General features: G+C 47.6%; 4 protein-coding genes across 5 annotated transcripts; 3 read left to right on the top strand and 1 right to left on the bottom strand.

Annotated features, from left to right (window-relative positions):
* Positions 1–1,385: 1,385 nt before the first annotated feature.
* Positions 1,386–2,283, top strand: Lrrc61 (leucine rich repeat containing 61). The gene has a single exon (XM_051152430.1). It carries the CDS (start codon positions 1,441–1,443, stop codon positions 2,218–2,220), a length of 780 nt encoding a protein of 259 aa, XP_051008387.1. The 5' UTR covers positions 1,386–1,440; the 3' UTR covers positions 2,221–2,283.
* Positions 2,284–3,070: 787 nt separating this feature from the next.
* Rarres2 (retinoic acid receptor responder 2) lies at positions 3,071–5,781 on the bottom strand. Of its 2 annotated transcripts, none has more exons than XM_051152428.1 (4): positions 5,548–5,781; positions 5,247–5,351; positions 3,394–3,489; positions 3,071–3,216 (listed from the first exon to the last, which is right to left on the bottom strand). In XM_051152428.1, the coding sequence occupies exons 1-4, from the start codon at positions 5,725–5,727 to the stop codon at positions 3,106–3,108; spliced, it is 492 nt and encodes a 163-aa protein (XP_051008385.1). In that variant the 5' UTR covers positions 5,728–5,781; the 3' UTR covers positions 3,071–3,105. The 2 variants fall into 2 exon arrangements, with proteins under 2 accessions (XP_051008385.1, XP_051008386.1); XM_051152429.1 differs by having other exon boundaries at positions 3,074–3,213; positions 5,548–5,780.
* Positions 5,782–41,657: 35,876 nt separating this feature from the next.
* Repin1 (replication initiator 1) lies at positions 41,658–43,779 on the top strand. The gene has a single exon (XM_051152427.1). It carries the CDS (start codon positions 41,761–41,763, stop codon positions 43,405–43,407), a length of 1,647 nt encoding a protein of 548 aa, XP_051008384.1. The 5' UTR covers positions 41,658–41,760; the 3' UTR covers positions 43,408–43,779.
* Positions 43,780–46,974: 3,195 nt separating this feature from the next.
* Znf775 (zinc finger protein 775) lies at positions 46,975–65,565 on the top strand. Its single transcript, XM_051152424.1, has 3 exons — positions 46,975–47,108; positions 56,457–56,537; positions 63,916–65,565. The coding sequence occupies exons 2-3, from the start codon at positions 56,507–56,509 to the stop codon at positions 65,514–65,516; spliced, it is 1,632 nt and encodes a 543-aa protein (XP_051008381.1). The 5' UTR covers positions 46,975–47,108; positions 56,457–56,506; the 3' UTR covers positions 65,517–65,565.
* Positions 65,566–69,729: the final 4,164 nt, after the last annotated feature.

Genomic DNA, 69,729 nt, shown 5'->3' with positions numbered 1-69,729 from the left:
TACCAGTCGAAATTCAGTGATAGGGTTGGGAGAACAGAAATAATGTTTTTGAGAGAATGAAAGAAGTCACAGCACATTCTTCTTCTTCTTCTTCTTCTTCTTCTTTTTTTTCCCGAGACAGGGTTTCTCTGTGTAGCCTTGACTGTCCTGGACTTGCTTTGTAGACCAGGCTGGCCTTGAACTCATAGCAATCCACCTGCCTCGGCCTCCCGAGTGCTGGGATTAAAGGCGTGCGCCACCACACCCGGCTCACAGCACATTTTGTTTGAGTCTGTATGTCAGGAGGGTGGTAATTAGCTATTATCTACTTAACAAGTTTGAGCCAAGAGTGGCAGTATAAATCTATAACTAATTCTCAAGGGTGGGGCGGGGTGGAGGTGAGCAGGAGGATTAATGCCAGCTTGGGTTACATGAGACCCCATCTCAAAAGAAATCAACAAACCAACTGATCAATTAAAAATGAACTTTTTGAAAAGGGACCCTTTAGAGTTAGTAAAGGTATATCATAATAGTTACTGGAAAAGTTAGGTAATGGTATTTTTGTCCACAGTCCAGGTCTGAGAAGTGGGCCAAACTGGCAGTATGTGGCCTAAGCTTCATGTAACATGATGTGACCAGTGGGGAGAGCCAGGGCCACTTCCCTAAGGCTGCGCCCTGCCCTGTTGTTTAGATGGTCTCAGGTCTTGCCTGGCTATTGGCTATTCACTCTAGGAGTCAAGGCTGCTGGGTCTTGCAGTGTGTGTGTCTGTGTGTCTGTCTGTGTCTGCAAACACCATGGCCAGCAGGGCATGCATATGATGGAAGAAGAAATTCTGTTTCAGTGTGACTCAGCAACTATTGATAGTTCAAACTTCTAGAGGCTAACACTGGGCAGTTTATTTTAGGTGTACTTAATTTCAGTACAATCTGAAAAAAAAAAAAGTTCCCTGGTGTAACACAATCCCATGTGCACAATAAAGCTTAGGGCATAACTACATGGAAACTCTTTTCAAAGTACATACCCCTCTTCCATAAAGATGGGTTCTATAAATAGACCACATGTGCCATCTTAAGGTCCCAGGGAAGGATCTGGAGTGGCCTCAGTCATACAGGTAGTGCAGAGGTCACCTAGGATACTAACCTCCATCCTAGCCCTCTGAGTGGAAAACAAACCACACAAAGCCACACGCCCCACCCCCCTTTTTTTTTGAAGAGACAACCTTGCGTATTGAACACTCCTGGTTTCTGTGAGCACATAGACTTTGTGCTGTCTGCCTGGCATCCTGCTTTTCCCTGCTGTAGGGAACACATGCTCAGGAGAAGCTGGCCCGACTGTCTTGTCTTTCTTTAGGCCCAGGTGGAATTGAGGGAGTGCAGCCAGCTGATCCTCAGAGGCACCAACAATCTTGCGACTCTTAACAGCACTGCCAGGGCCAGGCCGGTGGCACCATCTTCAGTACCATGGAGCCTCTGGGAGAGAAGCCAGCAGAGGCCGGGGTGCTGAGCATCACAGCCCAGCTGCTGAAGTCCCACTCCGGAGAGTTTGCCCTGGATTCCATCCTGCTACTGAAACTTCGGGGTTTAGGGCTCGTGGACCTGGGTTGTTTGGGGGAGTGCCTGAACCTTGAGTGGCTTGACCTATCAGGCAACGCGCTCACCCACCTGGGCCCACTGGCATCCCTGCGCCAGCTGGCCGTGCTCAACGTCTCCAATAATCGGCTGACGGGGCTGGAGCCACTGGCAGCCTGCGAAAACCTGCAGAGCCTCAATGCTGCTGGTAACCTGCTGGCCACTCCTGGCCAGCTGCAGTGTCTGGCTGGGCTGCAGAGCCTGGAGCACCTGAGACTCCGGGACCCTTTGACCCGCCTCAGCAACCCGCTTTGTGCCAGTCCCTCTTACTGGGCTGTGGTCCGAGAGCTGCTGCCTGGCCTCAAAGTCATAGATGGGGAACGTGTGAGTGGGCAGGGCAGTGAGCTGTACCAGTTATGCCGAGACCTGGATAGTTCCTTGCGCCCCAGCTCCAGCCCAGGCCCCAGAGCCATGGAGGTGCAGCCGTGGGTGGAGCCTGGCTACTGGGAGTCTTGGCCCTTGCAGAGCAGCTCCATTCTGGAGGAGGCCTGCAGGCAGTTCCAGGACACACTGCAAGAATGCCTTGATCTGGACCGCCAGGCCAGTGACATCTTGGCCCAGGCCCAGCAGGCTCTCAGCCCTGCAGAAACCACCTCTTCCTTTGTCTTCTGAAGTCGCCACATAGCCAAGGTAGTCTCATGGAAGTGCTGTCGCCTACCCCCTTCTCTGCCCCATGCCCGTTTCTGGCCACTGACCCTGAAACCTAGGCTGTTTCATTTGGCTGTTTCTTGAGAGCATCCTAATTCCTACTGGACATCTCCCCAAGGACATTTCCTGCCCTCCTCCCACACAGGGAGAGCCGGGCTTTCTGAGTGGCCTCTAGCAGGTATAGGAGATCCCCGAGCTAGCTGGTAAATACACTGTGTAGCTAGGGCCAGGGCTGGACCAGATGCCCAGCCTGAGGCTTTGTGGGGAACGTTACCTGCCACCTGCTAACTCCTATTAAATAATTTTCTGCTCATGTGTATCATTTCTTATCTCCTCTTCAGCAAACGTGGGCTTCCTTACCTCCAGTCCTGTGGGAGGATGCACCCTACCTGCTCTTTCCTGATACTGGGTCCAGTACCAGGGCAAAAAGTACGCGCAGGCGCGCGCGCACGCACGCACACACACACACACACACACACACACACACACACACACACACACACACACACACACGTCTTTGCGCTTCCCTTGTATGTACAGATTGAGCTGAGGAAAGGAGAGCAACAACACGAGGTTGGAAAGGGACACTCAGCAATTTCATTTATTAGCCTGGAGTATAAAGTCTTTGAGAGGCGGTTGCTTGTACTGAGCACTGCCCCAGCTATACAGGAAGTAAGACAAAGTCCTAGAGAAGAACAGAAAACCCAGATTGGATATGAGGTTTTTTTTTGGGGGGGGGGTGTCTAATCCTAGTTTTCCCCCACGCTTCACATATTCCTCCCACCCCCCCAAGCCCAATTTTCATGCCAAGGGCTGGCTCCGCCCACCAATCACTTACCTACTCAGGGCCTATTTGGGTTGCGGGTACCTGGAGAAGGCAAACTGTCCTGGGAAGAAGAAGCTGCGGGAGTCCTCGCCAGCCTGTGCTATCTTACTGCACTGGGCCTCCTGAAGATTCTGCTAGAACCGGTGTCTGTTGCAGCAGTTCCCGGAAGGGGAGGAGCCTCCACAACCCCCCAGGAGGATGTCCCAGCCGCCCTCTAGGCCACTCCTCTTTCCAGGTTTCCTGTGTTTCTCCCACAGACCCAGACGCCATCGGTCTCTGCAGTCCTCTCCCCAACCACTTTTTCTTCTTACCTCAGACCCTTGCTTCAGTACTGGGCAGTGGACCAGCCGGGCTAGAACTTTACCCTTGGGGTCCAGTTTGATGCAGGCCAGGCATTTCCGCTTTCTCTGGGGGAGGAGAGTATAAGAGAAGGAAGGAGGAGTGAGGTGACCATGTGAGTCAGGGTGGAAACTAACCTTCCTCGGCATGCTCTAGAGTGGAGGGATGTCATGGTTTGAATAGGAATGTCCCCCATAGGCTCGGATATTTGAATACGTGGTCTTCGGTTGATGGTGATGTTTGTGGGAGGTTTAGAAGGGTTTGACCTTGATGGAGGAAGTGTGTCAGTGAGACAGGCTTTAAGATTTGAAACCCTGAGCTGGTCGTGGTGGTGCACGCCTTTAATTCCAGCACTTCGGAGGCAGAGGCAGGCAGATCTCTGGGAGTTCGAGGCCAGCCTCGAGGACTACAAAGTGAGTCCAGGACAGCCAAGGCTACACAGAGAAACCCTGTCTTGAAAAACAAAACAAAAACAAAAAACAAAACAAAAAATAAATAAAGATTTTAAACCCTGTACCACTCCCAATTCACTCTTTGTGCTTCTTGCTTGCATATGAGGCCGTGAGCTCTCAGCTTCCTGCTCTGCTGCCATACCTACCGGTGGCCACACCTCCCTGCCTCCCCACCAGGATGGACTTTTGATCCTCTGGAGCCCTAAGACAGAACAAACCTTTCCTATTATTAGTTGGTTTTGGTCATGGTATTTTATCACAGCAACAAGGGGACATGTACCTAGATGGGCATGCAGCTTACCCTGGGATAGGAGAGTTTAGAAGTTCTTTTTTTTTGGATGCAGTCTCAAGAAGTAGCCCATATGGGTCTAGAACCAGTTTACCTGCTTTAACTCCTCCAGTACTTGGATTTCAAGTGTATGCTTCCCTGCCATACCTGCAGACTATAGTACTTTGGTCTGTGCGGGCATGCATGCATTGTGGGTGAGCGTGTATATGTGTTCTGTGCATATGCAGCATCCTACATGGATGTCGTTTACAGGTGCCTGTGTGAATGTGCAAACATGTATAAAGGCAAGAGTCCTCTTCCCCAGATGGTGTCTGTCTGGTTCTATTTCTCTCTGATGGTGTGTGTGCATGTGTGCGTGCATGTGTGTGTGGTGTGTGTGTGTGTGTGCACTCATGCCTCTGCATGTATGTGCCAGACAAGGACATTGGGTGTCCCTCTATACTACTCTGCTTTATTCCTTTGGCAGAAGAAAATCTTTCGGTGAACCTGGAGTTCTGCTGGCAGCCAGCAAGCCTTGGGGACACTCCTGTGTAGCCACGCCCAGCTGTGTTCATGGCCACCCCAGGACTCAGGTCCTCATGGGTGCACAGCAGGGACTCTTACCACCTTGACCTCGCATTTACATTTCCCTTTTAAGACTTAATTTGAACAAAAGGTCCTGAAACCAAGACTCTTGTAAATCACCAGTATAATCCAGTCCCCCCCCCCCCAGCTCACCAAGGGAGAGAACCAAGGCCTTCAGTGAACCCACAAAGCTGTTAGATACAGAGCAGGAACCTCACCCCAAAGGGCTATATCTCCACTCTGAGGTCAGTCCATAGTGACAGTGTCGCCCTTATAGTGGCTGGTTACTGTGAAACCCTGTGGTCAACTGGTTATACCCTGGCCCGGGTACAGGAGACTCCATAGAAAAGCTTTTTTAGGAGGAGCTCAAGGAAGCGGACCCACTCTGATGGAGACATTTCCCTCTGTCCCTCTGTCTCCCCCATCCCTGCAGACGGTCCCCAGTGATAAGCACAGGGCTTCTCTGGGCTCCAGTTCACACGTGGGCAGTCTGTCCCATCAGAAGAGCCCCTTCACTCACCCCGTTTGGTTTGACTTTGCACTCGGGTTTTTTCCAGTCCTTCTTGAGGCAGCTGGTCTGCTGGAGCTTAAATTCCAACCTCACAAAGGTGCCAGCTGAGAAGATCTGCGGACAGACCGGAAGGCCGGCGGATAACTCCTGGATGTCACTCCCCTCCCGCAACACCTTAACTTAGAATTGGCACAGCCGAGGAGGCTGGCTGGCTGGGGAGTGGGGGAGGACTTCTCCCAGGAAAGCTTTCTGGGAGATCACTGCTGTCCAGGCTGCAACCCTCCATTCTGAACCCAGTCACACTACTGACCACGTCATCGGCGCTGTCCACGCCGATCTCTTGGAAGGCCCACTGCACAGGTGGGTGTCTGTGGAACTCCTCCAGAGCCACCTGCAGGCCTCTGCGCTGTATCTCGCTGAGCTCCAGCTCTGTCCCGAGTATGCTCGCTGTGCCCAGCCACAGGGCCAGGGCGATCAGCAGCCACTTCATGGCTTCACTTCAGCCCTTCTGGTCCTGCAAAGATGGTGTGTGGTCTTCAGTTCTTGGAGCTGGGGTGGGGTAGGGGCATCTTCTCTCCTGACCTATTCCTGGGGACAGAAGTGCCCCCTTTCTGAATCTCCATTGCCATCCAACTAGCCCTTTCAACTCTGCATGGCTTTGTTTCCTGGGGCCAGGAAAGTTTTAGGGTTCCCTGCCAACAGCCCCGGGACGTAATCCTGCTGGTTATGGCCACCGTAGCCTCTTTTCTGAGCCATTTTCTCTTCCTTCTCGGTCCTTCCTCACCACATCCCAAACCCCCAGCCTCTCTCTGGTACCTTGAAAAGTAATCGGGCTTGTTGCTTTAGCAAAGCCTTCCCCTCTGTGGTTCCCTGGCAGCTATACCCTCTCACCCTCTAATCTCCCTCTTCTCTTGGTCCCACAGGCCCCGCCTTTCCCCACTGACCCTTCTCCCAGAGTCCGGAGTTTTGGAGTTTCCCCGTTTCCCAAAGTTCCCTGACCTTCCTCTTGGATTGGGCCACGGGAGGGGGGGAGGGGGAGGGCCTGGAGCACCAGATGAGGCAGGCTGCAGGCTGAATATTTTTCAGAAGACGTAAATGTAGGAGGACAGGCCGGCCAAGGGAGGGTGGGAACTGAAAGATGCTTAACCCTCCCTGCACCAGGGCAGCAGCTGCCAGGAGTGGGTGTCTCTGCATCCCAGTCCCAACCTGGCCCTGGGTTTTCTAGTATCAGACAGATTTATTTTCTCTTCTTGCCTCTTCTCCAGCCTCAGTCTTTTAATTCTGTCATCTCTCAACACATGACTGTGGTCACTTGAAGGAGTGACTTTTGATAAGACCCTGCTTGCACAGCTGTTCTTCCACTAGAAAGCCACAGATGGGGAAACTGAGGTTCCTTCAGTACCAAGGTAGCAGGCTTGTTGCTTCAGCTTGTCCTGTGTGTCCAGTGAGAGAATCCATCTGTCTTCCGGGCATTTACCTCCTATAATCTCCCTCGTTCTGTCCGGGGCTTGTTCTCAAAGTCATTGGCCTGACTTTGGCTGGCATCAGTCCTTCCTTGCAATCCTTTCCTCCCACTGCCCTCCTTCCAGCTCCACTCTTTGAACTTGTCAGCAACTCCCAGGTCTCCATGTGTAGACTTGCTAGGCTGGGTATGCTTCCCTAGCTTTATTTCCATCCGCCTAGTGTCTTCTGCGGGACCAGCCATCTGACCCCTGACTCCTGACCCCTGACCCCTGACGCTTTTCTCCATCTAGATCTCCAAGGACTTGAGCAAGTGCAGAGCTTCCTGTCTGAGGATCTGACATCTTCCAGGTCTCTGCCGGCCAGGTGGACCTTTCCCCTGAGGGTTGAAGGACTGACGTATTCTCTAAAAGGCTTTCTTTTATAGTCTCAGTTGCCCAGGGATGCCCTTTCTTATGTCATTCCTGGGTGAGAGAAGTCCCTAGCCATCCCCATTGCCTGCCTTTGCTGGCTCCACACGCTGCTTTTCCCAGGCATTCTTGAGGTCCCCATTCTAAGTGAGATGATGTATAGTCTCCTATGGGCTGCTGGAGTGTTGGGAGCCTGCAGGAAGGACAGGATGCTCTGCTGAAATTCATAAGGAGAGACGGAAAAGTGTCCAAATACTGGTCCAATTTCCGGGTGCCTTGAGCAAATGTGAAAAGCCTGGGATGGCATATCATTAACAGCGCCGGTCATTCCCCAAGGTTGCCAGGCCCAGTAAGCTAGGCTCTGCTCTAAGTTTCCAATTACAGAGACAAACAATAAAGAAAGTCGAAAAAGATTTATTCAGTGTGGCCATATTGGGAAGATGACAGAAAGCTACATACAGTAACCCTAGAGTTTGTCTTTCTGGCACTTACTTAAAATTTAGATTAAGTTTTAAACAACTATTTCATTTGTGTGTATAAGTGTCTGGCCTGGAGGTATGTGTCTGTACTCCAAGTGCCTGTGGTCCACAGAGGCCAGAAGAGGACCTCAGATCACCTGGATCTAGAGTCACAGAAGCTTGTAAGCCACCACGCAGGTGCTGGGAATCAAACCTTGGTCATCTGAAAGAGCATCTAGGACACTCGACACGGAGTGCCTACAGTGCCTGAGCTTCAGATTTTAACAGACTGCAAGGGGTGTGGAAACTTAGTAGTCTTGGCCAACATGAAGTCCCACTCAGGTCACACACACCACTGAGCCATCAGTGCCTCCCTTAGTTCCTCTTGTAAAGTGCTCTGACAAGTTGCCAGAACTGTATGAACTCTTTTGGAGAGATAAATCTCTCCTGGCTGGCACTAGGCTCCAGCCCTTCTGTTCTTTCAACCTTTCTCATTCTTTTCTTTTCTGTCCTCTTTTTTCTTCCCCTCCTCCTTCTCCTTTTTCCTTCATTTTCTTCTTTCTTTCCCCTTTTTCTTTTTCTTTCTTTCTTTCTTTCTTTCTTTTGAGACATAGTTTCTCTGTGTATGCCTGGCTGTCCTGGAGCTAGCACGGTAGACCAGGCTGGCCTCTAACTCACAGAAATCCTCCTGCTTCTGCCTCCTTGAGTGTTGGGATTAAAGACGTGTGCTACCATCAACTGGTTCTCCTTTTCTTTTCTTTTTTCTTTTTTGTTTTGGTTTTTTGAAACAGGGCTTCTCTGTGTATCTTTGGCTGTCCTGGATTTGCTTTGTGGACCAGGCTGTCCTCGAACTCACAGCAGTCCTCCTGCCTCTGTCTCCCTGAGTTCTGGGATTAAATGTCTGCATCATTGCGCCTGGCTCTTCTTTTCTTTCTTTTCTTTTCTTTCTTTCTTTCTTTCTTTTTTTTTTTTTTTTTTGACACATGGTCTCTCTGTGTTGCCCTGGCACACCTGAAATGCACAATTTTGACCAGACTGGCCTCAAACTCACAGGCATTTGCTGCCTCTGCCTCCCCAGTGCTGCTGTTAAGGACACCGCAATTGGAGAAAATGAAAAAGGTTTGGAGGTGAAAACTGGGGGTGCTTGTACAACAATGTGAGTGTGCTTAGTGCCAAAGGATTATATACTTAAAAATGGCTAAGAAATGGTATATTTGGTGTTATTACAAGTTACAAAAGTTTATTTAAAAAAAAAGGAAGCAAAAGACAACCTTGATGTTTTAATGTTCATGTTTGTGATGGGTTCATTCTCAAGCAGTCAAGAGTGTAGCTGTGACCTGAGTCTGTCTTCACTCTTCGAATTAAACTGATAAAATAGAAAAAAAAAAAACAATAAAAAAAATTAATTTAAAAAGTTGTCTTTCTATAGGGCTTGGTGGCTCGGAGTGGTTGAGCGTTTGTCAAATATGCACAAGGCACCAGGGTTTGGTCCATAGCACTGAATTCTTCTCTGCTGCCAAGACTGTTTACAGTCCTGAGGCCTTTGAAACAGGCTTTCACCCAGAGTCTCAGGGTGTCAGTCCATCTCTTTGTCTGTAAGGTGGGATCCTGAATCCTTTGCTAGAAGTGTTGAGGATGGAATCGGAAACTTAGGGAAAGGGCCTGGCAGGCAGTGTTGGCCATAAAGTTCTCTTTACGCATTGTTCCCTCCCTGCCAAGGTTCTCCACATAGAGCTAAGGGCTTCTGTACTGTGTGCTACGAGAGTACCGTGTGCTACGAGGGTACCACATAGAGCTAAGGGCTTCTGTACTGTGTGCTACGAGAGTACCGTGTGCTACGAGGGTACCACATAGAGCTAAGGGCTTCTGTACTGTGTGCTACGAGGGTACCGTGTGCTACGAGGGTACTGTGTGCTATGAGGGTACCACACAGAACTAAGGGCTTCTGTACCGTGTGCTACAAGAGTACCATGTGTTATGAGGGTACGGTGTGCTATGTGGGCACCAGCAAGACCCTCAGCTCCAAGAACCCATCGCTGGCATATTGGATTATAGATAATACTATAATGCTATAAATCATGTGAGCTAAAACTATAAATGAATAATGTATGTCTTTTGTGTGTATAAGTGCATGGAATCTCGAAGGAAAATACACTTCTAATATTGGTTGCCTGTGAGGGAAGGAGAGCAAACTGTACCTCTTTTAAACGTAAACTTTCTAGGCCAGTGTATAATTTATCTTTTAAATGGTGACAGTGATTCTAAAAGCTTTAAAAGGTAATATAGGCACAAGTGTGTGTGTGTATGTGTGTGTGCATACACACAAATATGCACACAGGTGCACACATATGTAGACACACAGTGCCACTGGGATGCCTGTGTGAAGAGTGGAGTGGAGGAGAACTTTTAATTTTTTTTCTTGTTTTCATTTATTAATTTATTCGCTTTCCATCCTGATCACAGACCCCCATTTTCTCCTCTCCTCCCAGTCCCCACGCACTGTCCTCCCACCATTTCCCTCTCCCCTTCTCCTCAGAGAAGGAGAGTCCCCCACCATGGGTACCAACCCACACTGGGACATCAAGTCACAGCGTGACTAGATGCATCCTCTCCCGCTAAGGACAGAGAAGGCAGTCCAGCTATGTGAAAGAGATCCAAAGGCCAGCAATAGAGTTAGAGACAGTCCCCACTCCAGTTGTTAGGGAACCAGCATGAAGACCAAGCTGCACATCTGCTACAAATGTGCAGAGGGCCTAGGTCCAACCCATGCATTCTTTTTGGGTTCAGTCTCTGTGAGGCCCCATGGGCCCAGGTTAGTTGACTCTGTTGGTCTTCTTGTGGTGTCTTTGAGCCCTCAGGCTCCCTCAATCCTTCCTCCCATTCTTCCATAAAACTCCCAGAGTTCCACTTATTGATTTGGCTGTGTGTCTCTGCATCGGTTTCGAGGAGCTGCTAGAGGAAGCCTCTCAGAAGACAGTTATGCTAGGCTCCTGTCTGCAAGCAGAGCAGAGTATCATTAATAGTGACAGGTGCTGGCTCTCTCCCATGGGGGTGGGTCTCAAGTTGGGCTAGTCATTGGTTTGCCATTCCCTCAATCTCTGCTCCATCTTTATTCCTGCACTACTTTGTAGATAGGACAAATTCTAGTTCAAAGATTTTGTGGGTGGGTTGGTGTCCCTATCCCTCCAATGGAAGTCCGTCCTGGCTGCAGGAGGTGGCTACTTCTAGCTCCATATTACCTGTTGCTATGAGACTCAGCTAGGGCCACTCCCACAGACTTCAGGGAGCTTCTTTGTCTCAGGTGTCCAGCTCTGCTGAGAGATGACCCCTGCCCCCATATCTGTTCTCCCAGCTCTCTCTCCTCCACTCTCCTCCAACTTGATCCCTCCTATTCCTCTCTCCACTCCCTCCCTCACCCAGTTCCCTCCCTCCCTCCATCTCCAGGGTTTATTTTATTTCCCTTTCTGAGTGAGACTCAAGCATCCTTCCTTGAGATCTCCTTGTTCCTTAGCTTTTTTTGGGTCTGTGGATTGTAGCATGGTTGCCCTTTATTCTATGGCTAATATTCACTTATAGGTGAGCATATACCATGCACATATTTCTGGGTCTGGGTTACCTCACTCAAAACATTTTCTAGTTCCATCCATTTGCCTGCAAATTTCCACGATGTCCTTGTTTTTAATAGTTAAGTAGGATTCCACTGTGTAAATGTACCACATTTTCTTTATCCATTCTTCAGTTGAGGGACATCTAGGTTGTTTCCAGTCCCTGGCTATTATGAATGAAGCTGCTATGAATATAGTTGAGCAAGTGTCCTTGTGGAATGGTGGAGCATATTTTGGGTATATGGCCAGACGTGAGATAGCTGGGTCTTGAGGTAGAACCATTCCCAATTTTCTGAGAAAAAAAAAAGTGGTTGTACGAGTTTGCATTTTCACCAACAATGGAGGAGTGTTCCCCCTTGTTCCACATCCTTGCTAGCATGAGGTGTCACTAGAGTTTTTGATCTTAGCCATTCAGGTAGGTGTAAGTTGTGCTGATTTGCATTTCTCTGATGACTAAGGCCATTGAACATTTCTTTAAGTGCTTCTTCACCATTAGAGATTCCTCTGTTGAGAATTCTGTTTAGTTCTGTACCCCCATTTTTGAATTGGGTTATTTGGTTTGTTGGTATCTAATTTCTTGATTTTTAAATATATTTTGCATATCAGCCCTCTGTCAGCTGTAAGTTTAGTAAAGATCTTTTCCCATTGTGTAGGCTGCTGATTTGTCCTATTGACAGTGTCCTTTGCCTTACATAAACTTTTCAGTTTCATGAAGTCCCATTTATTAATTGTTGATCTTAGAGCCTGAGCTATTGCTGTTCTGTTTAGGAAGTAGTCTCCTGTACCAATGAGTTCAAGGCTTTTATCCACTTTCTCTTCTATTAGATTTAGTTTATCCAGTTTTATGTTGACTTGACTTGGACTTGAGCTTTGTGCAAGGCAATAGATAGGAATCTTTTTGTATTCATCTACACGTAGATATACAATTAAACCATCGCCGTTTGTTGAAGACTCTTTCTCCCCCCCCCCCCCATCATATGGTTTTGGCTTCTTTGTCAAATATCAAGTATCTGTAGGTGTGTGGGTTTATTTCTGGATCTTTGATTTGATTTCCATTGATCAACATGTCTGTTTTTAATGCCAATATTATGCAGTTTTTATTATTATTGCTGTGTAAGTATAGCTGGAAGAGTCATGGGTGATGGGGTGATGATACCTCCACAAGTTTTTGTTTTGTTTTGTTTTATTGTACGGACCTTTTTCAGCTATCCGGAGTTTTTGTTTTTCTATATGAAGTTGAGAATTGTTCTTTCAAGGTCTCCAAAGAATTGTGTTGGAGTTTTGGTGGGACTTGCCTTGAATCTGTAGATTGTTTTTGGCAACACAGCCATTTTTACTATGTTAATCCTACCAATCAATGAACATGGGAAATCTTCCCATCTTCTGATATCTTCTTCAATTTCTTTCTTTAAAGACTTGAAGTTTTTCTTATACAGGTTTTTCACTTGCTTGGTTACAGTTACACCAAGATATTTTATATTATTTGTGGCTATTGTGAAGGGTGTATTTTCCCTAATTTCTTTCTCAGCCTGTTTGTCATTTGTATACAGGAGGGCTACTGATTTTTGTTTGTTTGTTATTTTTAGTTAGTTTTGTATCCAGCCACTTTTCTGATGGTGTTTATCAGCTGGAGGAGTTCCTTGATAAGAGTTTTGGGGTCACTTGTGTATACTATCATATCATCTCTGAATAGAGATACTTTGACTTCTTCCTCTCCAATTTGTATCTCTTTGATTTCCTTTAGTTGCTTTATTGTTCTAGCTAGAACTTCAAGTACTATATTGAATAGATATGGAAAGAGTGGGCAGTCTTGTCCCTGATTTTAGTGAATTGCTTTAAGTTTCTTTCTATTTAATTTGATGTTGGCTATTGGCTTGCTATATATAGCCTTTATTGTGTTTAGATATGTGCCTTGTATCTCTGATCTTTCCAAGACTTAACATGAAGGGGTGTTGGATTCTGTCAAAGGCTCTTTCAGCATCTATTAAGATTATTGTATCATTTTCTTTTTCTTTCATTTTTTATATGGAGGATTACATTAGTGTATTTTCATATATTGAATTATCCCTGAGCCTCTAGGATGAAGCCTACTTAATCATGGTGGATGGCTTTTTTGATGTGTTCTTGGATTTGGTTTGCGAGTATTTTAGCACTAATGTTCATAAGGGAAATTGGTCTGGAATTCTCTTTCTTTGTTGAATCTTTGTGTGATTTAGATATCAGGCTGATTGTGACCTCATAGAATGAGTTTGGAAATGTTCTTTCTGTTTCTGTTTTGTGGAATAGTTTGAGAAATATCGGTATTAGCTCTTCTTTGAAACTCTGGTAGAGTTTTACACTAAAACCATCTGACCCTGGGTTTTTTTTTTTTTGTTTGTTTTTTGTTTTTTTGTTTGGAAGAATTTTCATGACTGCTTCTATTTCCTTGGGGGTTATAGGACTTTTAAAATTGTTCACCTGATCTTTACCTAACTTTGGTAAGTGGAATCTATCAAGAAAATTATCCATTTTATTTAGATTTTCCAATTTTGTAGAGTCCAGGCTTTTGAAGTAATACCTAATGAGTCTTTGGATTTCCTCAGGGTCTGTTGTTATTCCCCCTTTTTAATTTCTGATTTTGTTAATTTGGATATTCTCTCCTCGCCTTTTAGTTAGTTTGGCCAAAGGTTTGACTATCGTATTGGTTTTCTCAAATAGCCAGCTTTTGGTTTCATTGGTTCCTTGTATTATTCTCTTTGTTTTAAATTTATTGATTCCAGCCATGAGTTTGATTATTTCCATCTGTCTACTCCTCTTGGGTGTGTATGCTTGTTTTTGTTCTAGAGCTTTCAGGTGTGCTGCTAAGTTGCTAGTATGAGATCTCTCCACTTTCTTTATGAAGACTCTTAGTACTACAAACTTTCCTCTTAGCCCTGCTTTCATTGTGTCCTATAAGTTTGGGTATGGTGTGCCTTCATTTTTATTGACTTCTACAGAGTCTTTAATTTATTTCTTTATTTCTTCCCTGACCCAGTGGTTGTTGAGTAGAGAGTTGTTCGCTTTCCATGAGTTTATAAGCTTTCTGTTGTTTCTCTTGTTGTTGAAGTCCAGCTTTCATCCATGGTGGTCAGACAAGATACAAGGTATTATTCAACTTTCTTGTATCTGTTGAGGCTTGCTTTGTGACAAAGTTATATGGTCAATTTTTCAGAATGTTTCTTGAGGTACTGAAGAAAAGGTATATTCTTTGGTGTTTGGGTGAAATGTTCAGTAGATATCTGTTAGGTCAATTTAATTAATAACATCTGTTAGTTTCATTATTTATCTGCTTAGTTTTGTCTCAGTGACCTGTTCATTGATGAGAGTAGGGTATTAAAGTCTCCTACTGTTAATGTGTGGGGTTCAATGTGTCATTTGAGCTTCTGTAATGTTTCTTTTACAAATGTGGGTGCTCCTTGCATTTGGGGCATAGATGTTCAGAATAGACTCATTGTTTTGGTGAGTTTTTCCTTTGATGAGTATGAAGTGTCCTTCCCCATCTTTTTTTTTTTTTTTTTATTAATTTTGCTTGAAAGTCTGCTTTATTAGATATTAGAATGGCTACTCCAGCTTTTTTCTTGGGTCCATTTCTTAGAAAACCTTTTTTTTCCAGCCTGTTACTCTATCTTTGTTACTGAGGTATGTTTCTTGTATGCAGAAGAATGATAGGTCTTGTTTTTTGCATCCATTCTGTTTGTCAGTGTCTTTTTATGAGGAAATTTATTCTGTTTATATTGAAAGATATTAGTGACTAATGATTATTAACTTCTGTTATTTTGATGTTGGTTGTGGTATTGTTGAGTGTGTGTGCCTCTCTTCTTTTGGATTTGCTGGTGTGGAGTTACTTATTTCCTATGTTTTCTTGGGGGTAGTCAGCCTCCTTGGGTTGGAGTTTTCCTTTTAGTATCTTTTGTAGGGCTGGATTTGTGGATAGATATTGTTTAAATTTGGTTTTGTCATGGAATATTTTGTTTCCCTCATCTATGTTGATTGAAAGTTTTTCTGGATATAATAGTCTGGGCTGATATCTGAGGTCTCTTAGAATCTGTAAGACATCTGCCCAGGTCTTTTGAGTTTTAGAGTTTTTGTTGAGACATTGAATGTAATTCTGACAGGTCTTTTATATGTTACTTGGCCTTTCCCCTTGTAACTTTTAATATTATTTCTTTGTTTTGCACATTCAGTGTTTTGGTTATTATGTGACAGAAGGAGTTTTCCTGGTTCAATATATTTGGTGTTCTGCAAACTTCTTTTATGTTTTAAGATATCTCTTTAGGTTGGGGAAATTTTTTTCTATGATTTCATTGAAAATATTTTCTGGGCCTTGGAGCTGGGAATCTTCTTTTATTCCTATTATTTTTAGGTTTGGTCTTTTCATGATGTTCCAGATTTCTTGGGCATTTTGAGTCAGGAATTTTTTAGATTTACCATTTTCTTTGACCAATGTATCGATTTCTTCAATTGTATCGTCTACGCCTGAGATTCTGTCTTCCATCTCTTGTATTCTGCTGGTAATGTTTGCATCTGTAATTCCTGTTTTTTTCACCCTTGATTTTCCATCTCCAGGATTCCCTCAGTTTGTATTTTCTTAATTGCTTCTATCTTCATTTTTAGGTCTTGAACAGTTTTATTCATTTTTCTCTACCTAATTGTGTTTTCTAGTATTTTAAAAAAATAGATTTATTCATTTCCTCTATAAAGGCCTCTATCATCTTTATAGGATTGGATTTAAGGTCATCATCTTGTGTTTTGGCTGTGTTGGTCTCCTCAGGGCTGGGTGTAGTAGGATAGGTGTGCTCTGGGGGTGATATATTGCTCTGGCTTTTCTTGATTGCGTTCTTATACTGGCTTTCAGCCATCTGGCTATCCCTGGTGCTGGCTGGCCACCAGGGGAGCAGGTATAGTTGTGGGCTGGAAAACGGAGCATAAGGAAGTGGGTACAGTTTACCACTGTTGGGTGCTCTTTAGGAGAACTTGGCAGGTAAGAGATTGGCAGGGAGGGGGATCTATCCTGTATGTTGCTGGTGCCAGCAGGACTCCTGGGGGAGGCAGGCAGAGTGTTGGGCAGGACAATGGAACTCAGGGGACAGCTTGGCTCACCTCTGCTGCTTGGGCCCCAGTGGGACCTAGCAGGTATGGTATTGGGGGGAGTAGTTTAACCTGGATGTTCCTGGAGGCCTCCTCAGAACGGCCAGCAGAGCTGTGGGACTGAAAATGGAGCTCAGGGGACAAAGCACAGCTCATTGCTGCTGACTGTGCCCCAGGGGAACCCAGCAGGTTGGGATGGGTCTAAACTGAATGTTCTTGGGGATGGTAGGCCTCCCCGGGAAGGTCGGCAGAGCTGTAGGCTGGACAATCAGGAATTTTTATTTATAGGAGTTCATTGCAATTGGCTGTTGAGAGTGTAATGTAATATGGCCCAGACAAAAGTGAGAGTGGAGATTAAGGGGAAAAAAGTAGATACACTGGAAATCCCTTGTTAATAAAAGCACCAGGGTTGGGAGAAGGTTCACTTTTTTTCATATCAAGTAAATCATATTTCTGCACACATAGGCCTCCATACTAATCCACTGTGGTTTGACAGGTTTTTGTAATAAGTCCTTGGATTCTGGGGCTGGTGAGTCTTCTTGGGGCTCTGAGGTAGATGCAATGAAGTTGGCAGCAGGGCTCCTCAAGTTTTCTATTCTCTAAAATGCTTTATATGCAGTTGGCAGTTGCTATTTTAGCATTGTGTATGGAGTGTCTTCCCTTTTCATGACTGAAACCTCCTATTGGAATCATTTGCTCAGGATGTTTTTTGCTATAGCCTTTGGCTGTAGCCTGCTGAGCTTCTGGTAATGTCTTTTGTTGTTGTTGTTTTGTTTTTACATTTTTTTTGAGACAAGGTTTCTCTGTGTAACAGCTATCCTGGAATTGGTTTTGTAGATCAGGCTGGCCTTGAACTCACAGAGGTCTGTCTGTCTCTGCCTCCGTAAGTGCTGGGTTTAAAGGCATGTGACACAGTGACTGTAACTTCTAAGACTATGTTTGTCAACTTTCCTAATGCTGAGACCCTTTATTACAGTTCCTCATGTTTTGGTGACCCCACCCATAAATTTTTTTCATTGCTCCTTCCTGTAATTTTGCTACTGTTATGAATTGTAGTGTCAATATCTCATATGTAGAACATCTAATATGAGACCCACAGGTTGAGGCACTAGGATTGCAGGGCATAACCATTTAGCCCATCCTACAGGGATCTTAACTCAAAAAAGTGTCTTGGAGCCCTACTGTTTCAGCCCCACATGGTATTCTTTCTCAGCAAATGCTTTTCTAAACCCATAAAGTGCTCAGAGGTTAGCATTCTGTCGTCCATATAATGAACTCTTTTTTTTTTTTTTTAATTAAGAGTGGATGTTAGATTTCTGAGGCAGCTTAAAGGGAAAGGAGGTAGAAAAAGACAGAAGTCTGACCTTCAAGAGATTTGTTTATTAGCACACACTAAGAGGGGTAGCCTGTCTTTCTCTGTGTCTTTGTGTCTGTCTTTGTGTCTGTCTGTCTGTCTGTCTCTCTCAAAATTGAGGTAATATGCCAAGGGAAAATCTAGTTGCAACTCTATATAGTCAGGGTGAAGAGGTTGAGAATATAAAAATTGTTGCAGTCATGGGGCTCTGTGTAATTTTGCATTCTGTCTTTCTTGAAATTGTATGATTCAAGCAAGACAGAGCTTCACGGGGGATAGGTTATCTCTGCAAACATTCTTTTCTGGGATGACTGAGTAAAGTCATCTTTAATGTTGTAGGAATTCTGTTTTATATCTAAGACACTCTATCATTCTAAACTCAGACACAGTATAAAAAGTGGGAGTGAGAGCCTTGATCTTTTCTTAGCTCAGGGTCTATTGAAGAGAGGTCCTCTGGTCTCTTAGAGGAGGAGAGTTTTAACTTGACTGTCTTTGATGGATCATGCAATTGCTGTCATGCATTTCTAGAGAAACATTTGAAAATAATTATAGAGGTCTATTGTAGACTCAATTTTCTTAACTAAAATATTTTATTAACAACTTAGTGACCGAGCCTACTTTAATTATAATCCGATTAACCAAAACAGTAGGGAATGAGGATTAATGGACACAATAACAAAACCTTAAGGATATCAGTTCCGAGGAATGATTCTCCGATTCTCCGGTTGGGAGCCGCAGGATTTCCACTGGAACCTGGGGTAACCAGACCCCAGAGCCCCAACAAGCCGGAGCTCTGAAGCCTTCCCTTGAGCACTTTTCTCTAGGAGCATCTTGAAGGGCAGCGATGAACAGCCAAATCTATCCCAAGTCTCCAATCGGCCCCGCCGCCAGTTCTGGGCTCATTTATATATCTCCTCCCAGAGTCCGTTCATGAGATCTTTTCAGATGGCAGCAATTAAGCTCCTGCACAAGGTGGTTGCTCTTCTAGTGAATTAACATCACCTGTTCTCTCAAGAGACCGTTCAGATCCCACACTTGGGATCCTAAAGAACAGGTTTCTCTTCTTCAGTCTATAAGTAGACTATTTGTTTAGAGAGTAAAACTGAAAGATTTCCCAGAAAGGTGGATGAAAAGGGAGAAATGGATGTGAGTGAGACAGAATGAGTTAGTGATAGGAAGTGGTTATATTCAGGCCAACAGTAAAAAGTCCCACTGCCGGGAATGCTGTCCATAGTGAGCAAGCAGAGGCAGCAGGGGAGCTACAAAGCACTGAAGGAAGGGCACAGGGGGAAATGTAGACTAATGCGAAGAATTGTATCTGTCTTGGGGTGAATGGGATGAAGTTCGTCATAGCCAGAGTTTATCCACAGCATCTAAGAGGTCTTTCTGCAGATGTATCAGGAACAAGTGGAACTGTTGTAGGGTGAGAGGGAGTTCAGTAAGTGAAGAACAGGGTGGAAACTTAAGGGGATAACACAGTGGGAAGCAGTGATTCAGCAAAGGAGCCAGAGTTGGAGGGAGCCAGTAGCCCATACATAGGAGGAGACTGTGGATGAAATTTTGCCTGGTTCTTGTGTCTTTAGGGCTCATATAAAACTAGTTAAAATCTGTGGATGTGGTGCTGCTCCTGCAGACCAGCTCCAGAAACGGTGAAGAGGAGCGAAGAGAGAGTCTTGGTGGATCCGTGGTAGGGAGAATTGAGCAGGCAGTGAACAGCTGGTTAAGGGAAACCAATCATTGGGGACAACTAGTTATAGGAACCATCTGTTGAGGAGAGGTTGAGGAACGGAGGAAAAAGAAATACTGGAGACCCAGGCATATGCGGTACAAGCTGAAAGTTTTAAAGCTCAGGAGAACTTTATTTTCTGTTTCTCTCACATGCTTACTGCCTGTCTCTGTCTCTGTCTCTGTCTTGCTGTCTGTCTGTCTGTTCCTTCTTGCTGTTGCCCTTATTTTTCTGTGTCTGTCACTTACTTGTTGTTTTTCTATCTCTCTTCCTGCATGCTGTTCCCCATCTATCTATCTCTCTTGCTGTCTATCTCACTCTAGCTTACTCTCTCATGTCTGTTACTTGCTTGCTGTTCTCCTTGGGCCAACCCCAGTATTTTATTTAAAGTGAAGTTCAGTTTGTTTTTAAATTACAGATTACATCACGATTTTTTCTCATTTTTTATTACCAATAGGGCATTCAAAAATCAACAAAGCAAGAGAACAGTCTAAAAAGGAAATACAAAAAAGTTCTGTATAATCTACAATAGAGCACACTGCAAAAATCAGTCAGTGTCCAAGCAATGGCCAGCATAACCTGATTATTATTTCTTAAACAATACTCAGGTGTGCTATCCAAGCCTAGGCTAACTGCCAAGGGGTCCTCTATTATAAAGTATTTGTAAAGCCTGATGTTCCAAGCCCACCTTCTATTGCTCTCAGAGAAGATTCTAAAGAAACTTTTCCACAGGTACTGTTATGTCAAGGTCTTAACTTTCACACAGTTTCTGCTTGGGAGCTCACAGTCAGAGCAAAAACTCTCTCATTGTCTCAAGCCCTCGGCCACATGCCTTCTTTCAGATATTCTCTGTGGGAGAACACTTTTTCCTATATGCATTTCCTTAAGCAGAGAGAGAGAGAGAGAGAGAGAGAGAGAGAGAGAGAGAGGGAGAGAGAGAACAGTTTTAGAAGAAAAGGCAGGTTTTGAGACAAAATTACACCTAGATCATATATAATATTTAGGGGCAGTGGTGATCAGCCAGAGATCTTTTGGAACTTTGTCAAGCAAAGCGTCCACAGCTGCTCTGGATGTCTAGAGATCACGTTGGACAGTTGGAGGTCTCTGGAGCCTTGTCAGACAAAGCCTCTGTGACTTGTCCTCATGTCTATGACAGTGTGGAAGCAGCAGCATCTGTGAAGGAGGGCACAGATCCCACACTTAGCATAGTCAGACCTGGCAGTAGTGCTGCAGCCAAAGAATTGAGTTGGTTCTCCAGGATGTTAAGCTGATCTGAAATGTAAGGGTGTTTTTTTTGAGAGTTGGTGAAACAGGCTAATTGATGGGAAGAAGGCTTTAGTCCAGCTGTTTCAATTCTGAGTCCTGGAAAAGAATGGCAAGAAGAGGCATCGGAAAAAGACAGAAAGTGGAAGTAAGATAGTCTGACCTTCAGCCGAGGAGACGGTCTTTGTTAGCACACACAGCAAGGGATAGCCTCTCTCTGGCAGGAAACAGAGGGGGTCTATCAAAGAAAAAAGCTGACTTTGACCCTTTGTAGGGTGGGGTGAAGAGCTTGAGAATTGGGAAATTGCTGCAGCCGTGGTGGCTATGTGCAGCTCTGCAGTCTGTCTTTCCTGGCATTTTCTACTTCAAGCAAGACAGATAATCTTGGGAGATAGGTTATTTCTACAAACACTCCTTTCTGGGATGACTGAGCAAGGTCCTCAGCAACCTTGTTGGAATCCTGTTTTGCCACCAAGGCACTCTGTCAGTGAGCAAGATACAAAGCAAGTCACGGGTCACCATCTCGTGACAAATGGTGGGACTGTGACAGCAAACTTGGGAAAGTACTGAAAGGTCTACTGTTACCCTTTCCAAGTGAATTCAAATTGGTCTTAAACTCCAAGAGTGACTTTATCCACCCTCCAAGAGTGTGAGGCAGGGCATGTCCCAGTAGTACAGCAACCCAGGATGCTCTCTTCCACAGTGCTGGCCTGCGCTTGCATGTGCCACCTCTATCTCACACAGGTTGTCCCTTTTCCTGAGGTGTTTAGTCTTTCCCTCAGCCAACAGGCTCACTCCATGTGGTATTCTCAAACTTTCATGCACCTCTTTTTCTGTGCTCTTCTGCCTCAACAGGAAATGAAATTCTGATGTAAATGAGTACATTTTGACACACACACACACACACACACACACACACACACACACATATCTCAGTATTACAAAATTTGTAATTACTGTTTTAAGAAAGTTTAATAATTAACAAAAGGAATTTGCATCATTATAAAGTAAATAGTTCATGCTTGCTTCAGGAGCGAGAAGTCCTTTTAAAATCAAAGTGGTCAGAATGCAGATGCAAATCTGTGTATTGAAGATACCCCATTCAGAGAGCATAACTTGCACTCAACGATCTACCACTAGATGGAGCTGCTGAGCAGGAACTATGTCCATTATTCTGCAGGTTGTTTTATTATTGTGGCTGTTGTTATTTATTCACATTCCATCCGATTGTTATCCCCTCTCTCGTGCCTTCCGATCCCCACCCTCCCTCTCGCTTTTGCCTTATTCCTCATCCTTAGACCTCTGATGGGGCGGGGGAAGCCTCAGGTTTTTAAAGTATAGGGCTGTAGAATTTTCTTCCAAACTTACCACAGCCTTCATCACCAACTGGTTGTGACTTAGCCCTAAGAATGTCTCCTACCTCTGCTGTCACCCAGGCTCATGTCACTTTACGGTATTGTGTCTCTGTTCCTCACATGTGCTTGCTAGAACTGCAATCCAGCATGACACAGACAAGGGCCAGGGGACCTCAGCTGGGAGAGATGCTGTGGTAATTTATTTTTATCAGTCTGTACTTGTGCGTGCAGGAGGGTGGGTACACATGTACCTGTGTGCATGTATGTATGGAGGTCAGAGGAAAGCTTTGGGTGTTGCTCCTCAGTAGCTGCTCACCTTGTTTTTGAGATAGCGTCTCTCACTGGCCTAGAGCTCTCCAACAAGGCTAACTAGGCTGGACTTTTTTTTTTTTTTTTTTCAAGTAAAGAAAGCCTTTTTTATTATGCCAAGCCGGGAGGTGGTGACGCATGCCTTTAAGCCCAGTACTTAGGAGGCAGAGGCAGGTGGATCGCTGTGAGTTCGAGGCCAGCCTGGTCTACAAAGTGAGTCCAGGACAGTCAAGGCTACATAGAGAAACCCTGTCTTGAAAAACCAAAAAAAAAATTATTATGCCATTAAATATACTACATATTATGATATAATGCACCATTCATAAACTATAAATATAATGTGCTAATTAAATTTAATTTAATATGGTATCAGGTTGATATGATCATGGAATGTTATTATGTAACACATCACATTGTTGCAATTTCAAATAACATTTTTAAAAAAGCTTTCTTAACTGGTGCTAAGTTGTGTCTTCTGGTGTCTAAGAAAGTCAAGGCTGACTGCTTATGTGACAAAGTTTCTGGCCTAACTGAAGATGCACCCAAGTGTGGTCTCGGAAACATATCAGAGAGTAAAAGTTGAGGCCAGGGTGACTGTATTCTTCCCTTTCTGTTGCTATGATAAGATACTATGGCACACAGAAGGAAGGGCTTACTTGGGCCAGTTCCTGAGGAGAGCCCATAATGGTGAGGGGAGAGGTAGTGGATGTAAGTATGTTTTTGTTTTGATTTCAAGTGAGGGAGATGAAACTGCCTTTAGTTTGCCCACAGCTGATAAACAGCCTCCTGATAGGGTAAGTTGTAGTGGAAGTAAACATGTTTTTGTTTTGATTCCCAGTGTGAGATGGGAAACAGACTTGTGAGAGAACAGGTGGTATTTGTCCACCAGAGGAGGAACTGCGTCTTACAGGGGCATGGTCTTTGCTGACTGGTAAACATTCTAGTAAGGACTCTGAGAAGATATACCCATAGGAGCCCCAAAACAAGAGGTGGGGGCTTTTGGGTCTTGGCATCATTTCTTATTATCTGGCTATTTATCACTCCACTCCAGAGGACGCTTCAAGGTTCCCAGTTCTGGCTGCTGCTCCAGGTTCTGGCTACTGCCGTTACAATCACGTTTTCTGAATTGCTGGTTTCCTGTTTAATGGGTCTGCTGAAATCCTGACTACAAAGAATGGAATCGCTCCAAGGAACTGAGTCTAAGAAGGTCTACTTCTGTTCCCATAAACCTCTTTTCTCTCCTATCTAGGATAGGTGGGTTGGAAGGGAGGTATAAACGTTAAAGAACCACTGCTGCGGGGTGCGTGGGGGTTCAAAAGGTAAGGTCCTCAATGCATTCTGAAGAGGATGATTGTGTTCCAGAGCTACACAGAAATGCTCACCCCCAAGAGTGGCCTGCTTGGGAGAAAACACTTAGTGCAATGTATTAGAAATTCCCAAGCTGATATCATCCAAGATGGCGACGATCGCACATTGTGTCTGATTTGCGGAACAGCAGTGACTGCACAGCCACCAAAGGACCATACTCAGAGCTCCAAAACACAGAGCTGATCTTTCCCAGGAAGAAGGAAATCCTGTCAGGTGGATCATCCATGCCCTCCCTCCTCAGGACCATGGGACCATGCTCCAGTGAGCTCCCAGGGACCCTGGGATGCCACTGCTGCTGCCAAGGCTTTTTGGGTTGTGGCCCTGGTGCAATGCAGGCCAAGGAGATGGAGTTCGGGGAGGGGGTGCTGTTCAAGTTGAGGACTGCACCACCCACACCACAGGCCTCACGGACCTCCTCTCATGGGCGGGGCCCTGCTCAGTGCCGAGAGCTGGATCAGAAATGGATACTAGAGGCAGCACTGAGACAGGGCCTATGGCAGATGGAACACGTGATGAAGCCAGAGACTCAGGAGGCACGAATCAACAGAGCCACAAGTTCCCCTGGACAAGAAGCAGAGCTGGGCCAACATCAGTGGTTTCTGCTAGCAACTTAATGAGGACTTTGTGGGGCCTCCACTTGCTGCCTGCTTGATGGCCCACAAGATACAGTACTCACAGGAGTAGGAGGTCATCCAGGCCTCGACAGCCAGCAACAATCTGGTGAACTGAACGGGAACAGGAGAACTTGCCCTGAGGACATGGGAGCAGGAGAGCAGACCCTGCCATGATAACAGCTGGCCCTGCAAGGATGACATGGGAGCAGGAGAGTGGGCCCTGCCCTGAGGACAAGGGAGCAGGCCCTGATCCAGGGCTCTGAGTTGACCTCATCCCAACATCTACCCCATGTATGACCTGCTGGAACACATGAAGGGGCCGGACCTGCAGATTCAAAGATTAAGAATCTCCTTGACACACAGCAACAATGAGATATCTGACACCAGTCCCAGTGAGAATTCGGTAGATAGTGTAGGCCTCCAACCAGACCCATGACTTGTAACAATGAACATTTGAAAGTAAACATATGTGAACAAAAGGCTAAACTGCATGATACACTACCGTTTCTGTGACAAGATGTGTTTGTTTGTCTGTTTGTTTTATTTTGCTCGGGGGAGAAGAGGGATTTTGGTGCCTGACATTCAACAAAAGTAAAAAAAAAAAAAAAAAAAAAAAGGAAATATCAGAGTCAGGCTAGCCTAATGAATGAGGTTAGTAAAAATAACTGGATGCAAAAAAGAAAAAAAAAAAAAAAAGAACCACAAATAAATAGATTTGAAAAAGTTTGAAGCCTACAGGAAGGCATGGTAGCAGATGCCTTATTGAAAGGCCTGAAAAACAAGGCCAAGCTGACCTCTGCCCTAGTTCCAAGAAACCACCACCTGCAGCCTTAGGAAAACGGCCTGCTCTCTGAACCCTGGTTAACCTGGCCCGAGCCAATCATCCTGCTCACATACCTTAGATACAGCAGCTCAGCCAATCAGTTTAAAGGTCAGCTCCCCGCCCCCCCCCCCTTGTGGTTTTAGTCTTTATAAGCAGTCTGTAACAGCTCCTGGGGTCCCTTGGCCTCTCGAGTTCTGAGGTACCCTGATGCACCAGCAATAAACCTTTGCTCTTTTCATCAGCGCTGTGGTGTTTGAGTGGTCTCTCGCGACGACCCCCCCCCCCCCCCCCCGCTTCCCGAAGTGGACTCTAGGGTCCAACATTATCAGGAAGCTGAGAGTTCACAGCTTAAACTAGAAACACAAAGCATAGATAGATGGATAGATAGATAGCTAGATAGATACATAGATACAGAGACAGACACACAGAGAGATACACAGAGAGGGAGAGAGGGAGAGAGAGACAGAGAGAGACTCTGAAATGGGGCAAGGCTATAAACTCTAAAAGCTTGCTGCACCTCCCCATAACCTCCCTAGACAGTGCCACCAACTAGGGACCAAGTGTTCAAATGCTAGAGGATGCAGAGGAATTCCATTTAAACTACCACAGTGACATAATTCTTTCAAGGCACCTAAGTGGTTCCACTGAGAGGGCATTTGGGCAGGCAGGAGGCTTTATTTGGTAAGCAAATACAGATGGCACCTGCAAGTGACAGCACTTGCCACCACAGGAAACAAAACACTCCACGACTCATGAGTTCTGCAGCGCCACAAAGCCTTTGCAGTGGTGGCATAGGGTTTTCTTGCATTTCGAAGCCAGACTTGGCTTTTAGTAGATATTCAAGTAAGGGCAGGCAGATACACACTGGCTTCTAAAGTCATTAAAAAACATTAAATTGAAGGAGGTATTACTGGATCCTAGCTAGGCATTAACGGAAGTGTGCTACTGCAAAAATAGACAGGGTCTGACAGTGAAATGATAACGAATAATTTTCTAAATCATGATAAGCACTTAATCGCTCTCCAGGGAAGCACCCGAGGACTTGTAATATTTTCCTGGCAACACCTTAGTCCATGTCACAAAGAGGAACAGAAGTAAATTTCAAAGATCCTTCTCCCACCAAGTGTATTCCTGGGTCATGATGTCAGGTCCTCTTAAGAGGCAGGGCTCCCCAAAGAGTCCTGCACCCAGTTATTCCGGCTGTTATAATGCTCCAGGTGAAGCAGTGTGAGTGAGGGCCTGATACCGAGTCCATCTGGGAGACCTAAGATTCTGCTTCCTGTTCCTTAGTGCTCTTGTGACTGATAGAACCTTTCTCTGTGACAGGTGGCACTTTTTCCTCACTACTCTTGTTCTCAGGCTTCCACGTCTTGCTTAAGACAGGGCAGCCAGGGAAGAAGCTGTGACAGTGTGTGTGCTTTCATGAGATTGGCTTAGCCATGGGATGGACACATTCCTTTGTCCGCAGCACTTGGTGTGGATGTACCTTGGGCCAGGTACTTTTCAAGATGCTGGCTGCACCTTGGTGAAACAACACCAAGTATCTGTCTACTTATGGCTAATTTTGTGGTGGGGGAGCAAGAAAAGAGACTTGTTGACTCCATCAATAGATGCTATGAAGGACATTGAAATTGAGCTAGAAAGCTTGGGAATAGTATGGTGGCTGAATAATAGGCCCTAAAGGTGAGGTGTCTTTAATCCCCTCAATCTAGGAATATCACCTTACAGGAAAAAAATCACTTTGAGGATGTAAACTATGAGTTGTGACATAAAGGGGTTGCAGAGGTGGCTCGGTAAGAGCATTTGCTGCTCTTGTAGAGGACTTGAGTTCAATTCTCAGCATCCACATTGGGCAACTCACAGCTGCCCTCTTCTGGTCTTCAAACACAAACACACATGAATAAAAAACATAACTATTATAATACTTATGAGGAGAATAGATTGAGGAAAATAGAAAAAATATGATAACCTAGAAAACTTCTGGATGAAGATAGAATAGAAACAAAACAGCTTCATTTATTGGTGTGAAACCAGAATGGGAGCCACAACACAGGTGATCTGCTGAGAGTGCAGACATGAAAAAAGCCACCTTTTACATAGCCTAATATTTACCCCTGTTACTGTGCCACTGCCCCTGTTCATGTTCATTGCCAACTTGTCTGGACTTGGAAATGCCTAGAAGATACAACACTGGGCAGCCTCCTGTAGACCAACTTCAGGAAAAGAGATGAGAAAGTCTTTGTGGTTCTGAGGTAGGGGGAACTGAGCTGGCAGAGAACAATTAGTTAAAGGAACTAATTTTTGAGGAGAGATTGAGGAATGGAGGAAAAAAGAAGTATTGATGCCCAGGTATAAGTTGTGGTGCAAAATTGAAAGGTCTTCTAGCCTAGGAGCACTTTATTTTCCTTTTGTCCTTGGGCAAAGCCCAGTAATTTATTTAAAGCAAAGTTCAAGTTTTTCCCTACAGATTAACCATCTTTTTTTTTTTTTCATTGTTTACAATCAACAGAGTATTTAAAAATCAACAGAGCAAGAAAACAATCTAACAAAAAATACAAACAGTTCTGTATAACCTACAATAGCAAAATCAATCAGTTTCCAAGCAATGGTCAGCATGACCTGACTCTACTATTTCTTAAACAATACTCAGGAAAGCTTAAACATAAATTTCCCTGGGCTAAAGACATTGTGCTTACTTGATCGTCATAGCAACAAAGCTTGAAACTAAATGTCCTTAACACAGAAAAAACTCGACTTACTTCAACTCCCAAACCAACAGGTGTGTTATCCATCTTTATCCAAGCCTATGCCAACTGCCAAAGGGTCCTCTATTCTAAAATATCTGTAAAGCATGATATTCCAAGCCCACTTTCTATTACTTTCAAAGCAGATTCTAAAGAAACAAGCTTTACTTTTCTACAGCTAATAATATCTAGCCAGGTACTGTTGTGTTCAAGTCCTAACTTTCTTTTCAAGCAGTTTCTGCCTGACTGCACACAGTAGTCAGAGCCAAAAGTCTCTCATCATCTCAAGCCTTTGGGCAGATGCCTTCTTTCAACATTTTCTGTGGGAAAAGTTTTCCAGTGTGAATTTCATTAGGGCTGAACTCACAGTCAAAGCGAGAAATAGAGAGAAAGACAGTGTTAGGACTAAAAAGCAGATTTCAAAGTAGTTGTTAGGCAGAATTATTCCATATATAGACATAGACCATACATAATATTTAAGGGCAATGGTGATCAGCAAGAGGTCTTTGGAACTTTGTCAAGCAAAGCCTCATGACTTGCCCTCATGTCTCTGACACGTCTTTAAGAGAGTCTCCAGAGATGCGTAACTGAGGAACCCCACCGTGAGTGCAAGCAGCATCATCCCTAGATTGAATAAAAGGAGAAAGCCTGTTGATCACCAGCTATCATCTCTGCTTCCTGACTGCAGAGGAGACGTGATCAGCGGCCTCGTGCTCCTGCTGCCACAGCTGGCTCTAGCTCCTGCCATGATGGACCCTTTCCTCAGACCACGAGGCAAGATAAACTCTTCAGGAACTTCTGTCAGGTGTTCCATCACAGCAGTGAGAGAACCACCTTAAAGTACTTGCCAGAAACTTAATCTGCAATGCTCAGAGTTAGAGGTGGGACCTTTAAAAGGTGATTAGGTCTTGAGAGAACAGATTGATGCCGTAATTGAATGAATGGGCTGCTTATCAGTGGACTCCTGATAAGAGGTTATGTGGGCCTCACTCATCCCCCCTCCCCATCCCCTGCCCCACGTGTATTTAAATATATAGCATTTACTCTTCCACCATCCATTATTAAGATTCTCATCAGGCGTGAGCCCTTTGACTTTGACCTCCTCAGCGTCTAGAACTATAAGAAGTAAGTCTCTGTTCTTTAAAAAAATCCCCAAGTCTGGAACTGGCCATTGTGGTTCTGTCACAGTTATTTTAACAGTAGGGCCTATAATTATTATTATGGTAATAATTTCTAACCTGCTCACAATCAATCAAGACACAGACACCTGCTATATCTTAAAATAGCCTTAGTTAACCTGAGGCAGGGCAGATATTAATCCCCTGAACTACTTCTCATAGTGGGTCAGGTATGGGACACCTGCCTGCCCCAATCCCATGCCATCTGCTTCTAATAATTTCTATAAAACTACCTCCCATCCATAATCCCATGTAATTAGCAATAATTATCATCATCTGGGTCAAGTCTCCATCCACGCCAGCCATGTGTTTCTCCTCCACTTAACCCATGAAGCAGCCTCTTTCTTCCTCTCCTCTCCTCAGGTGTCTTTCCCTCCCAAGATTCTCTCTGTCTCCCCTAGCCCTGGAACGTTAGCCATGCCTATCCCATTTGCCCTGCCCAGGTGTGATGGCCTTTTATTGGTCAAACAGGTTTGGCTATTAGACAAGGTACAGGTGTGCCACAGAGACAGCAAGCAGTAATTAGCATCAAAATACGCCAGACCAACCTCCAACAGGGTCCCAGCCTGTAATCCTAGCAATGGGGAGGCCGATGTTGGAGGACTATGAATTCCAAGTCGGCCTAGACTACATCGCAAGGCCTGGCCTCAGAACCAAGCCAAACGCAAACCCAAACCAGGCAAAAAATTAACCACTCTTGGTGTGGGAGAGCTGGTAGGCTGACCTGGTCAGATACCTCTCAGACTCAGACCCGAGGCTTTGCAGTGGCCCACCTCAACATCCACCCCACCGATAAACTGCTGGAATGCATGAAGGGGCCGGTCCTACAGATCCAAACTACAGGATCTCCATGACACAGGGCAGCAACAGGATATCCGAGAGGAATCCCAGTGAGGTTCCAGTGTTGACAGTGCAGCAGAAGCCAGAGGGCTTGTACCAGACCAACATTGCAATGAGCATTTGCAAGGAAAGATGTGTGGGGGAAAAAGGGTATACTGTAGGACCCACTGTGACACACTACAGCTCCCACAATGAGAATTTTTCTCTGCGTTGGGGTGGAGGTTGCAAGGGTGGAGGGTGGGTCTGAGGGGGAGAGAGAGAGTAATGAGAAGGGGTGCATGATGTGAAATCCCCAAGGAACCAATAAAAAAGTTTAAAAAAAAATTACCCCCTTTGAAATCTGTTACAACAGTACAACATAGGAGAATGCACAAACTGCTACACATCTGAATGAGCAGTGTTCAGATAAGAAGACTTGATGGCACCATATGTCACCAGTAGGTCATTCTAAATTTCACTGGTGCTTAGAGAAAGCCATATGCATCTCTACTGCCTGCATCCAAAGGGAACCATGTATGTATCTTTGTTTTGAGACAAGGTCTCCTGTAACCCAGGGTGGTCTGGAATTTGCTATCTGGTTGAAGGTGGCCTTGAACTCCCGATCTTCCTGCCCATGTTTCCTCAGTGCTGAGATTGCATGCACCACCCATCTTTATGACTGGATGACGCAGGCTTGCCATTTGGAAACTACAGAAGTTCCCCACCACCTGGACCCTGGATGATTGATTCAACTTCCTTTGATGATTATTACAATTCCATGAGGTGACTTCTGTCCTCATGTAAGATGGTCACTGAGGGTGAACTTGGAAAAAGGCACCTTAGCTTCAAGAAAGAATTAAACAGGCCTCAAGTGGACAGAAGTTCTCAGTTACAAGTTTTCTGGGGTGAATGCCTTAGCCAAGGGGGAGTCTGGCATGGAGAAGTTTTTACATTTTGCCCAAAAATAATCAAAATCTTGTTTCTGATTTTTTTTCACTTGTATTTACTGGTACAGTGACCCTGGATTATCTGGGCACACTGTGCCTTTATACACTGACACAGGGAAATCCCATGCAGCAAAGTGACACTGAGGCTGGATGCTATGCCTTGCAGATGCTGGACGGGGCTAAGAGGCAGGGGACATGAAGATACAACTGCAGATGGGACAAGGCGGCAAACAGGTTCTCCCTGGAGGAAGGTGGCTTTGCCCATCAGACAACTGGATTTCATCTCACTGAAGTTTTGCACTTTTGAAAGGGTAAATGGAGTCGTTGAGGTAGCAAGCCGGTTACATTTTATTGCAACAGCTCTGAGGAAAGTGGTGTGAGGGTGGGAGGGGCGAATCCAAGTTTGAATCCAGGCAAAGCTGAAGCCTGAGAGGAACTGTAGGGCATCGTCCTGGCAGGCAGCACAGCAAAGGCCCTTTGGAAGCAATCTGCTTGGCCACGGCTGAATCCAGCAGGTATCCAGCGTGTCGGAGAGTGGCTAACTTCACCAGTTAATGCTGAGGCATTGGTTCGGATGCTACTGAAATTGCAAGGGAGGGATGGGAGTGGAGATGGGGATCAGTTGGTAGCATGCTTGCCTAAAGAGTATGCCCAAAGTCCTGGTTCTATCCCCAGCTTCCTATAAACTGGGTGTGGTGGCAAGCACCTGTGATCCTATTGTTAGGAGATGAGGCAGGAGGACTAGAAGTTCAAGGCCATCCTTTACTCCATAATAAATTTGTGGCCAGTCTAGGTGATGTGGAACCCATCTGAAGCACACACATGCACGCACGCACGCACACAAACGCATGCACATGCACACATAAGGGAGCCATTTGCTGTCCTTAGGCAAGGATACAATCTGGCTTGACTCACCTTTCAAAGTGTCAGACTGATTAAGGGAAGAAATGAGCTGGAAGCTGGAGGGCGGGGCAGCTGCTTTGGGGTGGGCTGCAGAGCCTCACGGCTGTGGGGTACCCCCACACACTCTCTCTTCCTTGGCAGGAAACCTGGGGTACCTGCTGGCTTCCTTCCTACCAACTGTATTCTGTTTCTTTTAGCAAAATGACTCTGGGAACTGGGTATGGAGGAGAAGAGTGCAGCCTGCAGCAGAGCTGACACCAGACCTCCACCCAACGCTCGAGAGTCGGCTGCTCATAGCCTTGTCCCTCTCATGCAGGATGCATGTCTCCATGGAGTTACAGCTATTTTTAGAACACCATAGTTGAAGCACTGTGATCTCCTCCAGAGAAGCCATCAAGAGCCTTCTCATGCAGGATGCTGACCCCTGGGAAGGCAGGGGCTGATTCCAAATGTTTGTTATTTGTTTGTTAGTGCTGGGGACAGAACCTAGGGCCTTGTGTGCACCCAGAGAGCACTCACCGCTGAGCTAGTTCCCCAGGCCTTTTCTTTTCTTCTTGGCAGCATCTGGCTTTGCAACCCAAGCTGGCCTAAAAATTGAATACCGTCCCGCCTCAGTCTCTTGTGTGCCACCATTCCTAGCCTCTCCTTGGTCTGGTGTCTCTTGTAATAATGAAATACCTGTGATCAAGACCCTTACAAGGGAAGAGGCTGACTTGGGCACGCCACCCTGGATGCTGGGGAGTTCAAGATGCTCCTTCTGGTGAGGCTCTTATAGAGTTTCACCATGCGGGTGGGCTTCATGAAGGGGCTGAGGCATGCATGGGAGAGAGAACAGCAGGGGCCTCCTTGCTTTGTAACAACGGGCTCCCATGAGGACCAACCCTGTCCTATAAGAAATGCCTTAGCCTCTGCCTCTCTGAACACTCCAGTCACCCCCAGAGTCTCCTATCATGAGGCGTCTGCACCTCCCTCGCACCACCTCTCTCCATGCAGGACTTGAATCTGGCGGTCAGTGCCCTTTTAGAGGAGCTAAGCCAGCCTCCCTCACACCAGACTCACTTCAGCTGTGTCAGGGCTTCTGCGGAGGACTTTCCTTCTCCAACCTCAGCAGATTCTTCATTGGATCAGACTCCTGTAACAGAAGCTGCATTCACCAGAGGAAAGCAGATGCCCCCCCCCATACAGGTGGGAGACACCAAGGGATGAGTAGTTCTCAACAAGGTAGCTTCGAGTTCCAGCCTGTTCAGTATCTGAAATAGACAAGGGGCTTCTAATTAAAAAAAAAATTATCATCAGTTTTCCACTGTGCTGGAGACCTAACCTGGGACTTCCTGGGCAGTCATGCAGGCAGCTGAGCTATACTCCAGCCTAAACGATGAGGAGGCAAGGTAAAGAACTTTGAGCCTCGAGGGCTGGCAACGTGTGAAAGCGTGGTAGCCGGCCAGAAAGGGCAGCTGGTGAAGCCTGTGGTTGGTTTACGTTGACTGCACCTCTGGGCCACCCTGGGGCCTCAAGCTGTTCTCAGTGCCTTTGCTGTCCCTGATGGTGGGCATCTTCTGCCTTGTAAATGGTTCTCCTGCTTTGAGGCCAAGGAGGATGGAGGGCCCTTCTGCATCTACTCCTCAATTGTGCTCTGTCCAGCAATCCCTTGTATTTGAAGGTGAGATGTTCTAGTCTCTCCTATGGCTTGCTTTTGCTCACCAGCTGGGAGAGCCGCAGAGGCAGGGTCACGTAGGGTGTTACACCCCGTGGCTTGTCCTTTATTCACACATCTGTGTGGGATGTGCCTTATGTGTTCTTTTCCTGGAACAGCTCCAAGGGTCTTGTCCTCAGCCTCACGCATGCTGTCATACTCAGAAGATCATATGGAATAGTTACAGGAAATCTACTACAGTGAATTCTCCCGTCCCCGCCCCTCATCTCCAGCTTTCCAACAGCCAGCCATTCAGAACTCATTAACAAGGACTTTAAATTTTTTTTTGTGTTAACACAATGGCTATTTCCAATGATACGCTACAGTTAAAAGCCTCTTGCTATCCTCTCTCATTCTGGAAAACCATCACGGGCCACTTCCTTCTGGGTCATGAGGAGACTCGGTGCCTGCAAAATGGAAGATGTTTCACACTGATTTGTGGGATGTATGACTGCAGGGACAGTCTAGGGTCCACTGCTAAGCAGTATGTGGGTATCTTCAGACAGACAGGTCTCTAGACCTGGTCTAGATGTGTTTTTCATCCTCCAGCTGCTTACCCATGTAGCCATGTAGCTTAAACCAAAGACCAGGCTCTTCCAGAAGAGAAACGGAATCTCCCGGGGCCCAGTCTGGCCTTATACTGCTCCAGTAAACATGTCAAAATCTGGAATATTCTACATTAGGCTAGGTCACTTGGCCATTTGGCTGGCTGCTGGAGCATGTCTTCCTACCTCTGACACTGTGTAGGCTGAAGCCCCCAACTCCAAGGCCTTACATTTTGGACCAGTACAAAGGCTCAGGAGTCCTTGGCCAGGTCCTTGCTATTCACCCCTGGGCAGAGGCAAGACTGGGGCTCTGTCTCTTTATTGAGGTCAGAAGTAAGCACAGGCGGCATCTACTGACTTAAGGTGTTGTGGGGCACAAGGTACTTCCTTCAGGGGTGAGTAGAAGGAAAAAGAATAGTTGGGGCAGTGTTTTTAACTTTCCTAATGCTGTGGCCCTTTAATACAGTTCCATTTGTTATGGTGACCCCCCCACCCCCAAGCATAAAATTATTTCATTGCTACTTCATAACTGTAATTTTGCTACTGTTATCAGTCATAATGTAAATATCTGATATGCACTGTCAGAGACATGAGGGAAAATCATAGAGGCTTTGCTTGACAAAGTTCCAAAGACCTCTGACTGTCCAGCATGATCTCTAGGACATCCAGAGCAGCTGTTGAGGCTTTGCTCGACAAAGTTAGAAAGATCTCCGGCTGATTGTCATTGCCCTTAAATATTAAGGATGGTCCAGGTGTAATTTTGCCTAAAAACTACTTTGAAATCTACTTTTTCTCCTAAAACTGTCTTTTTATTTCTCACTTTGACTATAAGCACTAATGAATTTACACTGGAAAACTTTTTCCCACAGAGAATATTGAAAGAGGGCATCTCATCAAAGCCTTGAGACAAGGAGAAAGCCTTGGCTCTGACTATTGTGAGCAGCCAGGCAGAAACTGCTTGGCAAGAAAGTTAGGACCTTGACATAACAGTACCTGGTTAGATATTGTTAGGTGTAGAAAAGTAAAACTTGTTTCTTTAGAATCTGCTCCCTGTCCCATCCCCCCGAGTCAAGGTCTCTCTGTGTAGCCTTGGCTATCCTGGACTCGCTTTGTAGACTAGGCTGGCCTTGAACTCAGTGATCTGCCTGCCTCTGCCTCTAGAATCTGCTTTGAGAGCAATAGAAGATGGGCTTGGAATGTCATGCTTTACAGATACTTTACAATAGAGGACCTCTTGGCAGTTAGCCTAGGCTTGGATAAAGATGGATAGCACACCTGTTGGTTTGGGATTGGAAGTAAGTCGTTTTTTTTTTTCTTTCTTAAGGCTATTTAATTTCAAGCTATGTTGCTATGACAACCATGTCAACACAATGGCTTTAGCCCGGGGAAATTCATGTTTAAACTTTTCTGAGTATTGTTTAAGAAATAATAGTCAGGTCATGTTGACCATTGCTTGGATGCTGATTGATTTTGCTACTGTAGGTTATACAGAACTGTCTGTATTTCTTTGTTAGATTGTTTACTTGCTCTGTTGATTTTTAAATGCTCTATTGATTGTAAAAGATGAAAAAAACCATGATGTAATCTGTAATGAAAAAAAAAAAAACTGAACTTCATTTTGAACAAAGTACTGAGGTTGGCCCAAGGACAGAAGGAAAATAAACGTCTCCTGAAGGGAAGCTGGATATTCTGCATTGTGTTTTGTGGGAGTGTCGGGAGGTCTATACACAGCCCACATATCAGGGACTCCACAGTAAGAGACACGCACGACCTACATAGTGCAGAGACACACACCTTCATTCTCCCCTTAAACAAACAGGGTTTCATAATATTGACAAGTTCTAAAGTTCGTGTGGCAAAACAGAGGAGTAATTTTCGACAAGAAGTTAGAAAAATCAAATTAAAACAAGACAAAATCGAGCCAGGTGTGGTGGTGCGTGCCTTTAATCCCAGCACTCGGGACACAGAAGAAGGTGAATGAATCTCTGTGAGTTTGAGGCCAGCCTGGCCTACAGAGTGAATGAGTTCCAGGTCAGCCAGGGCTGTTAATACAGAGAAACCCTTCCTCAAAAAGAAAAATAAAAAATAAAAGAAAGAAAGAAAGAAAGAAAGAAAGGAAAAACAAAACAAACCAACCAACCAACCAACCAAACAAACAAACAAAAAAAAACAAACCCAAACAAACCAAACAACCAAAAAGAGTCAACAGAATCACTGTATGGAACACTGACTGAAGCTGTGAGGGGTTAAAACCCACTTTCTGCAACAAAACTGTCAACATAAAGAGTAACTCTCCAAACACAAATCTAAAGGCAAATACCAGAAAGGAAAGGACAGGCAGGTTTTAGACCATAAACCCAAAAGTTTGCCACTTTGAAAATTAAAGTTGCTGAGTATGGTGAGCATGTCTGTAACCACAGTACTTGGGAGGCAGGCAATTAGGTTTGGGTACGAGGCCAATGCGGTCTACACAATGACACCTTGCTTCTCACATCCCCTCAAAAGAACAGTCTGAGAGAAAACATTTTCTACATACATGACAAATCAACACCTTTAAGCATGAACCCCAAACAACAAAAGGAACTTCTCAACTTTGAAACTGAGCAAACAGAAAAGCAGACAAAGGATGAATTAATTCTGAAATGTCATAGCATGAACTGGTTTAAAAAAAAAAAAAAAAAAAGCAGCCCGGTGGTGGTGGCACACACCTTTAATCCCAGCACTTGGGAGGCAGAGGCAGGCAGATCACTGTGAGTTCGAGGTCAGCCTGGTCTGCAAAGTGAGTCCAGGACAGCCAAGGCTACACAGAGAAACCCTGTCTTGAAAACAAAACAAAACAAAACAAAAAACAAAAACAAACAAAAAATGCAAAGAAACAAGTCAGGAAACAAGCAAACCAAAAAACAAAATATCAAAGCAAATAGTCATTTTAATTAAATTTGAGGAAATAGCACATGTTGTCAAGGAAATGGGAAAATGGGCATTTCTCATTAGATGACAATTTAAAAATATATACCTTTTGGGTTGATACACATTTGAGGTCTCCCCTTCTCTGAGGAGAAAAGGGGGGAGGGGCAAAGGAGGGACTGGGAGGAGAGGAGGGAGGGGAAGCTATGATGGGATGTAAAGTAAATAAATTAATTAATGAAAAAATATACCTTGCCCTTGACTATCTGTTTCCACCTCTAAAAGTTTGATACTGGGCATGTAGAATGAGACATTAATTTATAAGGATATAAAACAACTTGTAATCTATTTGTATATTTATAAGCCATTAAATCTATGAAAGAATATATAAATAATCAATAAAATGGTAGAAAACTTAAAATATCTTAAGTGAAAAAAGCCAGCATATACAGTTGCAAAGGATTACCCCAAGGCAACCCCAACACAAAATGCTATTCAGAACAACTGAGTACGTCAAAATACCAAATATAAGTGACTCTAGGAGGCTAATATATGAGAGGAATAAATGGCCCTCTATTTCCTACTATGGGAAAGATTTTAGAAGTGTTTTTAAAACTAAGTGTACAGTTCGAAACTTGTCTTTGCTGAAATCACGAAAGGACACGAAATTGTACTGGTCTGGAAGCTCCGAGATGGGTTCCCTTAGGAAGAAGGCAATGCCACCTGCTTGTGGGTTGAGTCATCACCACAGGCTTGCACCTGCCTCTGCAGAAGCCACACTGGCTGCTGTGCAGTTCCAAGGGTAAACGACCCACTTGTGCCAACAGCCACCTAGCCCTGGCCTGCAGCTCTAGAGCTAAGCAACTTGAGATCTTCGTTGTGAGACTAGAAGGCTTTGCAGAATTCACAGTCGCCGGCCATTCATTCTCAGTCTAGGTGCGCGCGGGGTGCGCTGCGTTGCTATGGGTTTCGGCAGCCCCAGAGCATCCCCAAGCTAGAATTGCCTGGGTAAAGTCCCTGGCTCGACGCAAGGGGACTTCGGTGTCCTGCCAAGTTCTCTCTGGCTCTGAGTCTTTAAGAGCCAGTACTGGTGGACCAGACGCAGTGACCACAGCCTGGCCACGAGGTGGCCCAGGGGCGAGTGTCTACTGCAGGGACACAGGGTTGGGAAACTGGAGATCCGGCTGGTGGCCAAACCCGAGCTGGTGGCTGTCATGGCAACCGAGCACGGGCCCTCCCCTGTCGTGCGCCCTGGCGGGAGAGCAGCGCGGGTGACCTGGCCCGCTCCGCCTCCAGGCCGCGGCCGCCAAGCCGAGACTGACCCTCCGCAGCTCCTGTAGTCACGTGGCGTTGGGAACCCGGCGGGGGGGAGGTTGGGGACGGGCCTGGCAGTTGTGAACTCGAACCTGCCGCTGTCGCCGCATGCGGGGCGGGGAGCGGGCCGCCGGGGCCAGTCCGGAGCTCCATGGATAGGTGCCGCATTCTTGCAGGGCACGCGGGAGAGGTATGGCTCGCGCAGGGGTGCAAGGGCCGCCGAGGGCGCGCGGGGGCAGCTCCACCTGTGGGGCGCGTGACCGTGTGTGCCGCTGTGGGATTCGCGCGCGCGCGGAATGGGGGCGGGGGAAGTGCTGTGGCGCAGGGCGAGCGCACCTGCGCATAGGCTCCTCGGGTTCCGCCGTGCGTGGGACCCGAGATGGCCCACTGGCTCGTCGGAATGGGTTCAGCGTGCCATCGAACGTGGACCAAGGATAGGCACCGATGCACCACCGGGGTGTGGGCCTGCTGCCACCTAGGGCTGTTCTAGATGCCGAAGGGGATTCTGGCGGAGTGCTGGGCACACTGGCGCTCCCTGCGCAGACCCTCGGGAAACAGGCCTGGAATTTCTGTAGCGAGGAGAGTGGAGAAAGGAAAGCCAGGAGGGACTTTCAGAGTTACTGCCTAGGCCGGCCTTTGACCACCGAGAAAGATCCTTGCCACAGATGGAGAATTCTTCTGTTACCCACCTAGGCTAGGAGGTGGCCCCGAAAGGCAGCATTCAGCTTCCTTAGTGAAGGATCATATACATGCTTTAGTCCGGTGTCCCTTAGGTCATTCTGCTAGGCTGGGTGTAGAGCTTAAGGCCAAAGCCTGTGGCTTTGAATGGGGGAGGGACTGGGTGATGACAGAAAGCTGCTCTGGCCTAGCACGCAAAGCCTCAAGTACGTTTTGTTTGTTGTTGTTGGTTTTTTTTTCCCTCGGTCCCCAGGTTAGGCTGACCGCTCAGCAGTTAGAGGTCTGAGCTCTGCCGTGAGGATAGGGATATCTTCGTTGCTACAGTTTCCTCTGGCATCCAGGGGCTACCGGAGTGTGGGCCAAAGCAAGCGCAGCAGAAGGAGCTGGAAAAAGCCTCACCCCCCAGCTCTCCAGTCTTCAGGGTAGATAAGAGTTTGGCCTTTGTCCTCAAACCAACCCAAAGCTCCAGTGCTCAGCTCTGCCTTACTGGCAGGACAGGGCATCCTGGGGAAGGAGTCCATTTTCAGATGGTACAGTCTTCCCTGGGTTCAGGCAGGGGAGGGGGCCGGTGTGTGTGTGTGTGTGTGTGTGTGATGTGGGTAGTGTGTGTGTGTGTGTGTGTGTGTGTGTGTGTGTGTGTGTGTGTGTGTGATATGGGTAGTCCCCCAGAAGAGAAACAGGTTGTAAAGGAATTCAGAAGGTTGTGCCTGGACAGAGTCCATGAGCAGACATGAAAGAACCCTGGGGAATCTCACTGCCACCCCAGAACTCACTCTGTGTAGGAGGCTCTCAGGAATCTGGGCTCCCCTGCTGCTGAAGATGGGGCAGTCCTTGGCCAGGTCTGGGCAGGACCAGGCAAGGGACAGAGATTACAATCTCTTCTTCCCTCCTCTTCCCTCACCCCAGCAATCCCTAGCACCCCTAAGAGATGATGAGCTAAGGGTCTCCCCTCCCTGCCCTGGGAGAGGCAGCACACAGTGGGTGTTCCTTGGATTGGGGAGCTGCCCCTACCCCTAAGTCTAGCTGTGGAAGAAAGATGGAGAGAAAATGTTGGAGGTTTCACAGTGGGGAGAATTGAGCAGGCAGTGAACAGCTGGTTAAGGGAAACCAACTGTTGGTTAGAGGAGCTAGTTGTTGAGGAGAGGTTGAGGAGCAATAGAGAGAAGATATATTGGCCCAGGCTAAAAGGTCTTCTAGCCTAAGAACTTTATTTTTCTTCTGCTTTTTCCTGTCTCTTTGGGGGCAACCCCAGTACTGTATTTAAAGTGAAATTCAGTTTTTTTTTTTTAAATTACAGATTACATCATGATTTTCTTGTCTTTTACAATCAGTAGAGCCTTTAAAAATCTAACAAAGAAATACAGACAGCTCTGTATAACTTACAATAAAGCATATAGCAAAAACCAACATCCAAGCAATGATCAGTATGTCTTGACTATTATTTCTTAAATAATACTTGGGAAAGTTTAAATTTCCCTGGGCTAAAGCCATTGTATTTACTTGATTGTCATAGCAACGTAGCTTGAAACTAAATAGCCTTAACACAGAAAAAACTTGACTTACTTCCAATCCCAAACCAACAGGTGTGCTATCCATCTTTATCCAAGCCTAGGCTAACTGCCAAGGGGTCCTCTATTGTAAAGTATCTGTAAAGCATGACGTTCCAAGCCCACCTTCTATTGCTCTCAAAGCAGATTCTAGAGAAACAAGTTTTACTTTTCTACACCTAACAATATCTAACCAGGTACTGTTATGTCAGTGCCCTAACTTTCTTGCCAAGCAGTTTCTGCCTGGCTGCTCACAATAGTCAGAGCCAAGTATTTTCTCCTTGTCTCAAGCCTTTGGTCAGATGCTTTCTTTTCAATATTCTGTGTGGGGAAAAAGTTTTCCAGTGTGAATTTCATTAGGGCTCATAGTCAAAATGAGAAATAGAGAGATAGACAGGTTTTTGGGGGTGGAGGGTCGTGGAATAGATTTCAAAGTAGTTCTTAGGCAAAATAACACCGGAACCATACATATTATTTAGGGGCAGTGGTGATCTTCGGAACTTTGTCAAGCAAAGCCTCACGGCTGCTCTGGATGTCTAGAGATCTTGCGGGACAGTGGGCGGTCTCTGGAACTTTGTCAAGCAAAGCCTTTACGACTTATCCTCATGTCTCTGAACTTTCCCACTGTCCCAATTTACAATTGCTTGGGTGGAGAAGGGTTGGTAGGCAGAATGTGGGCAGTCTGCACAGGTGCTGGCCTGGCCTTAGTCTGTGGTAGAAGAATCATCTCCCCTCCCCCACACCCACCCCTCACCCCCATCTCATTCCGAAGAAAGGCTGATCTACTTGTCCTGCAGGCTTAGAGCTGAGTTGGAGAGGCTGAAAGTACCTTCTTCAAGGTTTTAGCCAGATGGCTTTTGAGAAGATCTTCACACACCTCAGTGCTAAGAAGCACACACAATGACCTGGAGGGTCACAAGACCTGTCTCCTAGCTTTGGTTCGCTAGTGGATTACAGTGTGACCTCAGGCAAGTCTTACCGCCATCTTATGCCTCACACTTGTTTCGTGTGTCAAGTAGGGAGCCCTGATATGGTAGAAGGAAGTGGTAGCCACAGGGAAAGGCAGGGGAGTTTTGCAATAGGTCAGGCACAGTAGGGAACATGCAAGAATAGTTTCTGCAAGTCCACTGGACACTTGGGTAGATACCATGGGAGAATCCCAAGGAGTGGCAGCATGCCTCCCTTCTAGAAGTTTCCAGCGCAATAAAGATATAAAGATCATTGAAATGTTATTTAGAAACTCAAGACTGAAGTAATATCTAACCAATATAGAATAGAATAGAATGGCGCTGGCGGTTCCTAGGGGGAAGCTTTCTTCTTCCTTGGGGTTCGAAGGGAGAAACGGCTTAGTTCTTAAAGTGACTGTGCTTTTCCACCCTCAGCAGAGGAAGAACCGATGCTGGCGTGGCCCTGCAGGAGCTCCACAGCCATGGGTCCAGCCCAGGCCCGACTCCTTTCTGGGCCCTCCCAGGAGTCCTCCCAGCCTAACAGAGGGTTGAGCTACCAGGGCAAGTCGGTAGCTCAGCCTGGAGACCAAGCCCCAGGCAAAGCCCATCGTTGTGCCCACTGTCGGCGGCGCTTCCCGGACTGGGTGGCCCTGTGGCTTCACACTCGGCGGTGCCAGGCCCGTCTGCCTCTGACCTGCCATGAGTGCAAACAGCGCTTTCGCCACGCCCCCTTCTTAGCGCTGCATCTTCAGGTTCATGCCTCTGCCGTCCCTGACCTGGGTTTCACCTGCCATCTCTGTGGGCATAGCTTTCAAGGCTGGGTAGCCCTGGTACTGCACCTGCGGGCTCACTCAGCTACAAAACGTCCCATTACTTGTTCCGAATGCGACAGACGCTTCTGGCGACGAAAGCAGCTTCGAGCTCACCTGAGGAGGTGCCATCCCGCTGCCCCTGAGGCCCGGCCCTTCATATGCGGCAACTGTGGCTGGAGCTTTGCTCAGTGGGACCAGCTGGTTGTTCACAAGCGGGTGCATGTGGCTGAGGCCCTGAAGGAGGCGGCAGACAAGGCCCTGGGTCCTAGACCCCGAGGCCGTCCTGCGGTGACTGCTCCCAGGCCGGGTGGAGACGCAGTGGACCGCCCCTTCCAGTGTGCCTGCTGCGGTAAGCGCTTCCGCCATAAGCCCAACCTGATCGCCCACCGCCGCGTGCACACTGGTGAGCGACCACACCAGTGCCCAGAGTGCGGGAAGCGCTTCACCAACAAACCCTACCTGACCTCGCACCGGCGCATACACACCGGCGAGAAGCCCTATCCATGCACAGAGTGTGGCCGCCGCTTCCGCCACAAACCCAACCTATTGTCACACAGCAAAATCCACAAGCGCTCGGAGGTCTCAGCGCAGGTTGCACCCGGCACCCGGAGCCCCCAGATTGCAGCAGAGCCCACGGCGCAGCCTGTACTTGGGACACCCTTGGGGTCCCCGCGGACCCCGGCTGAGGTACCTGTGCCCCTGCATAGTTGCACCGACTGCGGCCGCAGTTTTCGGCTGGAGCGTTTCCTGAGGCTGCACCAGCGGTTGCACACAGGTGAGTGGCCCTTCACCTGCACAGAGTGCGGCAAGAACTTTGGCAACAAGACGCACCTGGTGGCGCACTCGCGCGTGCACTCCGGTGAGCGGCCCTTCGTCTGCGAGGAGTGTGGTCGCTGCTTCTCACAGGGCAGCCACCTGGCAGCCCATCGGCGGGACCATGCGCTGGAGAGGCCCTTCGTGTGCCCCGACTGCGGCAAGGCTTTCCGCCACAAGCCCTACCTGACAGCACACCGGCGCATCCACACTGGCGAAAAGCCCTATGCGTGTCCCGATTGTGGCAAAGCCTTCAGTCAGAAGTCCAATCTGGTGTCTCACCGGCGTATTCACACGGGTGAGCGGCCCTATGCCTGCCCCGACTGTGACCGCAGCTTCAGTCAGAAGTCCAACCTAATCACACACCGGAAGAGCCACATCCGGGATGGCGACTTCTGTTGTGCCATCTGCGGCCAGACCTTTGACGACGAGGGCCGACTCTTGATGCACCAGAGGAAGCACGATGCCTGAGAGAGGCCTAGATGTCCTTGGCAACAGCATGTCAGTGGCCCTCGTGGGGTGCCAACACTGATGCTGCTGGAGGGACAGGTAGGGTTCCTAGAGGGATAGAGGAGGCAGAATGACCCGAGCTCTGTTTAGGAATGGAGTCTCCCAGGTGGCCAGGGACCTGGCTTTGAGCTAGTCGGCCCCCAGCTGGTTTTTCTAAGGGTCAACTCAGACTGACTGCCCTGTACCCTGGAAAAATAGCAATAGCAGCCCCATCTACCCTTCGAGTCCTCGGCTAGAGGAGCTACCAGTGGGAAGGGAGCTACTCCATCCTCTGGTGTTAACGCCTTAATGTCCCAGTCTTTACTCTGAGTTCCTTCAGGTCAATTTTTTTTTTTTTTTTTTGAAGTAGGTGTGACCTAGTCGTTAGTAAATGAACCCTGGGGCAGGGAAAGTGGACCAGCTGGACACAGCTGGATGAACCTGCTGGCTTGTCTGGTAACAGGAGTGGGTGGAGTGGAGCTTGGAGCTTTTTCTTTTCCTTTTTCTTTTTTCTGCAATGCCTCCTGCGTAGGTACCCAGTGTGTAGAGCTCCGTCCGTAGTTAGCAGTTCCATCTTCTACTTGCGGGTTGTCCTCCCAGGGCATTTATTTACTCCTTCACCTGCCTGGCTTTATCTGACCTCTGTCCCCAAGTATAGGGCTTCCCCTGGTGGTTTTGTTTACCACCCCCCCACCCCCGACCTCCCCAACTCTTTCCGAAGCTTCAGGAGTTATGTGAAAGACAAGCCCACTGATGCGGGGGTTTGGCTGCAGGGAAGTTTCTGGGTACATTTCCTTTTTAACGTTCCCAGGATGTGGATGCCAGCCTCCACCCATGGACCTGGGTGCCGGGCACTCTTACCTCCCCCCGGGGGCACTGGTTCTATTGTAGAATGAGTCTAATCATTAGAAATTCTTACTTATAATTATTGGATTCTGCTTTCCTATGACTTCTGCCTACTGGGTCTCGTTTTGTTTTCTGGATCGAAACAGAACAACCGTTTACCTTCCCTTTCAAACTAGAGAATAAAGATTTGGTTTTAGAACTAATGGGTGGTGTTTGGTGTTTTTTTTTTTTTTTTCTGTGGGGGCTGTGGTGATGGGGGGAAGGGACATCACTCTGTTTCCTAAGTCACGCCATGGGACTTGGACAGCAGCTGAGGCTCTCCATGCCCTCCTTCCAGTCCTTGCTGGGGACCGAGCTAGGCATACCCAAAGTCCAGCAGAATTCTGCGTGGTGGGCAAAAGCACCAGAAAACAAGGATGCTTATTTTGGAACCAAGGCCTTGTAATATTGAGCCCAAGACTATCGTTGTTTTTCTTACTGCCTCAGCCTGCATGTCACATCGCTGAGAACCTCGTTTGAAGGTTGGTTACATCTGCAGCCTTGTCAGGCTGTTGTCATGACAAAAGGAGCCTCTGGGAAAAGAGGTGTTCCAAGCAGCAAAGATAGCTTTCAGCTCACACATCCCCCCAACACTGATTACAGATCCACACAGACATGAGTCCAGGATTTTTCTGGGGTCAGCTGAGTCCGCAGGTCCTGTAAGGGCCTCCCTGGTTAGCCTGCTGAGTGCAGAGCCATCATTGATAGTTTGACACATAGCCGAGTGCTATTCTTGTCAGGCACTGACAGGCCTGCCATCTGTACCAATTCCAACAGTGCATATGAATAACTATTTGGATTTTTTTTTTTTTTTTTTTTGTGAATGGGCTTTTCTAAGAAGTTCTATCTGATCCCACCGGATGGGCTGCTCTGGATGCTTTTGTTCACACTCATGTGAACACCTGCACACGGTCCTGTAACGCTAATTACTAGAGGCTGACTCAGGTCTGTCTGCTTCTGCCCTCTTTCAAAGATGTATGTGTTTACCTTCATGTATGTCTGTCCATGTGTATACCTGGTACCTGTGTGGAGGCCAGATTAGGAGAAGGTGTTGGACTCTCTGGAACTGCAGTTATATACCAAAAAATAAATGTGGTGTGCTGCCTTTCATTACATAATGCTGGGTTTGGGGAGGTGCCTCAGTTTCTAGAGCATACATGCAAGCGTGATGACTGGCGAGTGTCCTCCCAGAGGCCACGCAAAAGCTCTACTCCCACGGGGATTGAGAGCCCAGCATCTTATTGGTCACCTCAGTTAGCCTAGCCTACTTGTAGTCCCAGGCCAATGAGAGACCCTGTCTTAGAAGATGGAAGGTGCTTGAAGATACTTGTGACCTCTGACCTTCACGTGCACATCTGTATGTGTACATACACACAAAATTTATAATGCAGACTCTTCCTATGTGTATGTATGTGTATCAACACTCACATAGTTTGCTTTTTTTTAAAGACTGGGTCTAATGTAGTCCCAGGCTGGCCTTGAACTCACTACTTCACTATGTAAAGTAGACTGGCCTTCAACTACTGATCCTCTGGACTCTACCTCCCAAGTACTCGGATTCCAGGTCACCACATGGAACTTCTAAGTGGTTTAAAGTTCCTTCCTGGGTTCCCCTCTTGATACTTGAAATTTGAGGGGTTTTCTCCCAGCAGTTTCTCTCCAGTTAACCCCGCTGTGATTCCAGAGGCAAGAGTGAGAGGATTTTTTTCCTCCGGTTTTTCGAGACAAGGTCGCTCAGTGTTAGCCTTGGTGTCTTGACCAGGCTGGCCTTGAACTCAGCGATCCACCTGCCTCTGCTTCCCGAATGCTGGGATTAAAGGTGTGCACCACCACGCTGGGTTTAAAAGTGAGAGGCTTTATCCAGCTGTGGCCCAAATCAAGACAGGAGTGGGAGGAATTCCTTTCAGATGCATGGGAGGGGTGGGTAGGGACGGAAACACTTTCCTGGAGGCGGAGATAATTTCACTCAAGTGAGCAGTGAAACTAGATGCGGCCAGGTAACCTCTTCAGACCTGTTTTCTCAGCTAGAAAAATCTTTCCTGAGTGCCACGATTTCCAAGGCCATTAGCAGACAACTCCAAACATCATTTATCATGACTCTGTGTGGGCTGCTGAGGCGCTGGAGATGGCTCGCTGTACACTCACTCGCTCACAAGGCACAAGAGCCCTGCAATGTGTAACGACAGGTAGGTGCGTGCGCAGTGCCACCTGAACACAGCTTTCAGGGAGTAAAGAAAAAGGGCCACATCAAAGTAGACGTACTCTCAAGAGGGCTCTAAGAGTGGTATAGTCTATGTATTCCGCGATGGCTTTCCAAAATGGACACCAAGTAGCACCTAGAAAGCTTGCTGCGGTGGTACCCCGCACCCATGCCCCGAGTTCAGGTGTCAACAGGCGCTTGTTGAGGGAGCCAGAGCGCTTAAAGGTGGGCAGATCCGAGGCACCTGATGGACAGGGCGCAGCAACCACACGCTGTCGCCTGCACAGGATGTTGGAGACCACTTTACCCACCCCAGCAGCGCTGAGCGAACAGATTCACCTCTCTGGGCCGCGCGCCCGCGGGCGAGATCAGACCCTGGCTATTGGCTCCAGAGAACAAAGGGGCCGCCCCGCGGGCTACTCCAATAGGGCCCCGAGTGTCATCTGAGCCGTGCAGCCAATCCACAGACGGGGCGGTGCAGGGCGACCAGCCAATCACCTGCGCCTGCCGGCTCCAGGTCTGGCCGTGGTCGGGAACCCGGTGCCCAAAGTCGCCCTTTGGGTAGCAGTTCCCGTTAACCTTAGCCACAAAGTCAAAGGTATTTATTTTTCAGGCCCCCACCCCCCACGAGTCCCTGTGCAATTCGAGCGAGGAGGGGCGGTTCAGGGAGGGACCAGCGCCCGCCTCTGTTCCCGTGCTACCCTCCTGTTCAGGGCTGGAGAGGAAGGATGGGTCCGGGGCCTTGAGGTGTCCCGAGTCCTGCGCGCATTTCAGCTCTGTACCCCAATATTCTGCACTACCAGCGCCCTGCCCAGCTCAGCGGGGAGGGATCTGAGGCTGGCTGGGAGGGCAGCAGGCCAGGGCAGCAAGGTCAGGGGGGTAGGATTCTTGGATAGTCGCCTGCGCGGCCCCTCCGGAGCCATCTGGTTATTCTGAGTTCCCTGTCTGTGTGCTCCACGCGTAGACGCAGGGACCCCAATGTTGGCTGTAGAAAAACTCATAGTAGGTGGTCCCTAAGTGTGCGATTTCGTGAAGCCAGGGTGAGGATGGAGATGAACAAGCAAGAGGAACACACTCAGGACTAACAGCTGTGTGCATGTCTTGAGGGGCTGGCTACGGGCGACTCCCTTCAAGTAAAATGACTGCAGCCGCCTCAGTGGGTGTGGCGTCGGGCGACATAGATTCCAGAATAGTCTCTAGCTGCAGAGGAGATGGCGTGTGGTCACCTGAGGTTGGAGGCAGTGCCGTTTTTGTTTGTTTCTGGTTTTTAGTTGTGTTAAGCAATAACATGAAAACGTTCCGTAGCGTTTGTGTCCTGTCAGTTCCAAGGTTCCACGATTCTGTGCTTCTGCCAATCAACTGTAGGCTGACACATGTAAATGAGCCCTCATAGCCGTGTTTTGTAATGGTTTGCAAGGCCTGGACTGTGCTACAGAGACAGGCATCCTTTGTTCGGCTGCATTTGGTCTTCTGATAGTAAGGGAAATCACAGAGGATGACAGCTACCCAGCTTCGTGTCCCCGAAAGGTGTCTGTTTCTGGCAAAATGACCCTGGATTTGGGCCATGGAGGAGTGTGGTCAAGGCCACTGCAAGACAGGCAGGTCATAGGTGTGCAGGACACAACAAATCTGGATATTGGGTGATTTACTGGAGACAGTGGGGGAAGATAACCAACGACTAAATTTTGAATGGCCTTGGCAAGACATTTTTGTCTAAATCTCCAAGCGTCAGGGAGCCCTTGAATTATGTTAAGGGAGTAAAAAGTCCAAATGGCAGTTTTAGAAAAATCAGTTTGGAGCCAGGCACTGAATGGCGGTGCATGCCTTTAATCCCTGCACTCAGGAGACAGAGGCAGGTGGATCTCTGACTAGGCCAGCCTGGTCTACAGAGCAAGTTCCAGGACAGCCTGGGCTACAGAGAAAACTCTGTCTCCAATCAGCCCCCAACCCCTAAAAAAGAAAAAAAAATCAGTTTGGGTTCTGGGTGGCAGATGGATTTGGAGTGACCAAGAAAATCAGCAAAACTTTAAAACTGACTTCCTTCCTTCCCTTTTTTTTCCTTTCGTGTGTGTGTGTGTGTGTGTGTGTGTGTGTGTGTGTGTATGAGAGAGAGAGAGAGAGTGAGAGAGAGAGAGAGAGAGAGAGAGAGAGAGAGAGAGAGAGAGAGAGAGAACAGAATATTTTGGGAGTCAGTTTTCTCACTCTACCATGTATGTGGATCACATGGATTCTGAGTATCAAGCCACAAAATTACTTTTGTTGCTACTTTATAACTGTAATTTTGCTACTGTTATGAATCGTAAGGTAAATGTTTGTGTTTTCCAATGGTCTTAGGCTACCCGTGTTGAAAGGATCATTTGGCCCCTGAAGGGATGACACCACACAGGTTGAGAATCACAGTATTAAACCGTCTCACTGGCTTTGTTTGTTTGTTTGTTTGTTCGTTCGTTCTTGTCATTTAGATGAGAAACAGTGCGTTCTGGACTCAGAGTTGGTGACAGGTGGCCCAGGACACAGGGGTTTGTGGTTCTCCTTCTAGGTGTGATTGGAGGCCTGGAAGAAGTTTGCCAGTGCTGGCTACGGGCTCAAGGGAGAAACTTGGGCTGATGATTCAGACTTGGGGTAACCCAGCTCACCCAGAGTTGGTGGAGGGGAAAGGACCTACTTGCTCCTGTGTGGGCTAGGCCCCGAAGGACCTCACACTGCACACGCTGGTCTTCATGCCCACACACGGCTGCACAGCGACATCTGGTCCTGCCTCCCTAAGTTCTGGCTTTTGGTGTGTGACTAGCCAATGACTATTTTTTTTTTTTTTTTTTTGAGACAGGGTCTCTCTGTGTAGCCTTGGCTGTCCTGGACTCACTTAGTAGCCCAGGCTGGCCTCGAACTCACAGCGATCCACCTGCCTCTGCCTCCCGAGTGCTGGGAGTAAAGTCACGTGCCACCATGCCCGGCTCAAAGACTGTTTTTTAAAGATAGGGTTTCATGTAGCTCAGGCCAGTGTTGAACATGACATGTAGCTTAGGCTAGCCTTGACCTCCTGGGGCTAGCCTTGGCCTCCTGGGGCTCCTGTTTACTGAAAGCTTGGATTACATGAATGTACCACTACATTCATCTTAGAGAACGTGTATGTTATGATTGATTCAGTTTCTGTTATCACAAACGGATGGTGCAGTGATTGGCGTTGATGTTTCTCACCCTGGCATGCCTGTATGCTATTGGAAATGCATCTTTTTAAACAAGGACTTGTTTTTGTTTTATGTGTCTGAGTGCTTTGCCTGCGTGTATGTCTGTGCACTTGCAGTGCCTGCAGACCAAAAGAGGGAGTCAGATCCAGTTCCAGGTTTCCAGGATTGTCAGCCATCATGTGGGTGCTGGGAACTGAACCCCATCCTCTGCAAGAATAGCAAGTGCTCTTAACCATTGAGCCGTCTCTCCAGCCTCTGTGCCTATGTTTTAGGATACTTTCCTTTGTAGCAACATGGACAGCCCTCAAGTGCTCCACTTGTCTGAGAAACATACTCCAGGGTTGCCTGACTCCCAGTGGATGTTTGAAACTGCAGCCAGTACTGGATTGTACTCAGTCTTTTCCAGCACATACATGTGACAGTTCTGTTTATAGATTAGTCACAGAGAGAGGGTAAGGCCAGTAAATGATACCTTATAACAGTTTACAGCACTGTACTATAGTCAGTATATATATAAGCGGCGTGTGGTTCTTGCCGTGGCTAAGCGAATCTGCAGAGCACACTGGGCTGCTGTGCAGTGGGCAGGTGTCCTGGGGGATGCCCCCTCTGTTGTCTTTGAACTTCTGTTTGCTTAGCTGGTTTGAATGCTTATGTGTGCACTCAGATGTGTTTTTCTCAGCTTCCTGTTCGCCTTTGGTCATGTTTGACTGAAATCCTTTTCTAGGAAGAGTAAATTTGTTGTTAGTGACAAAGGACTGGGGCCAGAAGAGTGACCCTTAAATCAAAAGACTTAATTAGCCAGTCCTTTTGGTGTGTAGGGAGCCTCTTTTGTGTCAGGGCTCGGGCAGGAAAGACTGCCTTTTTAGAGCTCCTGGAAGACAGCAGGTGGCCTTGGCTGTCAGTCACAGCCGGACAACCGCATGGGGCCTTTGAGCACTCACACGTGACCAGAATGATTGAGAAACTGAATTTTAAAGTTAATTTATTTGAATTTAAGGATGTTTGCTTTTGTATTTTAAAAAGTATTCTACTTTCACTTTATGTGCATTGATGTTCTGCCTGCATGCATTTCTGTGTGAGGGTGTCAGATCCCCTGGAACTGGAGTTACCGACAGTTGTGAGCTGCAGTGTGGATGCTGGGAATTGAACCTCTGGAAGAGCAGTCAGTGCACTCAACTGATGAACCATCTCCAGCTTATTTGAATTTAAATAACACATTTGGACATAGATGCCAAACTTCTGAAAATGAGGGACTGGAACTTTAGGGTTGGCTTGGCTGTGCAGAGTGCCCCAGTGGGGGCAAGCCTGCCCCAGCTTTATCCTGGTGCCAGCATTTACATGACCCTGAGTGGTACAGACATGAGGACACATCATAGAGGCTTTGCTTGACAAAGTTCCAAAGATCTCCGGTTGTTCAACATTGTCCTTAAATATTACTTATGGTCCACGTCTGTATATGAAAAATATATTTCTGCCTCCCACCCCCCCAAACCGCCATTCTCTCTGTTTCTCGCTTTGACTATGAGTTCAGCCCTAATGAAATTCACACTGGAAAACTTTTCCCCCAGAGAATGTTGAAAAAAGGCATCTGCCCCAAGGCTTGAGACAGTGAGAGACTTTTGGCTCTGACTATTGTGATCAGTCAGGCAGAAACTGCTTGAAAAGAAAGTTAGGACTTTGACATAACAGTACCTGGCTAGATATTGTTATCTGTAAAAAAGTAAAACTTCTTTCTTTAGGATCAGCTTTGAGGATCTTTAGGATCAGATTTTTTTCATCTTTTACAATCAATAGAACATTTTAAAAAAAACCCACAGAGCAAGAAAACAATCTAACAAAGAAATACAAATGGTTCTGTATAAGCTACAATAAAGCATACAGCAAAAATCAATCAATATCCAAGAAACGGGAAAGTTTAATAATAAATTTACTTGTTTACTTGATTGCCATAGCAACATAAAACTAAATGTACTTAACACAGAAAAACCTTGACTTACTTCCAGTCCCAAGCCAACAGGTGTGCTATCCATCCTTACCCAAGCCTAGGCTAACTGGCAAGGGGTCCTCTATTGTAAAATATCTGTAAAGCATGACATTCCAAGCCCACCTTCTAGTGCTCTCAAAGCAGATTCTAAAGAAACTTTTGATTTATTATAAGAACAAGGTTTACTCGTCTTAAACTTTCTGGGAGGATCTCCTTAGCAAAAGGGTGATGTGGGCTTTGCTTGGTGAGCGCTTGGTCCTTAGTCAATGTTCAGCAGCTGGCGACATTCTCCCTGTTCCTGATGATGAACTCTTCCTTCTGTCCCTAGGTCACTTTCAGGGTGTTCAAGGAAGCCCTTACCCCCTCCTCAGACCTCTGGGGATGGAGGACCTGGACCTCCTCTGCCCCAGGGGGAGATCTAGGAACCCTCTTGGCGCAGAGGTAGAGACATTGCTTTCCCTACCCTTTGCAGATGGCGTCCCTGCTTTCCCGCAGGCAGGGAAAGCAGGCAGAAAGTGAGTGCTCTGAGGACAAGTAGGGTCAGTGAGTTCTGGGAAAGATGTTTCTGTTAGAAAGGGAAGTGAGGTGCATGTAGGGGCCTGGCAGGTGGGGAGCACCTGAGGCAGGCTGTCTCCTGCCTTCCTCTCCTGGGAAGGTAAAAAGGGCTGTTGGTGCAGGTGAGAAGTCAACAGGATGAGGACCTTGTGGGACCTCTTGCCTGAGAAAAGCCAACGGCTGGGCTTTTGGCATTGGAAGTCCTGCTTTACTGGTGACAAAGGGGATATGAGGTACCATCTACTTCTCACTTCTATTCCTGGCTAGGGGCCTGCACTGTGAGAGTGGGGAGTGGGGGAGACCTGGCCAGGGGCCTGCACTGTGAGAGCAGGGAGTGGGGAGACCTGGGCAGGGGCCTGCACTGTGAGAGTGGGGAGTGGGGAGACCTGGGCAGGGGCCTGCACTGTGAGAGCGGGAAGTGGGGAGACCTGGGCAGGGGCCTGCACTGTGAGAGCGGGAAGTGGGGAGACCTGGGCAGGGGCCTGCACTGTGAGAGCAGGGAGTGGGGAGACCTGGGCAGGGGCCTGCACTGTGAGAGCGGGAAGTGGGGAGACCTGGGCAGGTCCTTGAGGTGCTTGTCCCTGGCACTTGGCCTTGTCCAACTCCCACTTCTGCACCTTGTGCACTTCAGTCTATGCTGGCACTGAAGTCCCCTTGTTATGTATCCCAGCCCCAGGCCTCACCACCTGCTGCAGGCCACAATCTCCTCTGTGGTTGGCAGAGCAGCTGGTGGTTCGGGGACTTCATTTCAAATCAGGGGAGTTCATTTCCAGACTGCGTCCTGACGCAGTGTGGGTGTCTAGGCATGAGCAGGCTGTAGGAGGATGGAGCTGATCGGGCCCTTATCCTGTGTGTGCCCTGTCCTCATGGTACTCATGGTTGTGGTTTTGTGTGTGTGGTGTGTGTATGGTGTGGGTGTGTGATTGTGGTTTTGTGTGTGGTGTGTATGTGGCGTGTATGTGGTGTGTGTGTGTGTGTAGTGTGTGTGTATGTGGTGTGTGTGTGTGGTGTGGTGTGTGTATGTGGTGTGTGTGTGTGTGTGTGTGTGTGGTGTGGTGTATGTGTGTGTGTGGTGTGTATGTATGTGTGTGGTGTGTGTGTGGTTTGTGTGTGGGTGCACCTGCCCTGTAGCTCCTGTGTCCTGCTAGGGTGTTTAAGTGGACAGCCTGCTCCCCTGCTCACTCCTATCAGCTGACTAGTGTGTCAGGGGGGTTATGAACAGGGATAATGTAAGTGGCACGGCTGAGTCTTAGGTGGAATGAAAGACACACTTTCTAAGGGTCTCTAGTGGAGTGGAAGACCCAAGAGGAGTGTCCATGTGGAGAGCCTGCCCTGGGCTTGGCTTTCCCAGGGTGCAGTTTGGCAGACATGTAACACCTTAGCATATAGGAAGTACATCTCAAAAGCCATGGCCTGCTTCCACCTACCTCTGCCTTTCTCATTTTGCTCCTCATCCCTTTGGGCCTGTGTGGGTCTCCCTGCTTCCATTCCCACTGAAACCCCAGAGGAGTTACTTTACCCCCTGCCTAGTGTGGCCTGGACAAACATGTCAAGGTGGTGCTCAGGCTGGGTCACCAGGAACCAAACCCCTTTTGGTTCCATTGACGAATCAGTTCTTAGAAGCCAAAGCAGGTAAAGTGAGGCCCTGACTGTGGTGTAGGCAAGTCCTGACCCGCTTTAGCCTTGTCCTGCATCTCTGACCCACATTCTCTCAGTCCGAGTCTCCCCATGGCCAGGCGACCTCTCGCTTTGAGGTTCTCTGGGCCTCTTGAGATAGTCTGCAAGTGCGGGGTGCAGAAAGTCACAGAGAGGGACCTGGAGCTAGTGTGTGGGTGGAGGGCAAGCTGGCGCTCCAGTCCCCAGATGGCCCTTCAGGTAGGGCTTGCTTTCAGCTTCCTGCTGCTTAGTCCTTTCTGCCCACCAGTGGGTTTCAGTGTCTATGAGAAAGCACAGTGGGAGTGCTTCCCAGACCCCAACAGGGAAACAGAGACACAAACAAAACCTGCCGCCTGCACAGAAGAGTACTCCACGGGTTAAAAGAGAAAGAGAGGCTTATTGTGTTCACTGAGTAAATATTAGTAAGAATGTTGACATTGCCGGTGGAACTCAAGCCCAGACAGATGCCTCCCACTGCGCACGCGTGTTCTCACAACAGCTCATGGCTGGTCCTCAGGCAGGAGGACGGCACACGTCATGCACAGCGCATTTTAATTCACCTGGTCGTTGGGGTGACCATCTGCTAGATAACTGCCCTTGTCCAAATTAAAAATAAAAATCATATTTTTATGACAGGAAAAAAAAAAGGTTTGCAGCCCAGGTGCCAGCCTGCCAGAGGGAGGCACCCACTGTCCTTGGGTGACAGGCCCCTGGGCTTCCTTCCTGTTCGTATCTCCAACAGTGGCTCCTAGACCCTCGAGGGAGACCTCAGTGGGCTAGCAAGCTGGCAAGAGGCTTACTTACTTTCGAAAAGATCTACAGCTGTTTAGGGAGGACAGAGCCAGAGATTAGCAACGACAAGTTTCTCAAGCAAATGCTCTGAGAAAAAGATGTTTCTTTATTACAGCTCGGGTTTGCCTTTCTAGTCAGGGCACTGACTTCTAGCCTGGGTAATGACCCCCAAAGCCGACTCAGGAAGGTTGCCTGGGGGATTATCAAATCAAGGGCTGGTCTTTATGAGGTCTCTAGGGCTCAGAGTTGGTTTTCTAGTTGACGATAACCCAATCATAGGTAGTAAGAAGCCCCTGCCTGGGGCCAGTATGAAGCCAGCTTTGAGTTTCCATGGGGCAGCTAACCACAAAGCCCTTGCTTGTGCTAAGTGGGTATTAGTGGCTAAAGCCAGACCCTAACCTTAGGAGACATAATCATGTCACTGTGGTGGATAGCATGAGGCCACGTGTGAGGCACAGTTCGAAGCCAGGCAGAGTGGGAATACACTGAGCAGGAAGTGTTGGGGGGTGGTCTGGGAGTGGGGGTGTAGATCGGCTGGCAGAGTGACACCATAGCATGCTGGGAGCCTTGAGTTCTATCCCTGGCATCACATAAAAAGCCAGGCAGAGGTCTGTGATTGTAGCACTTAGGGAGATGGAAGTGGGAGGTCATAAACTAAAGGTCATCCTTGGGTACATGGCAAGCAAGGCTAGCCTGGGCTACCCAAGACCCCTGTCTCACACTCGCCTAAATATAGGAGGGGGTGGCAAAAGAAATGTGGGGCGGGGGTCAGGCTTGTACATGGAGGTCTCAGGGTAAGCCAGCTACTCTGGTAACACTGAAGCGGAAGAAGCAAGCAAGAGTGAGACAGGCAGAGACTGTAGGGAGGAGCAGAGCCCAGTGGGTCAAAGCCTGGGGCATCCAAGCAGCTCCGTGGCCTGTGGCAAGCCACACCCAGGTATAAAGGGAAGTGGTTGGAATGTTCAAAAGATGAATGTAAAATAAGATTGACAAATGCCAGGTTCATGAACTAGGAAGTGGTGAGGTAGCATGTTCTTGGTGGTGATGGTGGTGGTGGTAGGTAGTGGTGGTGGCAGCTGCTACAGCAATTGTGAGATGCCCTGAAGAGGTTGTTCTGGGATATTGGGAGAATATCCCACTGACTCAGGACATGTGGGAGAAAGCCTACCTTCCAGGTGTTGTTTTGGTTTTGCTGGTAGTGCTGGGGGTTGAATTCCAGGCCTGGTACATGCTAGGCAAGCATTCTGCTATGGAGTCACATCCCCAGCCCCTCCTTGTGTCTTTTTGAACAGATCGCCCCATATCTAACCTTACCTGATGTACCTGGTTCTCAGGTGGCATGCTCCTCACTCACTATGTATGCTGAGGGTGGGGGACCTGAAGCTGGTGTGGGGAGTTAGGAGGCTTGGATTTTTGTTTGTTTGTTTTTTGATTCTTTTGTTTTTTGAGACAGGGTTTCTCTGTGTAGCCTTGGCTGTCCTGGACTCGCTTTGTAGACCAGGCTGGCCTCGAACTCACAGGGATCCGGAGGCTTAGATTTTTATTCACATCATCTTTTTAGCCATCTTTGTGTCACTGGGAACACTGAGGCTTCTCTCAGGCCCAATTTCCTCTTTGTTCATGACACCTGTGCCCATCGGCCTTCCCATCTGCACATTTTTACCCGAAGGAGTGGCCAGCATGGGCCTTGAGATGGGAGAGGGGCTGGGAAAATGGGTTTTGACTAGGTGTCCTTGGTCAGGCTTTCTTGTTTCTCCCATCTTACCCTCAGGTGGCAGGGCTGAGACCTCACCAGCACGGATGCAGTAGGGCCCTGCAGGAATGGAGAGCAGCCTGGCTGGCAGCATCTCAGGTAAGAGAAGTCAGACTCCCATTGCTCCCAGAGCCCTTGGAGCCAAACATAAGTTGCTGTCCTCAACTAGTATCTTTTAGAATGTAGAATTTCTGTGTGGAGACTAGGACTTTGAAGGTCACCCAAAGAATAAAACAAGGATAGTAATGTTGGGAGGAGGGGAAGAAAAAAAAAAGGCAAGGCCTAGCTAGGCTGGTAGAGATACAACAGGGTGGGTAAAAGTGGGGTACTTTCAGTGCTAGAACTGGGGTTTGAAGATGCTCTGGCTACTCAAGACTTGGGGAATGCTCTCTGGGTAGGATGGCTGGCTAAGAGAAGTTGGTACTTATTTACCAAGCAAAATGTCTTGAATCCAGACTACTAGAGATCCCAGGGTCACTCAGAGTTCAGGGTCTTCATCACTTTGCAGGCTGACCGTGGTGACAAGCAGCAGGCAGGCTGGGGAATTTCCCAGGCAAAAGCTGTCAAGAGTGGAAACATTTCCTGCCTGGCCATGTGCTCTTGATAGGAGCCCTCCACAGGGCTGCAACAGCCCCCACCTGTGAGCGGCCCTCCCATCTGTTGGTAGCAGTCCTGTCATGGCAACAGAGATGGATGGGGAGAAGTATCTTATGCTAGACTTTTCATCACATCTGAGCCTCTGGATATAGGCTGAAGTTCAAACACTCCCTTTCTCATCTGTAGGACCTGCAGGGGCCTGTGCTGGGTCCACACTCCTCTTTGCCCCTCAGCGGGCAGACAGAAAAGAGCTCTGCCCAGGGTCATCTTTCTGGTTAGATGTCAAGACTAAGTTCAACTAGGTGAGGCATTAAACATTCGGGCCTTTGGGTTACTTTAATAGACAAGATGTCAATCAGGGACAGTGATCTCTTCTCATTGAATAAACCTCAGATTCACTGCTGGGCTAGATATTTGGCACCAAATACATCCTTTTGCCCAGATTTCAGTGCAGGTCAGGGGACAGTCCTATATAATCAACTCATCTCATCCTACAGACCAGCTCTGGGAAGAAAGAAGAGAAAGTCTTGGTGGTTCCTCAGTAGGGAGAATTGAGTAGGCGGGAAACCAACTGTTGGTTGAACAACTAGATAGAGGAACTAGTTGTTGAGGAGAGGTTGAGGAACGAAGGAGAAAATAAATATGGGACCCAGACATAAATTGTGGTCCAAACTGAAAGGTCTTGTAGCCCAGGAGACTTTTGTTTTTCTTCCGCTTTTTTCTTGTTTCTGTTACTTGCTCCTTGGGCCAACATGAGTACTTTATTTAAAGTGAAATTTAGTTTTTTTTTTTTTTTATTACAGATTACATCATGATTTTCTCATCTTCTACAATCAATAGGGCATTTAAAAATCATTAGAGCAAGAGAACAGTCTACCAAAGAAATACAAAAAGTTCTGAATAACCTACAATAAAGCATACAGCAAAAATCAGTATCCAAGCAATGGTCAGCATGAACTGATTATTATTTTAAACAATACTTGGGAAAGTTTAATCATAAATTTCCCCTGGGCTAAAGCCATTGTGTTTGCATGATTGTCATGGCAACATAGCTTGGGCTAAATATTCCTAACACAGAAAGAACTTGAGCTATTTCTGGTCCCAAACCAACAGGTGTGCTATCCAAGCCTAGGCCAAGGGGTCCTCTATTGTAAAATATCGGTAAAGCAGACGTTCCAAGCCCACCTTCTATTGCTCTCAAAGCAAATTCTAAAGAAACTTTTATACAGGTTTTTATACAGGTGACAGTATCTAACCAGGTACTGTTCTAAGTCCTTAGCTTTCTTTTCAAGCAGTTCCTGCTTGGATGCACACAGTCAGAGCAAAAACTCTCTCATTGTTTTAAGCCTTTGGCCAGATGCCTTCTTTCAACATTATCTGTGGGAAAAAGTTTTCCAGTGTGAATTTCATTAAGGCTGAGAAATAGAGAGAAAGACAGTTTTAGGAGGAAAAAGCAGTTTCAAAGTAGTTTTTAGCCAAATTACACCTGGACCATACATAATATTTAAGGGCAGTGGTGATCAGCTGGAGATCTTTGGAACTTTGTCAAACAAAGCCTCAACAGTTGTTCTGAATGTCTAGAGATCAGGCTGTACAGTTGGAGGTCTCTGGAGCTTTTCCAAGCAAAGCCTCTACAACTTGTGCTCATGTCTCTGACAATCTCATTACATTTGGGTATTCAAATCTTGTCGATATATAATTGAAGTCACTACTTTCCTTCTAAAGCATGACTTAATAAACTGAATTATCATGACCAAGCACAAGGAAGACCAAAATTTATTTGGAACTGACACTTATTAACACTATGCACCAGGAACCTATCATAAGTACTTTCCCTTAAATAAAGTGTCTTAGTTACTTTTCTGTTTCTGTGATAAAACTTCATGACCGAGGCAACTTATAAGAAAAAGCATTTAAATTGGCTTATGGTTTTTAGAAGATTAGAGTCCATAATGGTGGAGTGAAGGGACAGCTGAGGGTACACATATTGATTCATAAATCTCTCTCTCTCTCTCTCTCTCTCTCTCTCTCTCTCTCTCTCTCTCTCTCTCTCACACACACACACACACACACACACACACAGACAGAGACACACACAGAGACACAGAGAGACACTGGGAATGGTGCGACTCTTTTGAACAGTCAAAGGTTGCCCCCAGTGACATACTTCCTCCAACAAGGTCATACTTCCTTCTACCACCCGGGGACCAAGTATTCAAACACATGGCCCTTCTGGAGGACATTCCCATTCAAACTACCACAGAAAGTGACACCCCTTGACCCGGAATGCCACCTTGAGTCCTATGTCACACTCTTCTTCCGTCAGCCTGTTCGTCTAGTGTGTGATGTCCTCCTTAGCTTTTATAGTGTCTTTTGGTGCAGTACCTGGACCAGCAGCGTCAGCTCACTAGCTTTACAATGGAGCGGCCTCAGAGCAGCAAGGTTGTACCTGAGCATCTCCTCTCCTTCACGGACTTCAGTTTTCAGAGCAGATAACAGAGGAACTGCAGAGTGGAGGAACCCCTTTCTCCTGGTGACATTTTACTTTAGTGGGGTATGATTGATGAGCCAGTGTTGACATGGTAACTACCCAAAGCCCATAGTGTACACAAGGGCTCACCCTTAGAGCTGGATTTCTATGGTTTTGGTGTTGAGTATACAGTATAAAGTCGTGTCATTGCCCCCAGCTACAGCCCCTACATGGACACCCTTCCTCCCTACCTCTAACCTGAATGAGCACCGCCCTTTTTTATAGCTGTTGCCATTTCCAGATGTTGTGTAGCTGGATCCACAAAACATGTGGCCTTTTCAGATAGGTTTTCACTTAGCACAATACACATTCAGGTTTCCCCAGCCCCCCCAACTTTTATGACCTGACAGCCCATTTCCTTTTATTGCTGAATATTACTCCTTGTATACACATAGCGTAAATCCATTTCCAATGTTTGCTTCCTTCTCCAAGAACATCTTGTTTGGAAATGTTTTTGACTTATTTGGGTCAATGCTCACAACAGTGATTGCTGGATTATACCATAAGCTCACATTCAACTCTTTAATATGGACACTCTATATTTTATTTGGGGTATTGAAGCCTCTATGTCCCTTCCACCAACCCCTTAACCTAGGTAAGAGAGAATGTAGGTTAGAGAGAGAGGAGGAGCAGACCCTTTTATTTCTCCTGGCTCTTTAGGGTCAACTGGAGCAATACCTATTTCCGTCAACAGCTTGGAGACAGGTGGAGAGAAATGTTTCAACACAGGGCTTGGAGGAGACTGTTTGCTGCCTTTGCTGTCTGTCTCTGGTTTCTCCAAACCGCTACACGCTGCATGCCACACTTTCTCCCAGTTCTCCTACTTATCTTCCTGAGGGTCCTAGACCACGCCCCTCTCTAGACATCAGGGGGGCAGGCTGGTACCAGCTGGCAAAGACCATGCCCCACATGAGGCGATGATCAGCTGTGGACGTGCTGAAGCCCAAACTAAAATCCCACATTTGGGATTAAAACAAAAACATATTTACATAACTGAGTTTACAAAGAAACCAAACCTTTCACCACACTGTAAGAAATTGCCAAAGTGTCTTTTGAGGTAACGGCCATTTTGCATTGCTGCTGTCAAGGAATATGGGTTCCTGTTGCTCTGCATCCTTGCTAGCATGTGGGAGTCCGACAGAGTTAGAATCCAGTGGTAGCATCTTAACTTTTAATACTGTATGAGCCAAATTTTTCCTTTTTAAGGACCTTTTTTAAAAATCAAATTATATACATCATATAATTTTGTAACTCAACTCAAATGGGATTACATCGAATTAAAGTATTATTTGCCTTTTCATTTTGGAATCCATTTGCCCTGGAGTTCTGTACTAGTTTTACTTCTTTTGCTGTGATAAAATACTCTGACCAAAACCAACATTGACAAGAAACAGTTTATTTGACTTACAGTGCCAGGTCACAGTCCATCATTTAGGAAGTGAAGGCAGGAAGCCAATCAGCCAGTCACATGACATCACAGCGCAGAGTACAGGGAGTTAAGAGCACCCTCGCCTGCCCGCTGCTGCCGCTCCACTGTCTTCACTTGTCTACAGCCCAGAGCCCAGCTACCGCAGCAGCCTCGGGGTCTTCACTCTGCCGCAGACACGCCCGCAGGTCAGCTTATTTAGAGAATCGAGCATTAGCGCTGTCTTCCCAGGTGACAGTTAAAACTAACAAGCGTAGGTTGTCTCTTAGTAAAGTTTAGTGGTTTCCTCCACACAAGGTTTGTTTGCTATTTAAGGCACTCGAAGTTATTTTATAATGGCTGTTGTCAGTTTTTAAAAAAATATTTTTATTTAATTTTTAAAATTTATGTGCATTTGGTGTGAGGGTGTCAGATCTTGGAGTTATAGACAGTTGTGAGCTGCCATGTGGGTGCTGGGAATTGAACCCAGGTCCTTTGGAAGAGCAGACAGTGCTCTTAACCACTGAGCCATCTCTCCAGCCCATGTTGTCAGTTTTTAAAGAGTGATTAATTCTGTTTGTTTTTGTGCCTGGCAGTCTTGCCAAACCCTAGTATTTCCATTTGCCAGTAGATTCTCTGGCACACCTAAGCACATGAGAATCTTTGTGTGTTGTCATCCCTCCTCCCCCCACCACCACTACCATTGGCTGAGTCCTCAAGTGCAAGGTTAAACAGTATCAATGATAACAGGTACCCAGTTCTATTCTTAAGGCTGTCTTCTGTCTTTTGCTGTTGAGTGGAAAACTGGCTGTGATTTCAATATGCTTTTTTTGTCAATGGGAATTTTCTCATGTTCCTAGTTTGCTGATGCCTTCTCTCCCTCCTCCTGGAATGATGTTGAATTTTTATCATAGGACTTTTCTGCATCTATCAAGAATGGTATAAGATATATTGCCTTTTTGTCTTGTTTTGTTTTTTTAAATGCTAGAGAATCAATTAGAGACCTTTGGCTGCTAGATAAGCATTCTATAACCCCAACTGATGTTTCACTTTTAATAATATAATATCAAGAATTATATCAAGTAATCCTTGCTTTCCTGAGGTGGGGAGGATCCTAGCTAGGCTATAATATATTACTTGTGGGTGCCAGGAACCGAACCCAGGCCCTCAGGAAGAGCAACCAGTGTTCTTAACCACTGAGCCATCTCTCCAGCCTGTTTAGCCTGCTCTTGAATTCATTTCAGTTTATATTTTTTTGGTAAAGTTAATTACTTTATATTTACAAACTTAGTGACACATAGGCTATATACATGGTTAGGATCTGGGGAATCCCTCTGCACTTGGTGAGTCTTTATAACCTTATTAATACCTTTTTCTACTTCTCTGAATGTGTGCTGTGCTGATGCTGAAGTCTGTTCACAAACCTTTCCTCTGGGCTCATGACTATTCCACACTGCCTCCTTTTTGACCAGTGTGAGCATCTTACTGAAGTGTAACACACACAGAAAGGTGCACACATTGCAAGCTCCAGAAATTCTCACAAAGCAAAACCCAGCTTCGTGGCCAGGACCCACATGCAGGGAGACCGCTGATAAGACCTCAGAGCCCATGCCTCTGTAATGAGCCGTGATCTTGACTTGATGCTCACATAGAGCGGGCCACATCTGTACTATCGTTTCTGAAGCAGTCTTCACTCCCTCTGGCTTCTTACCACCAGGAGCTGGGTGTGAAGTGTGCACGGCTCGCTGTTTCCCTGAGCGCCGGTGGATTACCTTCCCTAAACAGGAACAGGATACATTTTCCCACGCTGAGCCATTGGAAAGGTGAAGTGGGTAAATAAAGGCAGAGGCCCTACAATGGGGGGTTCCTGCTCCAATGGCTACTGTATTGGAGCAGGGGCCCTACCAGTGAAAAGGGGGGGGGGGTCAGTGACTCACTCAGGATGTGGTAGCCCTAGCCACTGAGGGACTGGGCATGCCCCCCGCCCCCCCCCCGTATGCTCAATTTTCTTAACAACTATATTTTATTACGAACGTATTAAACAAGCCTACCTCCCTTACAACCCAACTAACCCAAACTATAGGAAATGAAGGTTAAAGAACACAATAATGAAACCTTAGGGATATTAGTTCTGAGGAATGATTCTCCTGGCGTGGTCAGCAGGACCTCAGCAAACCAGGAATCCCACCAAGGTTGCTGCTGGAACCTGGAGCAGCAGCTGGAACCTGATGCCTCAGCTGGAGTCCAAAGCCTTGAAGCCTTCCCTGCAGCAGTTCTCTCCAGGAGTGTCTCTTGAAGCGTTGATGAACAGCCCAAACAATCCCAAGTCCCCTCTCCTCTCTAGCCTCTTGTTTTGTGTGTGTGTGTGTGTGTGTGTGTGTGTGTGTGTGTGTGTGTGTGTGTGTGTCTCCTCTCAGAGTCTCTACTAGGATGTTTTCAGCTGGCAACATCCAAGATCCCCCCACAAAGTAGTTTGACTTCGAAGTGGAAAAACATCCGGCTCTCTCACAAGTCTGTTCCCTATCCCACACTTGGGATCAACACAAAAACATGTTTCTCTCTCCTACAGCCCCCAGTTCCAAACTCTTAGAAAAAGAAAAAAGAACAGTAAGTTTTAGGCTGGTGAGATTGTTCAGCGGGTGATGCTCTCCCAGGGCAAGCTGATCCCCCAACAGCTTAGGCATGAGGGACCCCAGGGCCTTGGCAAGCCAGCCATGCACTTAGTTTTACTCTCCTGTGGGCTTCCTCCTCTTTCCACATTCTTCCTGTCCATGCAGAGCCCTTCTACTCCTTATCTCCAGTCTTTCTTATCCACGTTCTTCCCTCAGTTTAAAGCTATTTGCCTTCACTTTGCCAGCTGTCCTTCTCCTTCCCCACCCCTCTTTCTCTCTCAGCTCTTTGCATACCAGGGAGATGTCTTCTGACTTCTCCCTTTGCCTCTGCAGGAGACGGGCTGGCAACAATCAAGCAGGAGCAGGAGAAGCCAGAGCGGCTGTTGCCTACTGTGGCGTCTCAGGCCACGCTTCCAGAGAAGGAAAAGGAAAACGTATTTCAGCAGCAGGGCGGCCTCCCACCATGTCAGACCATGAGGCGGCCCTGGCCTCTGGAGTCACAGGAGGAGACTGGGGGTGCATTGTGGGCCCCACCTCCTGAGCAGGACCCCCGGCTGGCTCCTCAGGTTCCAGGGACAGCTCCAGGTCCTCTGAGCCCTACACTTTCTGCGGGTGGGGCTCACTTCGTGTGCGTGGATTGTGGGAAGAGGTTCAGCTGGTGGTCATCCCTGAAGATCCACCAGCGCACACACACAGGCGAGAAGCCTTACCTGTGCAGCAAGTGTGGCAAGAGCTTCAGCCAGAAGCCCAACCTGGTGCGCCACCAGCGTTACCACACCGGCGAGAAGCCCTTCTGCTGCCCGGAGTGCACAAGACGTTTCAGTCAGAAGCAGCACCTGCTCAAGCACCAGAAGACCCACTCACGGCCTGCCGCCCACACGTGTCCAGAATGCAATCGGGGCTTCTGGCATCATGTGGGCCCCCACATCCACCAGCGAGCACATGCCCGAGACCACCTGGGTACCCGTGTCAGCTTGCAGGAGATGCTCCGATATGCTGCTGCACGCCGCAGGGCCTGTCGCCCGCGCTCGGGATCCCCACGCTGGCGCCCCGAGTGGTTCTGGTTGGGGCTTTGCCAGGGTTGGTGGTGCCAACACAGAGTCCGGACAGCAACCCACAGTCGTTTGGGTCCCAGCGAACAGCGCCAGTTCATCTGCAATGAGTGCGGCAAGAGCTTCACGTGGTGGTCATCGCTGAACATCCACCAGCGCATCCACACTGGTGAGCGACCTTACGCGTGCCCTGAGTGCGGCCGCAGATTCAGCCAGAAGCCCAACCTGACGAGGCATCTGCGCAACCACACGGGCGAGCGGCCACACCCGTGCTCGCACTGTGGCCGCAGCTTCCGCCAGAAGCAGCACCTGCTCACGCATCTGCACACGCACCTGCCTGGCGCCCAGGCCACAAGGTGCACCAGCTGTGGCCACAACTGTCCCAGCCGTGCAGCACTGCGGGCCCACCAGCGTGTGCATGCCGCTGCGGAACTGCTGCGCTCACAGTCTGCAGCCCAAGGTGGTGTGCCCGGCTCCGAGTCACAAGCTGAGATTGCCCAGAATGTGGCTGTGAAGCCCCAAGGTTCCTATGGTGCTAAGGGAGTGCTGTGTGGCCAAGGGTGCGAGACTCTGGCGGCGCCCAGTGATCAGCGCCAGTTCATCTGTAACGAGTGCGGAAAGAGCTTCTCGTGGTGGTCAGCACTCACCATCCACCAGCGCATCCACACAGGCGAGAGGCCGTATGCCTGCCCAGACTGCGGCCGCTGTTTTAGTCAGAAGCCCAACCTTACCCGCCATCTGCGCAACCACACTGACGAGAGACCCTACCTGTGCACAACCTGTGGCCTCGGCTTCCGTCAAAAGCAGCATCTGCTCAAGCACCAGAGAGTGCATCGGGGCGCACAGGCGCCACACCCTACACCCAAGGAGGAAGAGGTGTAGTGCGCCATGTGCAGCGAATGGTGGTGGGGCGTAGAGTGTGTATACTTGGAGGATGTATATGGGGAGCAGGAGGGCCAGGAATGCTGACTCTTGATGGTCCCCAAGTTAGGCTCCTCAAGGGTCTGAGGCCTGAGGATGGTATTCTAGAAACATCTCAAAGGAAGCCTGAAAAGTGCCTAGTGGGGGACGTTAGATCAAAGGTGTGAGTGTCTGTGATAGGCTGTGTCCATTAGTACACAGTTCAGAATTGACCCCCAGCCTTACACACCTAGGGAGAGGCTGTTGAGAACCCTAGGAAAGCCACCGTGTGTGAAATGGCCTGGAACTGATCAATGGTACCACTCGCCTGTCACATAGGCTACAAGACGGTTGGTGGGGTGGGCCTCATGGGAAGATGGCCACAGAATCCAGGGTACCAGTAGAGCACAGGTTGTGGCCAGGAAGGGGTAATTGTTTCCCCAGCACCAAGGACGGTGTCACCTATGGAAGTGCTGGATGCTTTGATGGTCTTTCTCCAGCTCGGAGTGTGTCACCGCTCAGGGTGGCCATAGAACTGGCAGTGTGTCTGATGATTAGGGTTTGGGGTGGAGTCAGATGGTCTCATCTGTAGCTTGGCTGCTTGGGGTCGGTGGCCATGCAGGAGTGTGTGGGTTTCTGTGACTGACTTGAGACCTTACCTATGCTGGTGTTGGGGGAAAATGAAGAACTGAATATTCCACATGGTGTCACTGTCCTTTCTGAGTCGTCCTTACTGGAGGCCGGATGTGCGAGCTCTCTAAGATTCCAAGGTTTGTGTGTGTGTGTGTGTGTGTGTGTGTGTGTGTGTTTGTTGCCATTACTATACATCCTATTCCTACCCTCTTCCCAGGCTGGAGGGAAGTTTTCTGTCTTCCGCTTCATGTCAGTTGAATGTCTCTGCCCATGTATTGGTCCTCTGTTTCAACACTCTATCCCTCTGAGGTGGCCTCTCATGTCCTTCTGAAGCAGGGTGGCTCATGGCCTAGTGCTTACAGAAGCCAGGGCTCCAGCCCAGGCTCCAGCCTTGGGTGTATTCTTTACAGAAGATTAGCACCAGGCCTGGATATCCTGGAAGTAGGAGGGAGGTATGACCCTGTAAAGTTCTGGAGGAGGGAGAACTACCCTTGCTGGTCCCCTGGGGCCTGTTTATTTCCAGGGATGCCAAGCAGTGCCCAGTTCAGCCTGGCTTCTGGTCACTACTCTAGATGGAGAACAGTTTGGTCTTTTATTTTGGAGAGGCTGTAGTTGTGGTGTTACCGAAGGACAAACAAGTGTAGGCTCAATTTTCTTAACGATTTTATTATGAACTTATTAACCGAGCGTATCTCATTTATAACCCGAGTGTACCTCACTTGTAACCTGAGCCACCTAAACAAGAGGAAAAGGAGATTAAAGAACACAGGAATGAAACCTTCTGGGTATCAGTTCCAAGGAAAGATTCTCCTGGCGTAGTTATCAGGATTTCTTCTGCTGGAACCTGGAGCAACCAGAACCCAGAGCCTCAGCTGGAACCCAGAAGCCTTCTGTCGAGTGGTTCTCTCTAGGAGTGTCTCGAAGTGGAGCAAAAAACAGCCGAACAATCCCAAGTCTCCAAAGACGCCCCGCCCCCTGTTTTTTGCTCTCATTTATATCTCCTCCCAGAGTCTGCGCAAGGATGTTTTTCAGCTGGTAACAACCAAGCTCCCCAACAAGGTGGTTGGACTTCTAAAGGGATACACATCACCTGCTCTCTCCCAAGTCTGTTCCTCATCCCACACTTGGCATCTAACAAAAAAAAAAAAACATGTTTATCTCTCCTTTCAACAAGACTCTTGAAGCCATTGCCCTTCTCCTGTGGAGCACAGTGGCGGTGAAGCTTAGGGTTGTTCCTGCTCTTTCCTGGTCAAGTTCTTTGACCCTAAACTGGGCGAAAAGTCCTGTACTGGGTGAGGTATGCTAATCAGTATGCTGATGGGCTCCGAGGACCAACAGGAAGCCAAACTTGCAGTTCCCCCACCCCCACCCCAGGAGCAGCTTCTCCCAGGCCTCTCTGTAATGCCCTCCCCTTCCTACCCAGCCTGTCCTGCCCTTCCCAGGACGTGTCAGTGTCTTGCATCACTTCGGGACTTAGTCCTTCCTCGCTTCTTCCTTTGTCATCTAGCAAATCCCGAATATAACCTGAAAAGATGACCTACTCCTGAAAGGCATCCTAGGGCATCATCCTTTGGGGCTAGAGACAGTCCCTTCAGGGGAGGCTCTGTAGAAACACTGGCTCCTTATAGAACCAAGTGGCCAAGGGCTGGTGCAGGCGGACACTGACGAGATCAGACATGCTCTGCCCTTCAGTGGACTAGGTTCCCTCTCACAAATGGCCTGTGCTTAATGTCAGATCACAGCCATGTGTCAGTAGGACTTGGTTAATGAGGCCTAATTGTAGCCCCTGCTTGTGCAGGTTGATGATAATGCCTGTTCACTTTTCCTGAGTGAGGACTCTCTCACAGGGTCACAGGGTCAAATCCCACAGAGGGCTGAATTAACTGGTCTGTACGCACATCGACCAGGCAGGGCCTGCAAACCACCTTGTGCTAGATCGGCAAGACCATGGCTCCTGCCCTTGCTAAATGACTTCCTGAGGAATCATTTGCACATGCTGTACTGCTTATCAGTCTGTGTGCTCAGCTCTTGAACAAGTGGTTTTCAGCCCCAGCCTTGCTGTTGTTGTTTTTTCTGAGACAGGGTTTCTCTGTATAGCCTTGGCTATCCTGAACTCACTTTGTAGACCAGGCTGGCCTCAAACTCACAATGATCCGCCTGCCTCTGCCTCTCGAGTGCTGGGATTAAAGGCGTGCGCCACCATGCCCGGCCACCCCCCAGTCTTGTCAATAAGGCTTTCTTATTCATTATCTCACCTAATCCTGTGCGGTCAGTGGTGTGAGCTAAGCAGTGACATCGCAGTTTCACATGAAGGAAAGGGTGGGGGCTTGGCCGTTTGACTTGTCCATCCGGCATGCACGTTCTACATGATGGCGGGTCCAGGCCTCCTGTCAGCCTGAGGTCTCTTGTCACAACTACTGCCTTCTCTAAGGAAAGCGTGGAGTTGCCAACTTCGATTCTGAGTCCCTTTCTTTGTAAAGTGGGTCAGAGAATATTAAAGAGATGGCATAAAAATCAAAGGCAAGGTCGGACTTGTCCTGGTGGTTTACGATGTGGGATGCTGTGTAGCACCGCAGAAATAAAGGGAGCATGTGGGGGCCAGTTCATGAAAAAGGAAACAAGACCACAAAGGGTTCTGTCCTGTCCTCTGCCGGGTGAGTGAGTGCAAGCCTGCAGTGGTGCTGAGGCCAAGCTTGCTGAAGGCCACACCAGCTGGTTGGGGCTGGACCCTGGAACTGTTGCTGTCTTCTGAGAGAAGCAGGCCGAAGTCAGATAACCCAAGGCACGTGAAGAGTAGCTGGCCTTTGGTAAGCCACAGAAGCATCAAGTTCAACAGCACAGGGGTCAGGCTCCATGGGAGGGTTCGGTGGGATAGAGAGGCCCAAGGGACCAGTAGGTGCGCTAACCTGGAGAGAGAGAGAGGGAACAAATCTTTGCTGGGCAGGGGCTGAGGCGGGGCTTGGTGGAAAAGCTGACAAAGTGGAGGGTACCTCTGAAACATTTTAACATGGTCTGAGTTTCATAAATTTCTTTGACCTTTTGGTAGGAGGAGTATTGGAGCGAAAACCGGAATGTCACCACATGTCATTGTCCTTCCTGGACGAGATTGACAGCGAAGAGAGGGTGTAGGCTTTGACTTAAAAAAAAAAAAAAAAACCTGTTTTATTTGGGGTTCTTAATGGCTCTACATCCCTTCCAACCCACTGACTGTAGGTAGGAGAGAAAGAATGTTAATAGAGAGACGGGGCAGAGTTCCTTGTGGCTACTTCCTGCTGTTTAGGGTCCTCGGGTTCTTTGGGGCCATACCAATCTCCATCCTCAGGATATTTAGCCAGCAACAGCAAATGCAGCAGCAGCCTCCTCTTCCTCCTCCCGCCTTCTCCAAGAGTTCTTCTTGTGGCCCTCTTTCCTTGCTCTGGGGTTTTGTATTTATTCCAACTGACAAAGATCATGACCCCGCCTTCTGTCCCCCCATCCCCTCACCCCCCCACCCACCCATGAGGCGGTTCCCAGCTGACAAAGATCATGCGCTCTCTCAGGAGGCTGTTATCAGCTGTGGACA

Source organism: Acomys russatus, chromosome 10 (assembly GCF_903995435.1).
Source record: "Acomys russatus chromosome 10, mAcoRus1.1, whole genome shotgun sequence".
NCBI classification, from domain to species: Eukaryota; Metazoa; Chordata; class Mammalia; order Rodentia; family Muridae; genus Acomys; species Acomys russatus.
The sequence above is the reverse complement of the archived record's forward strand: the minus strand, read 5'-3'. Positions and strand labels throughout refer to the sequence as shown.

Bases quoted from the DNA above. Each gene is read 5' to 3' on its own strand.
- Lrrc61 (XM_051152430.1), top strand. From the start codon at position 1,441: ATGGAGCCTCTGGGAGAGAAGCCAGCAGAGGCCGGGGTGCTGAGCATC.
- Rarres2 (XM_051152428.1), bottom strand. From the start codon at position 5,727: ATGAAGTGGCTGCTGATCGCCCTGGCCCTGTGGCTGGGCACAGCGAGC. The intron at 3,490-5,246 runs GTGAGTGAAGGG...CTCCTCCCCCAG, and splicing joins GCAAAGTCAAACCAAACGGG to AGAAAGCGGAAATGCCTGGC. The intron at 3,217-3,393 runs GTAAGAAGAAAA...CACCGGTTCTAG, and splicing joins TACTGAAGCAAGGGTCTGAG to CAGAATCTTCAGGAGGCCCA.
- Repin1 (XM_051152427.1), top strand. From the start codon at position 41,761: ATGCTGGCGTGGCCCTGCAGGAGCTCCACAGCCATGGGTCCAGCCCAG.
- Znf775 (XM_051152424.1), top strand. From the start codon at position 56,507: ATGGAGAGCAGCCTGGCTGGCAGCATCTCAG. The intron at 56,538-63,915 runs GTAAGAGAAGTC...TTGCCTCTGCAG, and splicing joins CCTGGCTGGCAGCATCTCAG to GAGACGGGCTGGCAACAATC.